The sequence below is a fragment of the Podarcis cretensis genome (assembly GCF_951804945.1).
Source record: "Podarcis cretensis genome assembly, chromosome: 8".
Taxonomy (NCBI): Eukaryota; Metazoa; Chordata; class Lepidosauria; order Squamata; family Lacertidae; genus Podarcis; species Podarcis cretensis.
Window position 1 is genome coordinate 34,433,669 of NC_137177.1, and position 69,900 is coordinate 34,503,568.

At 46.2% G+C, this 69,900-nt stretch overlaps 2 protein-coding genes and 1 long non-coding RNA gene across 9 annotated transcripts; 2 read left to right on the forward strand and 1 right to left on the reverse strand.

Moving 5' to 3' along the window:
- The first annotated feature begins 465 nt into the window (after positions 1-465).
- KHDRBS1 (KH RNA binding domain containing, signal transduction associated 1) lies at positions 466-25,609 on the forward strand. 4 transcript variants are annotated; one of them, XR_013841925.1, is made up of 12 exons: positions 466-1,042; positions 9,027-9,151; positions 10,175-10,291; positions 11,892-12,038; positions 14,122-14,255; positions 14,394-14,423; positions 15,573-15,786; positions 17,390-17,457; positions 18,120-18,178; positions 19,953-20,145; positions 23,209-23,258; positions 24,401-25,609. XR_013841925.1 is itself a non-coding variant. In XM_079988606.1 (10 exons), exons 1-10 carry the CDS (start codon positions 700-702, stop codon positions 20,048-20,050), a joined length of 1,335 nt encoding a protein of 444 aa, XP_079844732.1. In that variant the 5' UTR covers positions 466-699; the 3' UTR covers positions 20,051-21,269. The 4 variants fall into 4 exon arrangements, 2 of the variants coding, with proteins under 2 accessions (XP_079844732.1, XP_079844733.1); XR_013841926.1 differs by having other exon boundaries at positions 25,204-25,609; XM_079988606.1 differs by lacking the exons at positions 23,209-23,258; positions 24,401-25,609 and having other exon boundaries at positions 19,953-21,269.
- Positions 25,610-26,504: 895 nt separating this feature from the next.
- Positions 26,505-28,076, reverse strand: LOC307222992. Its single transcript, XR_013841943.1, has 2 exons — positions 27,996-28,076; positions 26,505-27,845 (listed from the first exon to the last, which is right to left on the reverse strand). It is a non-coding gene; the product is annotated as an uncharacterized lncRNA (long non-coding RNA).
- Positions 28,077-28,166: 90 nt separating this feature from the next.
- Positions 28,167-42,645, forward strand: TMEM39B (transmembrane protein 39B). Of its 4 annotated transcripts, none has more exons than XM_079988599.1 (9): positions 28,167-28,931; positions 33,632-33,864; positions 35,366-35,585; positions 36,347-36,439; positions 37,778-37,932; positions 38,045-38,381; positions 39,094-39,281; positions 40,306-40,426; positions 42,131-42,645. In XM_079988599.1, exons 2-9 carry the CDS (start codon positions 33,737-33,739, stop codon positions 42,365-42,367), a joined length of 1,479 nt encoding a protein of 492 aa, XP_079844725.1. In that variant the 5' UTR covers positions 28,167-28,931; positions 33,632-33,736; the 3' UTR covers positions 42,368-42,645. The 4 variants fall into 4 exon arrangements, with proteins under 4 accessions (XP_079844725.1, XP_079844728.1, XP_079844727.1 ...); XM_079988602.1 differs by having other exon boundaries at positions 36,347-36,430; XM_079988600.1 differs by having other exon boundaries at positions 28,811-28,931; positions 33,744-33,864.
- Positions 42,646-69,900: the final 27,255 nt, after the last annotated feature.

Genomic DNA, 69,900 nt, shown 5'->3' on the forward strand with positions numbered 1-69,900 from the left:
GCTCAAGTTTTGAAGAAGTTTCCCAAATCATATTTTCACACGGAATAAAGCTGAATTAGAAAGAGCATTAACTTCTCTTTTTACTGCTGTTTCCATTTCGTTTCGATGAGGTCACGCTGCTTTCCGAATCCAGCTAAAAACTACTTCCTATTGTTCTCCATGAGCAGCGCTCACTTTTCTCTTATGGAAAGAAAAAATAGGAGAGAGAGTAGTAGGAGGGAATTTGTACAGTGAACCTTTACTTCCAATGTATTTTCTCTCTATATATGTAGTTTACGAACCACGCATGAGGCCTGAATTACATCTAAGACGCATGCGCAGGGTGTGTGCGCACGGCGAGCTGATAGGAAAGAGGGCCGTCTCTTCAATGGAATGCTGCGCCTGCGCGGCTCATCCCGGCGCTTCATTTTTTTTGTTCGTGGCGAAGAGGCCTTAGGCTGGCGCGTGCGCAGTGGGCGCCCTCGCGAGGTCTGCGCACGCGCATTCCTGGCTTGAGTCGAGAAGAACGGTTGGAGGCGGCCGTACTTTGGGCGCGAGGCAGAGGAAGAAAGAAAGAGGCGAAGAAGCAGAAGCAGTTCCCGCGCGCACGAGGCGTTTCCGCTCCGGCCCTCCCTCCGCTTCCTGTCTCGGCGGCCCCGGCGCTCAGTCGGCGTGGCAACCCTGTTCCCTCGCGCGCCTTTGCCGCTCCTTCGGCCGCGGATGCAGCGCCGCGAGGACCTCGCCGCCCCCGGCCGCCTGGGCAGGGCCCCGGGCCCGGCGGCTCCCCCGGGCCGCCTCCAGTCGCCTCAGGCCGCCGCTTCCCCGAGGAGGCCTCCGCGGGGCGGAGGTGGCGGGGTGCGCGGGCCCCAGCCTCCGCCGCTGCTGCCGCCCTCGGCCACCGGCTCGGCTCCGCCGGCCCCCAGCGTCGTCCCTACCCCGCTGATTCCCGGAGCCGGCTCCGCGGCCAAGGCCGAGCCCGAAAACAAGTACCTGCCCGAGCTCATGGCCGAGAAGGACAGCCTGGACCCTTCCTTCACCCACGCCATGCAGCTGCTGCAAGCCGGTAAACGCCCCTGCCGCGGGGGAGGGGAGGGGAGAGGAGAGGGGCCGCCGACACTGGCGACTACTCGGCTGATTTGGGGGTGGGGTGGGGAGATGAGTCCCAGCGTCCTGTAGAATAATAGTAATAGAAAAGGTGGAGTGCCTGATTCCATCCACTGGAACACTATAGTTCAAATTAGTAAGCCCCCCTGCCAATCTTTGTTAGTCTGACATCCTTTACTTAGTCTGACATCCAGGCATATACTTAAAAATGTAATCAAGTATAAAGGTGTATGAAGAAGGCCATATGTGCCTTAACTTTCCCCTTCAGTAGAAGTTTTGGTAGGCTAGAACCCCTTTGATCTGGTGCTGATCCTATTTGTTGATCAGAGTTAACAGTATGGGAGAACTCAAACAGTTTATACCCCAGTTAGTTGAGCAAATTCGTTGTCTCTTCCTCTTCCCCGCCACCAAACCCCCATCCTGTATTCTTGTCAAGGTCATAAAACTGGGCTCCTTTGCCATTTTAAATAAACTCCCACCCCCATGTAACCCATCTGCTTACATATATTTTCAAATGGTAGGTGTGGCATGTTGACGGTATGAATAAAGGAATACTGAACAGAAACTGCTCTTCTAGTTTAGAGAATCCTTCTTGCCTAGTTTATGGTGGTAATTCCTATTTTCCATAGGCAAGTGACTGTTATACCCTTGGAGCAGGGTTCGAAATTGGCAGGGCGCCAGGCACATTTCGCTCCTAAAAATTCTCCATTTGCAAGCACCTCAAAAAGTCTGGGTGTCATTTTTTGCACCTGGCTGACACTCACGGATTAGTGAAATGTATGCACTTTGAAGCCTCGAAGTGTATGTTAAGGATTGAAAATATGTTATGGAGTTTAACAATAAAGAGTAGAGTGTTTTGAAAACTGAAGTATGGTACCAATATTTTTCTTGTAAACATTAAATCAAATATGTATTAACAATTTAATTCAAAAATGTGATACCAAAATAACAAAAAGTTTCGCCAACCTCCCCAAATGGTGACTAGACATTCTGTTTTGGTGCCCACAACCATGGTCCTAGGAGCCATTTGGCTCCTAGTTTTTCTATCCCAGTTTCTAACACTGCCTTGGAGAGCATGCCTATGAGTGGCAGAGAGTGTAGTAAAGCAGGAAATTGTAACTTTCTTAACATGGAGTCTGAGGCATGTAATCTTTCATGTAATGATGGAAAGGTGGGCCTTACCTCCAGAATCTTGTTTATCTTGTTTCTGAGAAAGGGAAGACAGATGTTTTCAAATGGAGGTGTGAAAGTACATAGGAATGACAGAAATGGTGATGAGGACTATAATAGTGATCGCCAAGGTAGAAGTAGAGTTCAGGGCTCCTGTTATTCTAATAGTGATGCAGAGGTGCAGCTTTTCTGGACACAACAAGTTCAAGCTGTACCTGCTGAAAGTATCCTACACTACTTTACATCTGTTGGGAAAGGCTCGTTTAGGTAGTTGGCAGGCTGTGTCAATTCTCTGCCATCCTCTCTTGGATCTGGAAGTTGTGGACGAGGAAGGGGAACTTGAGAAGCTGCCTCACGTGTCAGATCTTTGGCCCCTCTCATTCAGTATTGCCTACACTGACTGGCAGCAGCTCTCCAGGGCTTCAGATGAAACTTTCCCAGCCCTGGAAATGGTGGGCATCCAGCCTATGTGCTCTACCACTGAGCTCCAGCACTTCTGCTTAGTGTCTGTGTCTTACTAGTCAGGCGGTAATGGTTAAAAAAAAAACCCAGTTAATTTGCATGTAGTGTTAGTCACCTCTTACCCTGGTCAAGCTGGAGAAATTACAGTGGTTTTCTGCTCAGTGAAGTCTGTAGTGGCTCTAGTGTATCTGTTATGACGATCGGTGCTAGTGGCACTATTAGCCTTAATAATGTGATAGTGGGTACAGAAATGTCATCTAAGTTGGTGGTCAGAGGTAGACTTAGAGAATTGGACCTTAGGATTTCCACCCAAGTATTGGGATTTTTCTTTTTTTATTCCAGGAGATTTCAAGCAGAGCATTCTGTGTATCTCCCCCCTTCCCCTCTTGCTGAGACAGAGGGCTTTGTAATCTCATTGCTATGCATATCTGTATTTGTCCTTGTTTCCAGTGAAACTATTAAATAGAGTGGAAATGGCAGTCTTTGTCTTGCTAGCACCCTCCTTCCCCATCTTGACAGTGTCTAATCGCCTGCTGTAGCCGTATCACCACAGTGCAGCTGCTGTGCTTTCAGGCTTTCACTATATCAAGAGAACAACAACTGTTTGGAAATAACCAGTCAGAATTTAGAACAAAGGGGAATGCTAGATTTTTGACTTGTGAGTAAGGTGAGGAACATTCTTGATCTAAGAACTAATTAACTTTTTAAAGCAGAGTTCATGTGATTAAGGCAGATTTATTTGCTTTTTGAAACAGTTTAGAGGTGCTTTGATTTTATCTTGCTGGATGACAGGCCTGTTTCATTGCTTTATTTCTCTGCGAATGAGAAGCTTCATGTTGTATTGCTATGCAAAAAGCAGTGCTTTTCTGTGGGTACTCAGGGGTACTCAGTACTGGCACCCCAAATGTTAAAAGTGGTGCACTTACTGTAACAACTTTATGGTGAGTACCAACATTTTCCCCCTTTTTTCTTTTTTAAAGCACTGGCAAGAACAATGAAAGTAAAGAAATTGTATCAGTAAAGAATTTTAATTTGAGATTGAAGTCAAACACCCCAAACAGTAAATTCTACTGTTGCAAAAATGTTTATACAGTAACCACAGGCAGAAGAGCTTTCTAGACTCTTCCTTTATTCCACAAATAACTTCTAAGTGCATAACTAATTTATTAATTGCAAGTCATTGTTCTAGTTGTCCTATATTTTTATGTTCCAAACATTTTAGAAAATCCTAGACAAATTATATGTGAGCCAGCAGAAGCCTCACAGCTGGAGAATTCAAATCAATATGTGAAAGTTGCTTTGCAACCACCCGCTGTTTCTTGGCCCTTGCTGTCCCCTTGGGTCACCTGGCCACAATGCCCAATTATGGCAGAAAGTGCTGTCAGGGTCTCAAGTTTAGACCATAACCTGCAATCCAAGAGATGTGTGAGACACCTCAGCCTCATTTTTTGCTACCTCATTCTTCCATCTCTTCCGAGTTCCTTCCTGTTCGTTTTTTAAAAGTGCTCCCTCCCCCCTTTCTACGTAGTTTCAAAAAAACTGGAAAGGGCAGTTCTTGATTAGAATTAATTGATTGGGCTTTTTTTCTTTCTACTGGTTGTCTGATGGGAGAAAAAGTTATTTTCCTCAGCTATTTGAGAACAGATTGGTAGACTTATAAGTGTGCAGCCATAACACACTGAAGAATTTGGTAAAATAAAAATAATCTGTACTAGAGAATAGCCCTATCACACATATTATGGCTTCCTTATGAATAGATCTGATAAGGTTGGAACTTCTGAACTGAGGGGAACATGGTGAAAGTTTATGCAAGGCGCTTTTTATTCCAGATTAATTAAACCAGGATACTTATTCATTTCCTTCTGCCCATCATTGGCTTTAGCTCCATCCACTCCCAACCAGATGTTGCCCACTCCTGCTTTAGACCATAAGTCTCTATGTGGCAGCCACAGGTGCAATACCAATGGAGGGACCTCCAAAGAACCTATGAAATCCCTGCAGTCCCTTCCTCCTCTTACACCAGGCTTCCTCAACCTCGGCCCTCCAGATATTTTTTTGGGCCTACAACTCCCATGATCCCTAGCTAGCTGTACCAGTGGTCAGGGATGATGGGAATTGTAGTCTCAAAACTTCTGGAGGGCCGAGGTTGAGGAAGCCTGTCTTACACCACTCTCAGCCTTTACAGCAAAGCTCTGCCCATTTCTTCCTTTGACTGTATGTACTTTTTAAGGCTGAGATTGAAGCCAGGCTCCCAGGCACAAGAAACAGCTTTCATGGGCAATGACCCAGCCAACAGATCCAGGGCCCTGGGATGGGAGGCAGGGAAGAGAGCAGAGTGACGGGGGGGGCAGGTCTTAAAATGCTCTTCCAGTAGCACAATGAGTAGGACAAATGCTACCCTAGCTTAAATAAATTGGTGCATTGTTTGCATCCACTGTAACTCCATGAGGACCCATGACTTGCATAAGTGTTCTTGTGCCATGGTAATACTGGAAAACACCAGACTGGTTTTTATAGAACTGCTCAGTAACAACACCTATGTAAAATTTTATTTTATTGTGGTTGAGTGGGCCAGTTCCCATGTAAGAAACGTGTAGTTTCAGTATTCATTTTTTTTATTATTTACTAGATCTGACTCTATGCCTTTGTGGCAGCCATTTTATGATTTGATGACACCCCCCATGGCAGCCATTTTGTGGTGGTCCCCACACTTTTAAAGTTCCCAGTGTGTCCGTGGAGTTGAAAAGATCAGGGATTAGAGAAGTTGGGAAGCCCTGCTTTAGACTTGTACTTCCTAGCCTCTTTTTACCAACATGCTTTCTTCCTGTTAGTAGTGTACCTCTGGTGAGTAATTTGCATCAGAAAACTGTTGCCCTAAAGGTGATCTAATTAAGCATGTTTACTTTACTTGTATTTAGTAAACAAAGTTAAAAACTTTAAAACAGCCAGGGTTGCCTAATAATATTGTATTTGCAGTTGGCTTCCATTCACTGTTACTAATGAACGTATAAAGCCAACCATTTCGGGGGGGGGGGGGGGAATAAAGCAGTAAAAAATCCCATCCCTACCACCTGCTCTGTCCTACTTTTTGCCATCCTGCCTCTTAGCCAAACTCCTCTTCTTTCGCTTTCCCAATAATATACAACCTCTTCTGTATACAATGTGAAGTTTCTTTGCAGCCCTCTCATGTCTTGTCTTTCACTTGTTTTTCTATTGGATTATTTCCAAATAGACTGCTCTTTCTTTTATCAGCAACTTGCTTCTGATTTCCTTGTCTCTTAGTTCCCCTGTATCCAAGGGAGTATGCTTACTCCTTATTCTCCCTAAATGAAGTTCTGATTCTAGCTTTTACTTTCTGTGCATAAGTTATACTGTAATTCAGTTATTTTAAGTTCATTGAGAGACTGGACAATATAAATTTAAATTTTTTTATAAAACAATAAAAAAGGCCATAGATCAATAGGTCTACAGTATTTCTGGTTAAATTATGGTACTGATATATATTTACCTAAACCGATTGTGCTTCCTTGAAACTATGCAAGACTAGCTCTTAGAATTTGCCCAGTCTAGCATATACTGTAGCTTTTAATTCTTTCATCAGCACTGCCCTCTGGCAGTCCCTTATTCCAGGCCTTTTTAGAATCCTCTTGATGGAGCCATATGAGTGAAGTATAACCTTGCTAATTCATGCACAGAGAATGGTGTTCTGACCTTGTTTAGCAGACTGCTGGGTATATGAGTGGGAGTTGAAATTAAATATTATTACATCTGCCAAATAGCCTTCTGGCTAGATATCTGCTTTTTTTTAAAGGTAGGAGTAAAAATCCATTTGTCCAGGTGGCAAAGTATCTGCAATGTGTTGATTGTTTTGTGCATTAAAGACTAGACTAGGCCTTGTATTTAGTTACATGAAACAAATGGAGGTGCCATATTTTCCTTTACATTTGGACTTTGCCTAAAAGGTAGGTGCTCACACACTGCTGCACTGCAGTTGGCCACGGCTTTCAGCACTGGTGAACATTTATGCCAGGTTTGGGAACCCTTCGACTTCCAGATGTTGCTAAACTACAACTCCCACCATCCCTGACTGTTTGCTGTGCTTGCTAAGGCTGATGTAGTTCAGCAACATATGAAGGGGGAAAAGTTTCCCACTCCTGTTAAATGCAGAAGAATAGGAGTGTATGAGGATCCTAAGAGTATGTAAACACTTTCATATACAAAAGCCTTGTTAACATAAGAAATGTATCATGTTTGGGGTGGCTGCAAACTGCAGTTTCAGGTACCAGTATAATATTTTGAGCATGTGGAGCTAGTTACCCTGGTTTCATGGGCTTGTGAACCCCTGAGAAGTTCTGGGTGGTTTCCTGGCAGGGTCAGCAGTGCCATCGTAGGGCAGCTTCAGCTTGGATAGCTTTTGCAGCAGCAGCAGCCAGAAATCTAAAAGTGTCTCTTTTTGCGTTAGAAAAGTAATAGCATTAGAGAATGTCCATCTATACCTTTCTGGAAGCTGCTTTTTGAGTTACTCCAGAACAGGTTATTTCCAAGCAAGTTTATTGAGAAACAAAAGGAACTTGTTTCTGTTGGTGAGGCACTTGTCCACATCTGCACATGCATGTCTATTGGGGGGGGGGGGGTAAGATGGTGGCTGCAGTCTTCTGCTGCCCCCAACCAGGCTTTTGGCAAATCAATTATCATCCTTTTGGTAAACAACCCAACTCTCCCGTAGTTCATTATGGAGTTTGAGGTCAAAATGTTACAGTAAGGCTAGTTATTCCTTAAAATAGAATTTATATTGTTCGTGCACATTGATGCATAAAACTCTGTTTCTCCTGGTGAAGGCAATCTTTTTCTAAAATGTAGTTCTTAACAGAATAAATTGGTTTCTGTGCTTGAGTAATTCTCTTAGCAATGTTGAACAGCTTGTGGTTTAAAACCTTTATTCTTCATGCAAAAAAAAATCAAGAAATTTTAGCATGCTTCGGTGACTTCTATGAAAATCAATTTAATATTCAAAGAGCCTGAAATATGGGTTAGAAGGTCTCTTCAAGGTCATTTAAATGAAAGGGAAAAAAGTAAAACCTACTGATCAATTTTTGTCTTTTTATCTTGAAAGTTTTTGGGGGGTTTTTACTTTGGATGGGCATCGTCAGTTCAACGTGAATTCAACTATTGGTCCTAGTATTTTTACTGTTGGACTGACTTTTGTTCCATAGTTGCTGAGTAAACTCTTAGAGCAGGGGTCAGCAAACTTTTTCAGCAGGGGGCCAGTCCACTGTCCCTCAGACCTTGTGGGGGGGCAGACTATATTTTGAAAAAAAGAATGAACAAATTCCTGTGCCCCACAAATAACCCAGAGGTGCATTTTAAATAAAAGGACACATTCTACTCATGTAAAAACACGCTGATTCCTGGACCATCCACAGGCTGGATTTAGACGGTGATTGGGCCGGATCCGGCCCCTGGGCCTTAGTTTGCCTACCCATGTCTTAGAGCTTCTGTGACTTAGGTGTTTTCCTTCTTTCATCCTTTGAAAACTTTGGGCTTTGTTTAGAGAAGGCCTACCCAAAAAGTAGTATTATCTTCTTGATATTCCTATATTTCCTTCAGCCTGTCGTAGGGAAGGCCTTGGAACTTGGCAAGCAGCCCAGTCGTGTCACTTGCAAATTGAGAACTTGCCAGTTACATTCTTGGACTTCCTTTTAGTGCAAATACACACATCTTCAAGTATTTGATGTCACAACCAGAACAGAAAGGGCTCGTCCTGTTAAAAAATTGCCTGGTTAAGACAGGCAAGAAAGGGAACAGGCGAGAAAGAACACCAGAATGTTTTCTATTACAGCAGACGTGGTTGGCTCAGAATTGGGGGTGTTCTGGTGTGGCATGGGTCTGTAGAGTTTTCTTAGAAATGTTTGGGGGAGAACTTGGTAATAACTGGCTCCCACATGGCTGCTGCCTTAATAAAATGCAATAGGTAAGATGTTGCTGGGAGCAAATGAGAAAAGCTACAAAGTAGCAAAACTGTATAAAAGCAGCTCTCCCTTTCACTTCGGTTTAGAAACAGTTAGCTAACATAAGTGCATATAGGACAATGATGTTTGTTTGTTTGTTTGTTTGTTTGTTTGGTGGGCCTATTGGCTAGGTTGCGGAAAAACTGAGTTTGGGGCTCACTTGCACAGTCATGTACCTTCAATGGGGGGGGTGAATCTAGACAAGCTGCCTCTTGTACCTGCTTTTACATGCATCCTGTTGGGTTTTTCTTTTTTAAAAAAAGGTTGAAGTGCTGTCTCAATTGTATGCTTTGTCTTGTTTAGAAATCGACAAAATTCAGAAAGGTGAATCAAAGAAAGATGAGGAAGAGACCTATCTGGACCTATTTTCTCATAAGAACATGAAGCTGAAAGAACGAGTTCTCATCCCAGTCAAGCAATACCCTAAGGTGAAGGCCAGCAAATGCCTCATTAATGTCCTGTAAAGGGATGCTTATGACAGATTTCCACTCACAGCAGCTGTTTGCTTTGAGCTGTCCTGATTTATGCCAATGCATTTATTGCTGTTGTTAAATATTTCCAAGGCGTTTCTGCTGTATTTTCTTTGTGTGTTTGTAGCAGGCCAGAGCATAGGCTTATGAAGGATATTTCTTGTACTTGAAAATGTTTATTATTGGCAAAAAATATATATATTTCATTCCTTGTGCAATATGGCACGTCACAAAACATAAGAGGACAGGTCCCTGCTCCGAGGATGTTACAGTCTAAATTTGCCATAGCAATAAAAAAGAGAGGAGGGGAGAGAGTGATATACATGGGGGAAAGGGGCCATATTTCAGTTACAGTTAGGTAGTAAGATGAGAACTAGAGTTGTGCCACAGAAGTGGCATTGCATAGATCAGGGCTTTTTGTGCCCCCCTAATGTCTGTCATTTTCTTTAAAAATAGACAGGGAAACCATCTTGACTGATCCTGCTGTGATGTCAAAGGGCTTTTGTTAGGGTTACCAACTTTTTAAAAATAACAATTTCTAGATATTTTTTTACTAGCAGTTTCTCTAGGTTCCCCATTGTGGTGTCAAAATAATTTGGGGGGGGGGTGTCCCTAATGCCCCGTAATTAGTCCAACTTTTTAAACAACATATCTTATACATGTAAGTTTACCGAGCATTCCCACAAGCCCCCAGATGTGAATCTGTGATACCAAAAGTCTTTTGCCTCCAAGCCACCTTTCCTCCAGTGTGTTCTTTTAAAATGCAAACACTTTCACTATGCACACTTTGATATGCTTGATTGCTAACTTACCAGAATTTGGATCATTCACCCTTTGGTTTTTTTCTAGAAGGCCAAAATGAGTACAGTTTAAAATTTTGGGAAACTTATAATTGCTGATCCTAGTTATTGCAGTATAAATTTTAAAGTAACTTAATTCAGTTTTTGAAACTAAGAAAAAATCGTGTTTCTCTCCTTTTAGTTTAACTTTGTTGGGAAGATCCTGGGACCCCAAGGCAACACCATCAAGCGACTGCAGGAAGAAACTGGAGCAAAGATATCTGTACTGGGGAAGGGGTCAATGAGAGACAAGGCAAAGGTAGGGGTACTGGGCTCAAAGTACAAGTACTTTTGTGTGTTTTAGAACTCTGGATTTTTTTCATAGATGGTTGGTTGGCCAACCGTTTGTTGACAGCACATTGCCTTTAAGTAAAAGTGTTGTGTTACCTACCTTTGAAAAATGCATTGATGACTTAGAACTGCAAAATCCCCAGGAGTAAGTACTTGTTGCTTTGCCATTAATCACAGAATGAGCAGGCAGCTGATTAACAGAATGCAATAGTCTTTTCTAATACAACCAATGCCAAGTGTTTGTTGTATCTAGGCTATGTAAAGAAAAGAGATTCATAGAGCATCACTTCAAAGTTGAGCTCTTGCTTCTCACGTTTCCATGTGACTTTGAAGAGGGCATCTAACTGAAATCTTGGTTTTCTTAACTTTTTAAAATTGTACTTGTGAAGGCTACTGTTAAGCCTCTAGATTGTTTAAAGCCAAGTAAGTAAATCTTGAGTTTATGCTAGTCAGGATTTTTCATTGCCAAGTAAGTGAGAAGAGAAATAAATGAATCTTATTGGAAGCCCATTTTTCATATTTCTTTGGAATATCAGTTGGCAAAATTCTTTGGAGTCGATATATGCAAGCAAAAGTTTAGGGCGTAGACCATCAGGGGATAACTAGTTTAGGGTTGGCACAGGTAAGTAATTTTTTTAGTAAAACTAATGTTAAACTTTGTTTTGATTCCTGTTCTTAGAATTATGTACTAGGAGGCATAAATGAAAGACTGTTGTCAGGGTCTGAGATTTCTACCAAAATGTCTAGTCCTATACTTGTGTTTTATCCTGCCACCTTTATTTGCAAATAGGTGAGCAGTTGCTGTTGCAGTCATTGGGTGTGAGGAATCCACTTGTGTGTCCGTGTCCAAGCACAGAGCAGTTTCAGCTTAAAAAAAAGTTTCCAGATTAAAAGTATGGGTGGGTAGTTAATTGTGCACCAAAAGATTAGCACCACTGGCCAGTAAAGCAAGTGCTGCCACAATTACATGGGCCTCTCCAAATGGCAGTAAAATTCACCTAGGTCAAACAGTCATGAAAGTCATTACTAGCCCAGTAAAATAACTCATGGATTGAAGGGTCCAGAGCTGCAGCAACAGCCTCATAAGTCTTAGTAGTTAGTTCTGTCATGAACATATGGAGCCCTTCAATAAGGTATTGAATCCAGTTTCATACATGCAAACCGGAAGCAATAGTAAAATTACCTTACAGCAGGCTTCCTCAACCTCAGCCCTCCCGATGTTTTTGAGACTACAATTCACATTGTCCCTGACCACTGGGTCCTGCTAGCAAGGGATCATGGGAGTTGTAGGCCAAAAACATCTGGAGGAAGCCTGCCTTACAGCGAGCAGGTAAGGATAATATTTTTTTTCTTTGAGAACTAGGGAAAGATGTGAGGCATAATCCCAACACTTCATTCCTTTAAGCATCATAGAATTTGTCTCTGCTTCCGGGGGAAAAATTCTGAGAGGTAGGTGGCATCTATTTGCAGATGTGGCAAAGCAACACTTGTCTCTCTATGTGAGCAACAGGAAGGCTTGTGTTCTCTTTTAAAACCTATAGCCATCTACTGAAACGTTTGTTTTTCAGGAGGAAGAACTGCGCAAGGGGGGTGACCCAAAGTATGCTCATTTGAATATGGACCTGCATGTCTTCATTGAAGTTTTCGGGCCACCCTGTGAGGCTTATGCTCTTATGGCCCATGCCATGGAAGAAGTCAAAAAGTTCCTTGTTCCGGTACATACCACCTTCTTTTTCTAAAATGTTCTGCATAATGACATGTTTGGTCTTGGCAAGGTGTGTTCAAGTAGAACAGATTGTGGCAAAGCATATTCCATAGAATAAGCTCAGTCAGAGAGAAAAAGGAGATAATGTTTTGAGTAAGGCAGTACTAAGTATTGACAATTCAGTCACCGGAGCTGAACAAATGCTTCGTTCCAAAACTTAATTGCAGCCAACCCACCTATGCAGTTGGATGTCTTTCTGCAAAAATGACTCCCAAGCAGTCATAGATACGAAAGACCTTGTCCTACTTTGAAAAAAGTGTTGGGTTGACATTTAAAAATTATAATCTTAGAGATTTTGCAACAGTTACTTAAGAACTTAAAGGCTATTAAAGGGTCAAAAGATTGGACTCTAGGGAAGATGCCATCAAGAGATTGGCTGCTCCAAAAGTTGTCAGGAACTGAATTTTATTTGCTAACACCTGCAAATGTTCTTTTTGCTGGGCTGGGGGACCCCCTGATCTTTTATTCATTTTAGAGAACCAAGGATTCTAACATCTGGATTGCTGGTTTGGTTTTGCCTTCTGAAATTTGTTACATGAATTGTAGGTGCAGTTGAGCTTTCTGAAACGGAAACTCCTGAGGTTTCAACTCAACTAGAGAAGGGAACTTTAGCGCTAATGCACCATTTTAAGACTAGCAGGGTGGGGGTTTCCACCTTGGGTTTAATATATGTCTAGAAAAGCAGAAAGACCTTTCTAGAAATATTCAGAAATGACTAGCTTTCATTATTCATCAGCAGAGGAAATTGTTGGATCTCATGTTCTAAAGGTGTGAGGTGTGTACGTGCACACATTGTGGAGAGTACACAGGAATTTGGGGGTGGGGGTTGTCTTAGTTACCCCTGTTTTGCTGAGCTTCTAGGTAGGGAATTATAGAAGCCTCTTGGACAGGCATTGCTGTGCAGCTAAAGCAGAACAAGAGTTACATGTCTGCCCTGCTGTGCATAACAATGGACTTCTGATACATTTGTTTTTGTTCTAATGCACACAACACAAAATGGCTGTGACTGTCTCAGTTTTGAATATGGTGCACAAAGGGGTAGAGCTACATAGACACTGCATGTAAGGTTTGTGAAGCTTTGAAGGCTTCCACGTATCCAAAAGGATACAAAAGTGATCGCTCTTCTTTGAAGCCTTCTGTTCCTTTTAGTTTGCCAAAACCACCTCCTATCTTTTAACACTTTACTGTGTTACTGTTGCACCCCTCCAACAGATTGGCATCAGTGACTGGATTCCCTACTGGATTTGGGGAGTAAAATTCTTTTGCTCTGCTGCTAATCCCTCCACAGATTGCCTGAAATTGTACCCCCTGGAGAGTGCAGAATGCACAGAGCAGGGACAGAAGTGGAAAGAGGCAGCTTAGAGTTACTGGTGAGCATTTGCTCTTTGGACTGAAACCATTTCCTGCCTCCTGAATGGGAACAAGAAATTTAGATTGCTAAGGGAGCCCACTTCTCAGAGCATTTGACAGGCAGGAAGGCCAGCTGTTCTACAAGGGTGCAGAGGATGTTTTGTGGCAGCTGTTGTGACTTAGGGAACTCCTGCCCATAGGTACTCACCTATGCCTTTCCAAACAGAGCTGTTGTTAGCAGCACAAAAACCCATTTCAAATACAGTGGTGCCCCGCAAGACGAATGCCTCGCAAGACGAAAAACCCGCTAGACAAAAGGGTTTTCCGTTTTGGAGGTGCTTCGCAAGACGAATTTCCCTATGGGCTTGCTTCGCAAGACGAAAATGTCTTGCGAGTTTTTCCGACTTTCCCCCCTTCCCCCCCCCTTTTTCTAAGCCGCTAATAGCGCTAATCCTCTAAGCCGCTAATGGGCTTGCTTCGCAAGACGAAAAAACCGCTAGACGAAGAGACTCACGGAACGGATTCTTTTCGTCTTGCGAGGCACCACTGTAAAATGAATGAGATTTATTTCATTTCATTTCATTTCATTTCATTTCATTTCATTTCATTTCATTTCATTTCATTTTATTTTATTTTATTTTATTTGCATGGCCTAGAAATTAATTCCCTCTGTTTTTGCTTAGGATATGATGGATGACATCTGCCAGGAGCAGTTTCTGGAGCTGTCTTATCTCAATGGTGTGCCAGAGCCAACACGAGGTCGAGGGATTCCTGTACGAGGCAGGGGAGCTGTGCCCCCACCTCCACCTGTTCCTAGGTAACAAATGGAAATGTTGCTGGAGATGAACTCTTGCTGGTTGCAGTTGCATCTTTAAGCAGTAAGATTGTGCTTCTGATGGTTTGGGGAGGTGGGGAAGCGATATGGGCTTAATGGCTGTTTCAATTTTTTTTTTAGTGTGTGGAGTGGGGCAGCCTTGCTGAACAGGTGAGAGGCAATAGAAAAGGCGCTCAGTCATATATCCCATAGGTGGTGGGTTTTGAGCCTTAGTTTACTCTCGCAATTGCAAGCTTTTTCTTGTTCAGCATGTTGACAATACCAGATCTTTGAGGGGGTTCATGAATTGTCCAATAGGGTGGTGGCCCATTAATTGTAGACCATCTTTAATTATTCCTAAACTTTACGGTCCTGCCAATGCATTCTGCACTAAGCAAGGATAACATGAGACTTTTGAAACTTTGGTTTTCATTTCCAACTTTTGTTTCAGAGAGACAGTTGAATGTTTTCTATGTCTCTCAGGCCAGGTGGATATAGCTTTAAGTGCCCTTCACAGCTGCCTTTGCTATGCTCTTTGCTACTTTATCTTAACCCTTCTTGACCTAGACATCACTGCTCCATAAAATTGCTAATCTGCTTACCTACATCTGTGCACCTGCCCCTTACTTCATGTCTTTCTTTTATTATGTTTCCCTTTGGCAACTCCTGTCCTTAACATTAAAAACCCCCACAAATTATTCAACTTGTTTTTATTACTGGTTGTTAGCCGCCCTTAGCCTGGTCTTGGCTGGGGAGGGCAGGGAATAAATAAAAATATATTAGTATTATTAGTATTATTAGTATCATCATCATCATCATCATCATCATCATCATCATTATTCAAAATCCAAATATCAGAAGCAGCCTCAGTTGTGTAGGTTTTTCCATACACATCTTTATATATATAGAAACTGGGCTGTATGAACATCAAGTGATAATGCTTCCTCTCTCCTTTGCTTCCAAAAACTACTTTGTGCTAAACTTAGAAGACTATAAAGGCCCATTTCTTTTTTGAGATCTCTTGGGCCTTTTGCATTGACAGCTGATGCTGCTAGTTTGGCTTATCTTTGAAGTGATTCTGGTAGGTACTTAAATCTTTGCTACTTGCTCAATCCAAGTTTCATATTTGGGCATTTTTAGCTCTGTCTCCGTACATCACACAGCAAATTTTACTAGATTTAATTTTGTCATTCATCTCTGCTGCTAGGCCTCTGCAAATTGAGCTTCTATATAGACAACAGATTAGATTTAGTGGGTGTCCAGAGCATGGTTGTGTGCAGATTGTGTGTGCCTGCTAACTCTTCTGTCCCCTTTTTATAGGGGACGTGGCGTGGGACCTCCGCCACCACCTCCACGTGGAGCTCTTGTGCGGGGGGCCCCAGTGAGAGGTGCCATTGCAAGAGGAGCAGCTGTGGCCCGGGGTGTTCCCCCTCTTCCAGCAGTGAGAGGTGCCCCTGCACCAAGAGCTCGGGCAGCCGGCATTCAAAGAATACCTCTTCCTCCCCCTCCTGCACCAGAGACCTATGAAGATTATGTAAGCAGTTTTTAACTTTCTGAGAGGAGGGAGAAAGTCTGATAACAGATTACTTGCGCCTAAAAACTTTGGTTTATCCGCAACACCCAAGATTATACATACGTAAGAACATAGAGAGCATCCTTTGTCAGAATCAGATGACTGGTCTGTCTAGCACAGTATTGTCAGCAGTGATTGACTGCAATTCACTGTGGGATTTCAAACCAGGGTCTTTTCCCAGCACTGCCTAAAGATGCTGGGGATTGAACGTGCAAGCAAATAGCCTGCTCCTCCCCCAGAGTTAGACCTTTTTTGACCACATGAACACCTTACATATCAAGCACTATGATATCACTTTAACAATCATGCCTTCTCCCAAAGAATTATGGGAGCTACTGTTTGTTAAGGGTGCTGAGAGGTGTTAAGAGCCCCCACCCATTCGCCTCACAGAGCTGCAATCTTCAGAGGGTTTAACAGTCAGTCCCTCTTCCCAGCGAATTCTGAGAATTGTAGCTTCCTGAATATGGGTCTCCTAACAGCTCTCAGCACTCTTAACAGACTACATCTCCCAGAAGCCTGAGAAAAGCTATGACTATAGAAAGTAAAATCATACTGTTTTAAATACAGTGGTACCTTGGGTTAAGAACTTAATTTGTTCTGGAGGTCCGTTCTTAACCTGAAACTGTTCTTAACCTGAGGTACCACTTTAGCTAATGGGGCCTCCCGCTGTTGCTGCCATGCCGTCGCCACGCAATTTCTGTTCTCATCCTGAAGCAAAGTTCTTAATCTGAGGTACTATTTCTGGGTTAGCGGAGTCTGTAACCTGAAGCGTCTGTAACTTGAGATACCACTGTATATGGTGGGGTCTTCCTCTCTTGTGCACACACACAACTTTGAAAGAATATAACAGATGTCATTTGATAAGTACAGGGGAAAGGCATGCTTGCTTGGTACTGTACAGGAGAGTTTGATAATAGCATGGGCCTTTGGACCTGCCTACTTTAAAAAGTAATGGCCCTTAAGAATGAATAAGCCTTGTCTTCAGTGAAGAAAATAGCACCAAGCAGAGACAGAAATTGTGTCTGCTTGGCAGTTGTTTTCTTGAGGTTTTCCTCCCTGCTAGCCTCATCCTCCTTACACTGCATCTTTAATGCTTTCTGATTCACAGAAATAAGACTTGATCACAGATCCTGGTGAAGTACTGCTTGGCAAAGGACCATAGTCTAGGGGGACCTTGGTTGCTCGGAAGTATGGAGGGAGGATGATTGTACCAGTTCTTAAAGAAATTTCACAAACTTTGTAGTAGCAAACCAGCTTTTGCCATGCTGACTGGGGTGATGTAGTCCAAAATATCTGGAAGACAACAGGTTGGGGAAGTCTGGTCTATTCCATTTATTAGACCAAGATTGTTATATCTACACTGGGCAATTGTATTTTTTTAGTGCGTGAAATATTTCCAAGGACATTGTTTGGATAACTGCAAGGTAAAGTAATGTGTGTTTGAAGGGGGTACCTGTGTGTCACTTTTGTGATTTGGACTTTTATAGATGCTACTTTGCTTGGTATTTTATTTTATATTTTTTTACAATATCTGACTCCTCCCTTGCCTCTTTGTCTATTCCAGGGCTATGACGATGCTTACGCAGAGCAAAGTTACGAAGGATATGAAGGCTACTACAGCCAGGGTCAACAGTAAGTGCTTCCTTTTGATTACTTAGAATCAAGTTGGAAGGGGACTTGTCGGGTAATGTTGTCCAACCCCCTACAATGCAGAAATATGCAGTTGGCTCATACAGGGATCCAGTCCACAACCTTTAGTAGCATCACGTTCTAACCAACTGAGCCACATTAGTTCTTAATTGCCCTGTGTCTTCAGCAGAACACAAGGATATTGTGTTTGTGTGTGCTTCTGCATCTATACCATGAGTATCTGTGTTACAAGGATCAGCACTGTCCAGCATTCCCTGGGCCTTGAGTGATTGGGTAACTACAGCCTTAGCAAAGCACTGTGTTCCCCAAAAGTCAGGTAAAGGGCCCCGTCACATCCACTAAGCCTTGGCCTCATTGGCATGGACTTTTCCTTTACTGTTTGTGAAGATAGCTGGGCCTGGGCTCCCTCTTCCCTTACAACTTTAGCTAATGGACAGTATTGCAAGGAAGCATAGTATCTGGTCTAGGGAGTCCCTAACTATTGCAAGAAGCACATCCACATTACCCTCTCTGTGAGATAGATGGTCATTTGGACCATCCTAAATAATAACAGCATGATGATTAGAAAGATACAACACCTCAAGGGATAATATTAATAATAATCATCATCATCATCATCATCATCATCTGTCTTGTTATTGCAGGGAAACAGAATATTATGACTATGGACATGGTGAAGCACAGGAATCTTATGAAGCGTATGGTACGTCTGCATGCTCTGTTGCCATGGCAGAAGCAGAACTCTGTGTTCGATGTATTTTAGTCAGTTATTTTTTGCCTTGAATGCAAAAGATAAAAAGGTTATCATGATCTAAGTTTTTTGAGAGGCAGTATGTAGGATATAACGAGTCTTTTCAGCTGAGAACAAATCTGGAGATCTTGCCTTTAGCTGATGTTACTCTGAAAATGTCCAGTAATCTTAAGAATATACTGGCTATCTTAGTGCAATGAAAATGTTTACTAGAAAGTCTAATTACCAGTGAGGTTTATCCCAAGTTTTCATTCTGCACCAAAAAGCAGAGCTGTTATTGTTCTGCTAACCACTAGAAAGTGCAAGACACTCAGCAGGGAATAATAAAGCCCTGTGGTCTTCTCTCTTTCATTTTTAACTTGCAAGATTTCAGCTGACATTTTGCCACACATTCTAGACCATTTTTAAATGCTTAAAGCTAAGGACTGTATGTGTGTATCTTTGTAAAGGAAAGGTTGGATTTCTCAGGATGCTGAATTTATTGCCAATAATTCCATTCCACATTGGCACAGTAGGGTCATGAAATCCATGAAGCTTTAAATATCACCAGTGTGAGACAAGAAGTATTTAGCTGCCAAAGAATTCTCGGATGAGTATGAGGAAGATAAAAATGAGAGCTCCTTGCAACTCTAAGAAGGTTTGTCCCCTTCTACACTGAGATATTGGCAACTATGGAAACAGCTTTCTGGTCGTGACAATCTTTGTGAAAGATTGTCAGTGTTTCCATTTATCTGTCCTCTTCCTTTGGGTTGACTCTAAGCATTATTTTTCTGCCTCTTCAGTATTACTGTTGCATCCTCTGATTTTCCTGACTAAAGGGACCAAACTTCCTCTGGGCCACTGGGCACGACAATGCTTCTCTTAATTAGTTCAGTTGTAACTAATTTTAGTGTATGTGCCTGCTTTCCTGTGGACAAAATGAGAAAAATAACTTGTGTGAGCCAGCCATGTTGAATTAGAAGTGTGAAGTTTTAGCTAGTCAGAAGAGTATGGATTTCAACAAAACTAATTTTGTCTTGTTTTTGAAAGGAACCTGGTACTTTTCTGATGTTTCATTTCCCCCAAAACTGTTAATATTCCTCCTTATTATGCCTTCTATGTTTGGTGAAAATAATAGTTTCCTACTGCACCTGAGGACTGTATTGTCTCCTGTTGGGCATGTGCAAGGAGGGTATGTTTGGATGGCACATGATGCAGCTTGCTGAAGTCTGGTCTGGTCAGTCCTTTGGATAGGAATACATCTTGGAAACACCAATGCCACCTTGAGCTCTGTGATGAAACAGGCGAGATAGAACTTGTACTAAATTTTAAAAGTATTTTCTCAGGGCAACAAAGGCTATGGTGGTAACATATGAGAGCAGACAACTAAACCCCTCAGTTGAAGCTGTCCACTTGTAGAGAATCATGCGTCCTTTAAAAAGATACGTTCCATTAATAAACTACTAGGAGTAGAGTTGTGTGCAGCAAAACTTTGGCCAATTCTGTGTTTTGATTACCTGCAATGAACCATTTGGACTCTTGATGATTTGTGCAAGACTTCTGTGTCTTGCCAGCTCTGAATAGTGCTTCACATACACTCCAGTTCCTTCCAAAGCACCATTTGGGTAGCACACTGAAATCTATGCCTAGGTCTCTTTTCAGGGTTATTTGCTAACACCATGATTCATGAAAAGCAAAACAGCTGTCCTTTTTCTGCTGCCTACATGCGCTATTTTCTTTCCTGCAGGTCAAGATGATTGGAATGGAACAAGGCCCTCGCTCAAGGCCCCTCCGACTAGGCCAGTGAAGGGAGCGTACAGAGAGCACCCATACGGACGCTATTAAAGCATACATGAGGGGGAAATATCACTTTTGAGCAAACAGTTGTTTCTGATTCTTGTATCTCCCAGGATTCCTGTTGCTTTACCCACAACAGACAAGTAATTGTCTCCCTGATTTTTCTCTGGCTCCCTTTTTCTCCCACCTTCATCCTCCCCCACCACTGACCTTGCATTCTGGCTTCTGTATGTAGTATTTTAAAATAATTTAGATTTAGAAGACTGAATTCAATTTTTAAGTGTGTAGATGGCTTTTTTTTCTCTGTTTAGATATATAAACACAATTGTACCTTTAAAAAGAAAAAGTTGAGGTAAAAAATGTTAGTTTCCAAAGTGACATGCTTGCTTAACAGTTATGAAATTAAAGTTTGTTAATCTTTAAGTATTTTTTGTTTTTTAGGCAACCCATAAAAGTTGTAGTTGCAGAATCCCAAAAGTAGGCTACATTTCAAAATTCAGGGTTGGCTTTTAATGACTTAAAATCATAATGTAATGGTAGCAACTGCCGCAGTTTAAAAAGTAAGCTCAAATGTCAACACTTTGCCCTTAAAAGCAGATTGCTTGATTAATCTTAAGTTTAAATGTTAATAGAAAGAATTCTCCTTAACAGATAAAACAGTAATTTTTTTTCTCAATCAGTTTAACTTTAAAAAAAAAAATTAGGTTTGTAACATTGACCATGTGGGTTTTGAAATCTAGCCCCAGTGTTGAGATGCTAGTGACGGACGTTCTCCAGCAAAAGGTGTTCTTGGCTTAATTCTGCATGAAGAATTTTTAAGAGAAGTGGACATCTAGCTGCTCTGTAATTTTTATATTGCTCTAACTGCCCAGTGTTTTGATATTAGGAAGTATTAAATGAATAGCTGTGCATTGTGTCTCTCTCTTTTTTCTTTTCTTTTTTCTTAAAGGAAAAGCTGAACACTTGAGTGTTTGCAGTACATAATACAGCTCAGGCTTAAAATTGGCAAAACTGTAAAGCTTTTAGCCATTCCAATGACATGTTCAAGTGTGTCTCAACACTAGCTTTATGTTAAAAAGGGACATTGCAGCTGAAAAAAGCAAGGAGCTTCATTTTGTACATAGATTTGTACACTGTTCTCCCACTTTGTTCTTGGAAGATTAAATGCTACTACTTGTGTAAGCCTGCCTAAATAGGTAGCTAAAATTTGTCAAGATGTCTGCAGCAGTTTGTCAATAAAGTTTAGTCCTTTTTTAATCAAAGTAAATGTGATGAATTGTCATTTTTTTTTAATTTTGGTCAAGCAGTAAAATAGATTGTCCTCTTTCAATTAATTTAAATTAATGCTAAAGTACTTGGTCTGTTTTTTAAAAAGAAGTTCTCTTAAAATCCGAAGACGTCTTTAAAATGGTATGTTCTGAAAGTTTTAAAACTTTACCAAGCTGAGTAAGCTTAATTTTAAAACAAAATTGTTTTTCACCCCCTGGAAGTTGAGCAGTTGTGCCAGAAACGGGGCTTCAAGTGGCAGCATCAGTGTTCTGTTTCACTGAAGGGTTGAGACATCTGCTGGCTTTTTATCTTGAGTCTGCGGACAGCTGCTTCTGCACCAGCCCCTTTGTAGCTGCTATTGATTTCAAAAGGGCAGAGTGGCCTTGCGCAAGCCCCATTTATTTTGGTGACACCTGCGCAAGGAATGTCCCCAGGGGATTGTGCCCTCTGCAGAGAGGCGGAAATTGTTGATCCAAAAGTAACTTTCATCAAAACAGTGTGACTCCAAAAGCCTTTTTCACAGATAGAAAAGACGACTTCTTCCTTTTGCTGCATCCACAGATTTCCCTCTCCTCAGACTGCCTGCTTTTCAGGGCGGCATTCCTTGGGTTCCAAAGCAATTACAAAGTGGTGGCTTATGTAGGGAGCAGGCAGATTGTTCTCAATAGCCCATTAGGAAAGGCACATAATGCAGCTTTGCTAACTGCCCACCTGTCCACACATCCCCATGTTAGTGATTTGCTGCCTTCAAAGAAAATCAGCTTCCCTGCCTGGTTGTCTGGAGGAAAGTCTCACTCACTGCAGATGACCAGGTTAAACAGCTGTTGACAAGCCTGGCATGATAGCAGAACTGACTGCTGTGAAAAGCTGGTGGCTTGTACTTACTCTCCCTTCTTGGCAAAATTTAAAATCGAGTATTCACTGGGAAAGAACTGCTTGGGGGTGAAAAAAAAGTCCACTGTTACTGTCAAATTGCTCATAGCAGTGCATGATTGAGGGAAGCTACTTTTAAAAGCCAAAAAGAGTTGTATTTGTAGATTGTTATTTTAAAAAAATGTAAATAACTGAATTTTCCACAATGGTTTGGAGTCAGCTTTCAGGGCTTAATGTCTTGCTTGATGAAAAGAACACCCAAAACCCCCCTTTTAAAGGAAAATTATCGCAGGAGAATTCAGGATGTCTTAAAGCTAACATGCACCGAAAAACTCAAAAGGTAACCTAAATGTCTGATTTTAATGGCACATTTCTTTTATATAAAATGTGACGGCAACTTGCATAAACTTTTATTACTGAAGAAGTTCTTCAAATGTTAATTTTAAATGTAAAATCTTGTTTAAAAAAGATGGTTTAAAAATAGATACTTAAAATACATCCACTTGCTTATGCATAAATTAGCAATAATGTTTTAATACTTGTGCCCTTTGTATTTGCAATGGACCGTAACCTTGGGCAAAAAAAAAAAAAGCAAAAAAAAGCAAACAGAATCGAACCTTAAATATCAAAAATGGATGTAGCTAGTCCTCTGTGTTTACCAACAAAATCTACTCAGTTATTCAAGTAAAACTCTGGCCCTTATTGACCCAGTATTGCTGTTCACTATATTAAAACATTTAGTACTTAGGTGTTAAGTTGCATGTGTTGGTTTTTTTCCCCTAGAGCAGTGGGTCCTAATTGGTGGTCTGCGGACCCCGGGGTCTGCGTAACCCACCCAGGGGGTCCATGGCACCGTTCACAATAAAACTACCCTGGAGATAGCAAAAAATAATTCAAAAGTAAGGGATCCATGGCTTAGCTTTTGAAAAACAGGGGATCCGCAGTACTTAGCTAATTGGGAACCACTGCCCTAGAGTTTTTAAATTGCATGCCAAGAGTGTATCAACATTTGTTTTGATTTGTGAGTCGTTATGAAGATGCTTACTACTCTTCTCTGTTTGCAGGAGGTGCTCTGCTGTTGGGGTGAAAATGACTTTTGCTGAGGACGAGTTGGGTATGCTATTCGGCAGTTTCTACTTTTCTGGTTTTGGAACAAAGAACTTTTGTATCTCATATAAGCTACATTTGCATGACCAGTCACTTCGGTTCAATAAGGCTGTGCTGGCGCTTAACTCGTCATTTAGCCAAAACAGGCCAAAAATCAAGACAGAAGGATGGGCAAGGCTGTGTACGCAATGGTTTAAAAACATATATTCAGTTTTGACACTATGGGAAGTGTCAAAATGCATAAACATTGCATATTTTGCATAGTTCACTCTAGTCTGGGGAGGGTCAGTCACTGAAGCCCCAGCCCCAAATATTGGACATATTATTCACCTCTCTGGCTTCTGAAACTGTAGCAGGCACTTCAAGCATACTTTGAAATCTTCAGGAAGCTAAAATATTTGCACCTTCTGCTTGTTTCTAAGTGCCTGTGGGATTATGCCACACACAACACGAATACAGCCTGCCCTTCAGGAACTATTTTGGAGCTGTTTGTTCATGTGAATGTTGCCAACCCCAGTTGACACTTGATTCCTTCTCCCTTTGCCTTTAAAGCAATTGGCAGGTTCTCCTAAGACAGGTGTGGGGAATTTGTTGACTCACCAGGTGCTGAAGCCCCAGCTTCCATGCCAGACAATCAAGAGTGATATTTGTAATCCTGCAGTGCTTGGGGGCGGGGGCACCAGTGGGTCTCCCTTATCTAAAAAATTTGTGGCAGTTAGGAAATTAAGCCTTTGCTGGCCAAAGGAAAGTGCCGGAAAAGAAAATAGAAGAGAAATTGCCAAAGTATACAGCTGTGAGGTCACCAATTACCTACTGTCGAACCTCTGCATCTTCTCAGCTGATTAATTAGCATCTTGAACTTGGCAGAGAGCCCACACTTCCCAGCTAAGCTAGATGATCTTATGAATAAGTCATTCAACCACAGTGGCCCCTCACTGACCAATAATGACCTAGCAGAGAACTTAAGCTAGTAAAGCATTTTACATGCTACAAAAATTATATAAATTACTGTTTCCATAGAGTTGTAGAGTTGAAAGCACATGTGTGTGGTTTCGTATGTTAGGGTGTGAACCATTGACTAATGGAAGAGCTCCCTCTAGTGGCTTCAGAATGATCACTTAACTATCTAGCTTGTTTCTTCCCGCTCAGATCCAAAGAAAACAACACTGCAAGCTGGGAAGAAACTATTGATAAAACAACTGAGTGAAACTGTTTAACAGGCAGGACCACAGTGAGTCAATTCTGGACCTTTCTGAGCAATGTGCCCAAAAGACGAGCTCCCCAAACCTAGAATGCTGGCCCCAAATCAGGCCAGGGTTTATCGTGGGAAGGGGGGTGGAAATTATGTGCCAGAAAACCTAACTTTTCCATTACAATAAACTGGGCAAACAGAATGCTGGAATCTGCCTTCTCCAACCTGGTGTCCCTCAGATGTTTTGGATCACAACTCTCATCATCCCAAGCCAGCATGGCCATGGGGACGATCAGAGATGTAGTCCATGGCCCCAGGTTTGGGAAGACTTTGCACTGTGGGATAGTGTGTGACCCAAAATCACCCATTGCAGAGCATAGATTTGAAGCTGAGTCTCCGCAGTTGGAAGCTCTAACCATTACATCACATTGATTGGATACTTTTTTTGAGACACAGCATGATTCTTGAAAGGTTTCCAAATTAACTCTGTTGCAGTTCTTCTCTTGAGGTTGCAACCCAGCAAGACTATATGTGTGCATTGGAAGAATATGTAGCTAGAAGAGTTGTCTCTTCACCATGTAGGTGTATTACAAACCTATACGTCTTTAGCACTGCCCTCCATATTTGCTGTGAATTTAGGGGCCCTGGAAACCCTGACCTAAAGGAACTACAATATGAGAACCATTGACATAACTTTTGCAGCATAATTTACTGATTACATCCTGAGTTTCAGTAATTCTCTCCTATTTTTCTCTAATAGATGGAATCATCAAATACAAGAAGAGGCGGCAACATTATTATGAGGCACATTTTTACCAAGAAGTGCTCTTTGGAGAATTTCTAATCTCTGTAAACTATATGTGTACTGGGGCTTCAAAGACCTGTTTTCAGTTGGTTCAGTTTTCAGTCTGGGATCATTTAAGTTCAGTTTAAATAATCCTCACACTAATCCTAAAATTTGGAAGTGCTTGTGAATGAATATGTAGAATACAAGGTACATTTTGTGCTGGCACAAGTTCACTACAACATTCATTGCAGGCAATCAAGGCAGTGTACATCTGTTTATTGCTGGACCATGAAGTAGATGAGCCCCAGATACATTATTTTAGTGTGCTGTGGTATTGAGTACATTTTAATAAAGGTACTCCATTTTTTTAAAAAAACAACGATTTCATGTTAAATCATTTTAGTAAATTTGTATTATTTCTAAATCTCCCAAAACTAGAATGGCTTCCTGCCTCTTTTGATCCATACCAAGGTTGAATTGTAATTGTACAGGTAATTCAGTTGATATGCTCAAACACTGAAGTTTTGGGGTTTGGGGAAATGACTGTATATATGGTGTGTTACAGAAATGTGTGGTCTTTAATTTTCTTGTCTGAAATTAATTTTTGCATGGAAGCCTTCTGGCACTGATTAGCTGGATAAATCCCTGCTTTTCTCTGCAACCTCAAGGGCTAGAAATGAGCTTCTTATTTTCTCCTGTTTTTCTTCCCCACACTACCACAACTGGGTGTTACAATAGTTGCCAGACTATAAACATCTGGTTCTAATGTAAGTGTATTCTTGATTCTATGACTCTTTTTACGTATGCTTTTTTTAAAAAAACACTTGATAATTTAAAAATCCCTGTCTTAATCTTGAAAGTGAAGTTTACACCCCTGGGGGGTAATCTACTCTTTAAAAAAGGAGCTTCTTTAAAAATACAAAAGGTGACAAGCGTATTTTTAGCAGCAGTCACATCATAACTGGTTACCACCTAAACCCTAGATTAATCTCAACTTTGATTTAACCTTACCTTGAAATTATTTACCAAAACAATATGTCAAGGGAGGAGTCTTCCAAAGAGAGGGTTAACATACAGCAGCCTTCTCCAGCCTGGAGTCCTCCAGATTGATTGATTTTTTTATTTACTTATTTATTTACTGGACTACAACTCTATAATTAGTTTTAGCCAGCATTGCCTGTAGTCGGGGGTTATTGGTGTTACGGTACAAAACATCTGGAAGGTGAAGGGTAACGAGAGAAGGCAAAGCAGGATTTATTTTGTTCTAAGCAACCGTAAGGTATAGGTGTGCTCAGCTCTGCAGCATGCAATACAGTGCTTCTAACTACACACAGAATGCATTTCCTGGTGTATATATCTAAATCAGGAGTGTGCTTTTGTGTGGAAGGCATGGTGACAGGATCTGGAGCTTCAGCATCTTAGTTTAGAAATTGAGGAAAGAGTATGCCCTTTGGTGGACATTGTACACAATTTATATGTGTTGTGGGTAGAAACATTGCTTTGGTACCATTTTGTGTCTGCTGCTGCAGTGTAACCTATCTACAGATGCCTACTTCATCAGATGTGTTATGTGAAACATTGGAAGGGTGCAAAGTAAGGTAACAGATTATGCAAGTGGTAAAATTTGAGGTGAATACAAAAGGCCCTCAGACCAACCTGTTGATGGCACTGACAGCTCTTTAGTTGAATAAAGGTATAAGAAAAGTGAAGGACCCCTGGATGGTTAAATCTAGTCAAAGGCAACTGGGGGGTTGCAGCACTCAACTCACTTCTGGCCGAGGGAGCTGGCATTTGTCCACAGACAGCTTTCCGGGTCATGTGGCCAGCATGAATAAACTGCTGGTACAACAGAACACCATGACAGAAGCCAGAGCACACGGAAACGCCGTTTACCTGCGCACTGCAGCGGTACCTGTTTATCTACTTGCACTGGTGTGCTTTCGAACTGCTAGGTTAGCGGGAGCTGGGACAGAGCAACAGGAGCTCACTTCGTCTTGGGGATTCAAACTGGTGACCTTCCGATCAACAAGCCTAAGAGGTTTGGTGGTTTAGACCATAGTGCCACCCGCGTCTACAAGAAGGTGTAAGAGCTCAGTGGTGTGTGTGTTAATTGCCTTGCAGGCTGTTCCCATTTTAGAAGAACATAGCTCATTAAGGCAGTTACCCTTCCAAGTTCTGGAGTGGTGGAGCCTATGAAGTTTACTAGAATGGCCCTCAGCCAAAAGAAACCTGTTTCTTAGGCATGCTTTATCAAATGACTGCCTTCTCTCTCTAGCTGACCCTTCCCCTCCAGCAGTCCTATGCTGGCCTCTCCTGTATCTACGTATTGTCATGCTGCAGTTGGTGGTTGTGGTAAGCAAACAAAGGCCCCTCCATAAATTGTCGTGCAACAGCACTGTATTGCAATGTCGTGATCGGGAAGTAAAAAAGGGGGGCATTATTTTGCAAACCGCCCCCCCCCAAAAAAAAACCACTGTGTGTGTGCTTATATGACATGAGGGGAAGAGTTGAGTCAGTGGAGTGCACAGTCTTAATTGTCAGCACTAGGGTGGGGGTTTTTAAAGGTCTTAGAAAAATACAAATGTGAAGTACTCTTTAGACCAGGGGTAATCAACCTTGCCAGAGCAGCGATGTCACGCTGGCCATGTGACCCGGAAGTGTCTCCGGACAGCGCTGGCCCCTGGCCTCTTAAGTGAGATGGGCGCACAACCCCAGAGTCTGTCAAGACTGGCCCGTACGGGCAGGGGTACCTTTACCTAATCAACCTTTTTATATGTACCACCCACTAATGCATCTTACTTGAGGGTAAAATTTCCTTACCGCCCACCAGTGCTGCAGTAACGTGTCGTAGAACCCCCTACCGCCCACATGGAATCCTGAAACACCCACTAGTGGGCAGGAGGGACCAGGTTGACTGTTGCATCAGTATTCCACAAAGGAGATCAAGGTGGTGTCCGTTCTTCTCCCTCTCCACAGTTAAGCCCCACAATAGCTCTGGAATGTAGGTTCGGCTGAGGAGATCCCGCAGTCGGTGGCAGTAAGCCAGGACCGGTGGCTCTCGATACTGGGCTTCAACTCCCATCCTAAGAAGCTTTTGTCCCTGTTGGCCGGTGGCAGCTAGAGGTCCACATGCGCATCCTTTCCTCTCACGTAGCATGTGGCGAGTACACAACAGCCGCGGGGGAAAGCGGGGTGCGCGCATGCGTGTGGCTGGTACTGGAGGGCTTCCAGCAGTCGCCCGTTAGGATCCCCGCAGGGGCGAAGAGATCTCCGGGCTTCATCAGAAGTTGTTCACCAGCGATGAGGCATGATGGGAGTTGTAGTCCAGTAACTGCCTGAAGGTCCCACGTGGCTGGCGCCGGGTCCTAGAGACGGACATTTAACTATTCCCTGAACTGACAGCGGCTCTTCGCGCGCTTGAAGGGCCGCCTCCCTCCATCAACCCGCGCGCTATCCGCCGCCCAAGGAAGACGCGGCCTGAGGCCCCCGCCGTTCTTCCCGCCCAACGAGCCACGTGACTGACTCCGCCCCCTCCGCCAATGCTTTTTCCCCACCGCCCCTTTTGTCCTTCGTCGGATGCCGTCGCCTTCCCTAGCAGAGAACGCGAGGCTCCGCCCGCCATCTTCTTCCTTGCTGCTTGTGGTGCTGCTGCTGCCGCCGCCGCCACCCGGTTCCGGCCGAGCTCCGCCTGCGGGAGATGGGTAAGGCGGCGGGGAGACGGAGGGGGATGTCCGCAGGCTTCCCTCCGCCGTCGCTGGCCCCTCCCGCCGCGTGCGGCCCCCTTTCTCCCCCTTGACGCCCGGCCCATCCGCGCCCCCTGGGTGCCCACTCCCCACATGGCCTGAACTTCCCCGCCCCACCCACAGAATCTGTGTTTCTTAGTTTTTTACGCTCGCTGTTTAGCTGGGTAGGGAAACGGGGGCGGTTCCCACTTGTGGCTTACAAGTGTTGCAGATAAGACCTGTCACCTGTCCCTGTCCTCGGTCTTTTAAGAATTAAATGGCCTGGCACAAAAGGAAAATAGGAGAAGGAGGGAGAAGGAAAAAGACACACTCAAGCATTTCCCCTGCTTTCTCTCTCCTTTACAGTGGTTGCTCGAAGTTTTGGTCTTGTGTGTTTACAGGGACCAGGAGGTCTGTCCCTTTATGGCAGGGGCTCCCATTGCTCCCCCCCCCTCTGCAACATTTTACTTTTTCTTTGTATACTCCTCTGATTCTTTATCATTTTGGACCTGCTGCTCTTTGCCATTTGTCCCATGTTGCCAGCACGAGCCAGGTGCTGTTCAGAGTAACTGCCAAACTATCCCTGCTTGTCAGCAGCAGCTGTTAGTTTATTGCTATTGTCACACGAAGATGCCTTAGGCAGAGCCAGAAGCTGGTCTGCCTAACTCAGTGTTGTCTGCACTAACCAACAGCCCTGCACACAAGCTTTGGCCCACCAAGCCAAACCCAGCTCCTTAGCTGTGTGCAGCTGTCAAATGAGGGGTGTGATAAAACCTTGAGGGTTTGATGCCTGTCTGGGGTGCATGTGGGGACTCCTGGTGACTGTGATCTCCTGGCAGGCCACAATACATGGCTTGTGGGCTGTGTTTGGCTTGGAGAATCGCTGGTTGCACATACCTGATGTATAATGTTAGGAACACACTGTAGCTACCTAGTTCTGAGTCTCAAACTACTGTTAAATGGGCAACCTCAGAAGATAGTGGACTCTCCAGGTTGGATAGCCATCTGTCAGGGATTCTTTCATTGTGATTTCTGCATTGCAGGGGGCTAGATGACCTTTGGGGTACCATCCAGTTCTACGTCTTTGATTCTGTTGGTCCATCCAGCTCTGTTATATTGACACCAATAGCTCTCAACCTCTTCAGTCCCTGTGTTTGAGAACCCACATTTTCATTTTATGTTACCAATTTGTACAGGGATAGTGCTGCTGCCGCCATTTACCATGTTACACGGGCCCAATTGGCCTCCATTAGAAGTCAGGCATTTTGCATTACTGGTCCCAAGCTGCAGAACACTCTTCCAGCAGAGATTCAGCAAGCATCCTTCCTTTTGATTTTTAGATGTTTCTTTAAGACTGTTTAGTCTTAATGGGGACGCAGTCTTAATGGGGACGCATAGTCTTAATTGGGGACGCAGGTGGCGCTGTGGGTTAAAGCCTCAGCGCCTAGGGCTTGCCGATCGAAAGGTCGGCGGTTCGAATCCCTGTGGCGGGGTGCGCTCCCACTGCTCGGTCCCAGCGCCTGCCAACCTAGCAGTTCGAAAGCACCTCCGGGTGCAAGTAGATAAATAGGGACCGCTTACCAGCGGGAAGGTAAACGGCGTTTCCGTGTGCGGCTCTGGCTCTGGCTCTGGCCAGAGCAGCGATGTCACGCTGGCCATGTGACCCGGAAGTGTCTCCGGACAGCGCTGGCCCCTGGCCTCTTAAGTGAGATGGGTGCACAACCCCAGAGTCTGTCAAGACTGGCCCGTACGGGCAGGGGTACCTTTACCCTTTACCTTTAGTCTTAATGCAGCTATTGGAAGCTTTTTTTGACACACCAGTCATTTTAATGATTGTTTTGCCATGGCTCAAATGAAGTCTTATTGCTGTACCCCACCCTGATATTTCAGCATATAAAAGATAGGATATAAATACATCTATAAATAGAATAAGTATGCCTTAGGCCAGGCCATAAGCCACCAATGGGTCCTTAAGCACCAGTTGAAGCCCAGTGGTGTACACCAGTGTTTCCCAACCTTTTCCCAACAGTCCCGTTCTGACCTTGTTTCCTTCCTATGGCCCCTCATGGGCATAGCCAAGAGGGGACAGGGGGACAGTTGCCCCCCCATAAGTAAAAATCAATGCAAATCTGAAGTTCTGCCCCCCCCCCAACAAAAGCCCATGCCCTAACAAAAATCCTGGCTATCCCCTTCCTCTCCCACGCTACTGGTAGAAAGGTAGCTATTTAAATGTTTTGTTTATAAATAGAACATGTTTTGTTTGTAGTTTTTATAATTTATACAAAATACAATTACATAAAGTGATAGGAGCATAATGAAATATTGTTGAAGCAGAAAAACATAGAATCATGGAGCTGGAAGCGACCCCAAGGATCGTTCTAGTGCAAGCCCCTGCAGTGTAGGAAAGGTGCACAGGGAGTTCTGTATATATGGGAGAATTTTAAAAAGCAAGTGGTCCTCACTGACCTGGTGCAAAAGTACCTTATCGTCTGAAGGAGCCCAGGCTGCCTAGATAAAACACTATAGCCCCCCCACACCCTTACCTGGGAGTAAGGCCAACTGAACTCAGTAGACACTTAGTTATTTACAAGATGCAAGTCAGCAGCACCAGACGACCCCACTCAGCTAGGCGCTGGGGTGGCTTGCACCTTGCAGAGTCAGGCTCAGGCTGCCACTGGGCACAGCACTGATGGCATCAACAAGCAGCTCCAGCTCTCCCAGCCCTACCCATTGCCACCCCACCATCGCACTTACCTGACCTGGGGATTTTGGATCGCAGACTCTACTGGTCAAAACAGGAGCCTCAACGATCGCCCTCTTCCACTGGAAACAAACCAGAACTGCTCCAAGAAAAAGCATACATGGCAAAAAGGAGCTCTAGGCCCTGGTGGGTCTCCCTCTTACCCACTTGTGATTGGCCAAGCGGATAGCCAGCCAGTCAGGATTTCCCCCCTTTGATTCTCACATCCCTCTGTGGCCTCCTAGCCTCATGCCATGGCCCCCAATTTATGTGATTTTCACCTGTGCCCCCCTTAGGAAATCCTGGGAGCCCCCAGGGGGCTCTATGGCCCCTGGTTGGGAAACACTGGTGTACACTGACAAGCAGATGCTCTCTAGGACTTCAGGTAGGGGCTGTTCCCAGATCTCTCTGGAGATGCCAGAGGTTGAAACTGGTACTTCTACACACAAAGCACATTTCCACCAAAAACTGTGACCCTTCCCCTTTTATTCCTTCCATAAATAGAAACCAGTGCCTACTGCATTTCCATACTCTTGATGTCACCAAAGAGTGGAGTTCAGGGTGGGGCTACATAGGTAGGAGAGGGCTTGGTTCTTAATGGCTACTAGAAAGTAGAGTTAGGCCCTCTCCCAGTGTGTCCCTGGATGCTTTTCTGTAACTTTCTCCCAAAGAATGGAATGACAACATTGGGTGGTAGCTTGTAGTAGGGGCGAAATCTGCCCAGATGCCAAGTGGATTTGGGGAGGTGGGCTTGTAGAGTGCCCTCGGAAAACAATGATGAGTATTTTGCTGAGGTCTCCTTCTGTCACTAAGAGTATGGCAGGTGGGTCGATGACACAAGAGTATCAAATGCTCTCTTAAAGGAGGTTTGGTTGGCTCCATCTGTGCCTACCTTTTGGCAAGCTGCAAAAATATGTTTCATCTTATTGTGCTTCTAGAAAGCTTTTTTCATGGACATTTTGTTCCATTGTATCGCTGCTGAGCATTAAAATTACTGTAATTGTTGTAAATGTTTATCGCCATGGACATTTTTATACTGCACTAATTATTTTAAAATTCTAAGTTGTTTTGGTGATTTTTCTTACAAATGGGAAATGGGAAGGTACTTGGAAATGGATCATATTTATTGCCACTTTTATATCTCATTCCCCCACTCAAGGAACTCAAGGCAGCATGCATACATCTTTTTCCTCCTCCACCATCACCACCCTTTCTCCCATTGTATTCTCACAACCATTCTGTGAAATAGGTTACCCAATAGGGTCTGGGTCAAGATCACTGTTTGTTTCATGGCTGAGCGAGGATTTGAGCCCAGGATCAAGAAACATCCTCCATTACACCACTGCCGCTTTTGCTGAACCTCTTCCCTTCCTTAATAACTAGGGCTAAGAAGAGAAAGTGATATTCTTAGGAGCCAACATTGAAATTTTTAGACACAGCTCTGATGTCTAGACACCAGCTTCTCATTCCTAGGGAGTGCATTGTACATACTAAAAATATTTGTGTTCTAGTAGACAGGCAGGCAGACACGTCTGTGAGAAGGGGACACACTACAGTGGAGCACCTGTTTGGCCACTGTGGATCCCCATGGCATGCACTATTTTACGTGAAGACATCCTAATACTTGTAAAGGGCTTACTTATACTAGAATTAGCTATTGAAATGATTATACGTGAAGAGTGTTGGTGTAACATAAAGCTCAAGCTCCTCGTTCCAGTCTTTCATCTATTATGAAGACACTAAGCAATTTCGGGTTTGCCTCTGACTCTCAGCCCTGAATCCACAATATATGAGTAATGTTACTGATCCACCTTTCAGGGCTGTTGTAATGATTACTAAGAGAATCTCTGTGAAGCCTAAGGGTTCACACACTAAGGGTTGGTGTCAGTGTGTGTACCAAATTCCTCTGGAAATTTTAGAACTATGTGATGTTTTGCAGATACCTAAGGAATTGCTATGACTACCCAGACCTAACATTTCCAGTTCTTCAAAGCAAAGTAATCGTTTGATGAGAGAGCTCAACCCTCTTTGACTATCGGTGGTTATGGCAGGGGGAAGAAGGGGCCCTAACCGGACGTCCTACTGCCGCAATCCTCTCTGTGAAACTGGAGCCACTGGGGGCGCTGGCCATTCCACCAGTTCTTCAGTCACCAGCGTGCGCTCCCGTACCAGGTGGGCATGAACCCCCAGAGACTGTTGGATCATTCTGTCTGATACAGAGTGCTGTCCTATCTGAATTCTCTCTTGCTCCTCCAGCACCCAAAGTTGACCCAGTACAGCTCATCAAGCTTAGCTGCTACTTTTCTCCTGTATACAGTGGCTTAGAAAAGTTGATAGGAAACTGCCATACACCAAGTAAGAGCATTGGTCCAACCAGCTCAGTGGTGTCTCCAGAATTTCAGACAGGTCTCTCCCAGCGCTACCTGGAGATGCCAGGGATCAAACCCTGGGACCTTCTGTACAACAAAGCAGATGCTCTAGCACTGAGCTATGACCCTTTCTCTAAAAGGGAAATGCTGATTCAAATTTCACCCCAGCCACAAACACACTAGCTGTATCCATCAACCACTGCCTCCACCTGCAGTATGGTGGTAGCAATACTGACCTAACTTGCAGGACTGTTAGGGTTTTTCAAGCATGAAACACTCTCAGCTTTGAAAAAGCACTGCAAATGCTTGGGATTTCATAGAGACTGCAGTTCCCAATGAGAGCACTTTCACTGTGTCCCATTTAGGTCAGGCTCTACTCTAAATCCCTTTGCTGTGCAATATGAGAATTTTTGCCACATGAAACTGGAGGTCTACATGGCACCCACTAGCCTGACTGATTTTAATGGGAGGCTAGAGTGTGAGGAGGCTGATGCCTTTTTAAGAGCCTGGTCATGCTTATATAGCTGTAGGGCAGCCTTCTAATGCTGTGCATCTAAGCCAGGGCTGAGGCATCTTTCTGTGGTGCTTGAAATGTTGTTAGACTTCCAACTCCTATCAACCCCAGCCTCTGTGTGTGTGGCCAGTGCTCAGGGATGGTGGTAGTTACAGTCCAGCAATTTACGGAGGATCACAGGTTCTCCATCCCTGCCCTAAACCATTTAGGTCTTTAGCGGCTACTGATGCTCTAAATTCAGTGTTGAATGTGTAACTACTACAGACACCACCTAGGCCCACAAGCAATCTGGTGGCCGAATTTCTGTAAGTTTCAGGCTCCCTTTAGAAGTATCCCTTTCCAGAAAGCATTACAGTAGTCCAGTCTGAGATACTGTATGCTGCCATGACTGATTCTGTTGTTTTTAATTTTTTTTGTCTTGAGCTGCCATGAATTTCAAAAAGGCACTGCAAATGATTTACAGAAATTATTATTATTATTATTATTATTATTATTATTATTATTATTATTATTGCTGTAAGACCTTGGCAATGCAGGCACATCACCCTTTCTTGCCTCGGGAAAGTGCACCATAGTGGCATTGAAGGGAGGGCAAGACAGGTAGAGTAGGGGGCATGGAGTGGGGGGCTGCTTATGACACAGAGGAGGGGAAATTGGGAGAACGCAATACATTGGTACAAAAAGTAGCATATTCATGTTAGCAATTTCAGGCCTAATTCTTAGGTGGGTGGATGCATTCAGAAGTTTTTCTGAGCTGTCTTTTTTTCCTTCTGCCCCTCTTCCCCTGTAGAAGTGGCTCAGGAACGGGCCTTTCCAGCCCTCCTCTGGCAACCCAGACAGTGGTTCCCCTCCAGCACTGCAAGATCCCAGAGCTTCCCATTGAGAGGAGCATCTTGTTTGAACTCCAGCTCTTCTTCTGCCACCTTATCGCCCTCTTTGTCCACTACATCAACATCTACAAAACAGTGTGGTGGTACCCACCATCACACCCTCCATCCCATACCTCGTTGGTGAGTATCTAGATATCTTGCTGCAAGATTACAAAATCACATTGATAAGGTCAAGAAAAGTATAGACATATACACACAAAATAACACTAAAGCTTTTTTATTATTCTCTAAAAGCTTAAAGAGGAAGACCTTACACTGCTTCCTTGAACAGGGCTCTACAGTGACACCTATTGACAGAACATGTTATAACAGGACAAGTTTTGCTGCAAAAGATGTGTATTACATAATCAGAAAGTGACAACAGCTGCTTCATTTCATATTTATGACTAGTAGCAAAGCTGGCTTCAGAGATCTGATCAGGCATTTGCCAGTGCCCAGAAGCATAATGGTGCACACTTTGCATGGAATAGCCAAGAAGGTCAGGTTCATTCTGTGAATTCTAGGATTGTACTCCCAACCTCTTTCAGATTAGGCAGGTCCACAAAGGTTCCTTGTCTGCGGGTGGTGGCGGGCAGTATCCTAATGCTGTGGGTATGGTGAGGCAAACCTCTCCAGTTCTGTGGTCATAGAACATTCATCCATATGAGTTAGAATTAAGGCAAAAAAACCCCAGGTGGGATTCAGGTCAAAAAAGCAGTAAGTCTTGGAGTGAGTGAACCTTCCCTTAGTCTTCATCAAGTTGGATCTTTGGTGGGTTCTTTTTTTCTGCTATAACTTCTCATATGTTTCCCAGTGGCCCATGGAAGCCTCTTCATTTTCATTTTTCTATAAGCTTGTGGACCAATCAAGTCCTCTTTTTCTGTTTCTGCTTCTTTCTACAGAATTTTCATCTCATCGACTTCAACGTCCTGGCAGTGACAACCATTGTTCTGGCAAGGAGGTTGATTGGTGCTATCGTGAAGGAGGTGAAGGAGGTAGAGGCCTGGAGCCCCCCACCCTATCTGGGGGGTTACTCGCTTCCTGTATTTAAGCCTGTACTTGTTTCAGCTTTTCTTTATTATGTAAAGAGCAGCTGTGCTCTCTGGCAGCCTCCATTCATTCCAGTGGATATGTCTATTACTGGCTTCCCATAAGCAAGCAGGGATTAGCACTGGTGAGCTTCTGTAGGGAGGGAGTTCCAAAAAACATGACCCTTTGTCCTTTCACCCCAGCCTGTAAAGTATGGCCTTCCTCACCTGTCTTAATGGGTGCAGCGAGACCACAGATGGAGTAAAGCAGCCCTTAGTGGATGTTTGGCTTAAGGCACATAACAGTGTAATACCAAGCATGTTTATTCAGAACTAAGTCCCTTTGAATTCATTGGGACTTAGTGAATATGCTTAGAGTCTGCAACCCTAGAACTAGGAATTCTGACGCACTGCTGATTTTTCCCCAAAGGGAGAGGGAATATATGATTTATGGGCTACTATTAAAATGAGAGGGACGCGGGTGGCGCTGTGAGTAAAAGCCTCAGCGCCTAGGGCTTGCCGATCGAAAGGTCGGCGGTTCGAATCCCCGCAGCGGGGTGCGCTCCCGCTGCTCGGTCCCAGCACCTGCCAACCTAGCAGTTCGAAAGCACCCCCGGGTGCAAGTAGATAAATAGGGACCGCTTACTAGCGGGAAGGTAAACAGCGTTTCCGTGTGCGGCTCTGGCTTGCCAGAGCAGCGATGTCACGCTGGCCACGTGACCCGGAAGTGTCTCCGGACAGCGCTGGCCCCCGGCCTCTTGAGTGAGATGGGCGCACAACCCCAGAGTCTGTCAAGACTGGCCCGTACGGGCAGGGGTACCTTTACCTTTACCTTATTAAAATGAGGCTGCATTTTAAATTGTATTTTAACCCGTATTTTAATAAACTGGGTTTCCCCCCACATTATGTTTTATTATAATTTTATTGGTGTTAGCTGCCCTGAGCCCAGCTCTAGCCGGGGAGGGCGGGGTATAAATAAACATTTATTATTATTATTATTATTAGCCCACAAGATGGGGTGATGTTTGCCACTTTGGGAGACTTTAAAAAAGAATTGGACAAATTCATTGAGAATAAGGCTATCTGTGGCTGCTAGTCATGACAATGGCCTTCATGTATTAGAGATGGGATGCCTTGGAATTCCAACAACTGGGGAACATGAGAGTGCTGCTGATCTTGTGTCCTGCTTGTGGGCTTCTCACAGGCATCTGGCTGGCCACTGTTGAAACATAATGCTGGACTACACGGGTCTTTGGCCTGATCCAGCAAGCCAGACTCGTCTTATCTTTCTCTTCCTCCTCCCAGGCTTCTCATACTGGCAAAGTCTCTCTTCCACGCTCTGTTTTCCTGGTGATCACTCGTTTTGCTGTCCTTACTGGGGCAGGTTGGAGTTTGTGCCGATCCATAATCCACCTCTTCAGGACATACTCACTCCTCAACCTCTTGTTCTTGTGCTATCCGTAAGTACCAGCAAACCCTTCTCATGTGATTATAGGTTGCTTTGGGTTGCCTTGGGCAGATAAATAATAACAGTGAGAAATTTCAGAGCCCCTCTTTTTCTGTTCTTCCCAGGTTTGGCATGTACGTCCCCTTCCTGCAGCTGAACTGTGACTTCCGCAAGACTGGCCTTTTCTCCCAAGTGGCCAACATTGGCCCCCGTGACACAGGTGAGGTCAGCTCAAGAGGCAAGGACTACCTATCTGTTCTGAAGGAGACCTGGAAGCAGCACACTCGGCAGTTGTACGGCATGGAAGCCATGCCCACCCATGCCTGCTGTCTCTCCCCGGACCTGATCCGCAACGAGGTGGAGTACTTGAAGATGGACTTCAACTGGCGTATGAAGGAGGTGCTGGTGAGCTCCATGCTCAGCGCATACTACGTGGCCTTTGTGCCCGTCTGGTTTGTGAAGGTATGTGAACAATGGGTGAGTTACCTCTGCAGCACAAAATCTAATTGAGGGGGGACTTTTTTGACCCAGGGACCGCACTTCCTTCTGAGGAACCTTTCAGAGGCTTCATGCCAGTGGTGGACGGGGCCAGAGGCAAAAGTGGGCGAGTGATAAATGCAAATTTTACCTTTGTACAGCAAGCTAGTTTCTACACACACTGACAAAACAGATAATGTAAGAAACAAACACATAAACTGAAACGTAAATTAACACAAACATTTCTTTTGTGGGTGGCAACCTGGAAGGAAACAAAAGTGGATATTGTTGCCTTTGAATTTCCCATTATTTACTTGCTCTTTAAAGCAGGTAGTCAGGCTTGGCAGCTTTTCAGAATTTGGGGTTTTTGTACATGTGTGGTCTTCGTTCCTGTTGGGCCACAGATGATTTGCATGAGTGTGTTTTGTTTAGGCAAAGGCAGCAAATGGTGTCAGTAGCTAATAACTCTTTGAAATTTTGTACATTCTGGCCTCCTCTGCCACCACCCATGAAATAGAGTGGCCCATCCCTGCTGTAGAACGTTCTCACAATCTCACTGCCTTGCACCTACAAAAGCAGTTCTCTTGGTAAATGCAGATTGGATTGGTTTACTTTGTGGAGGTGAAAGGCCAGCTCTAAAGATGCCATGCCTGTCTAACATCTGTGCATGCTCTCTCTCCCGCCTTCTTTCCTACAGAATACCCAGTATTACGACAAGCGATGGTCATGTGAGCTGTTCCTCTTGGTTTCCATAAGCACCTCTGTCATCCTCATGCAGCATTTGCTTCCTGCCCGCTACTGTGACCTCCTCCACAAGGCTGCAGCCCACCTGGGCTGCTGGCAGAAGGTTGACCCAGCACTCTGCTCCAACGTGCTACAGCATCAGTAAGCAGATCTCTGATCGTGGCTCCCATACTCTTTCTAAAAACATGTCTGGGGCTGGTAGGTAGCTACCTGCATCCTGGGGCAGGATGCAGGTAGCTTATGTGCAAGCTCAACATTGGTCTGAGTAAACTGAGAGGGTGTCCTGGGACACACAGGGTGTGATGAGCAAGTTGCCTCTTGTGTAAGTTCCTGCTCTCACTGAGCCTTAATCGATTTCTAAAGAACACCACTTGAAAAGCACCGGTTGACACCATTGGGTATCCTTGGACAACTACCCCTTTGCTCTTCCTCCATGCCTTCTTTAAGGTGTGTATCAGAAGCCAAATCAGATCAAAAGTGAGATACATACACACACCAGTAAAAATGAGTGCTTCCCTTTTCACCCTGGCATACCTGGTCACATAAAGCAATAGCAGAAGCAGGTAGGGTGAAAATATTGGGTTGCCAACATTTGATGTGACCCAAATCCTGTGCATATGGGTCCTTTTTTCCTATTTTTGTCAAGCTACCAGATAATTGCTTTGAGCCCAACCAGCAGTGCATGAAGGCAGCAGATCTCCACTGTTCATTGACCCCCCCGCTCCGGTACTCAAAGCCTGCCATTCCTTAGCCTGGGGAGCTTTTATGGCAGGCATAGCCCTTGTTGGATTCTGGCATCAAAGGCTTTAAAAGGGAGGGTGATGATAAGAGATTTCAACACCTTTTGCATAAAAGTAAATAGCTGGCAGCCCTAGGAAGATGTTCTCCACACACAACCTGCACACCCACACCTGAAATAGCACTATCAGGAGTAGCTCATGTCTGCAATTTCATGTCTGGGTAGATGGGTTAGAACAGCCTTCTCTAAGCTGGTGCCCTTGTTTATTGACTAGTGGGAATTATAGTCCAAAATATCAGTGACTTGCTCTGTAGTTCTCTGAGTGCTTCCTTGGGACTATTCACCATTACACACAGTAGTACTGAGTCTATGAAGTTTTCCCATCTCTCTCCTCCCATCTCAGGTGCCTCTTTATTTATTTTTCAGGTGGACCGAGGAATGCATGTGGCCCCAGGGGGTGCTCGTGAAACACAGCAAAAATGTGTACAAAGCCGTCGGCCACTACAACGTGGCTGTGCCTTCAGATGTCTCCCACTTCCGGTTTCATGTAAGCTTTTGCTCTTTTCCAATACAGAATGATGAATGCATGACTGAGTGAGCTGACATCCTTCTAAGGAGCCCAGTGGTGTGAGGTTCAAGGTGGAACCTCTTCCCATTTATCCTCACAGCAACTCCTATGTGAGGTAGGCTAATCTGAGACAGAAAGAGTGATTAGGTCAAAGAGTTTTGAGCATAGACACACACTCTTATTCATTCTGTCTAGTGGGCTACCTAAAGGAGCCACATTCTGAAGCCAGAACTCTACAGATCTTTAGAGAGCAGGCACAAAAGCATAAATTTGCCTGGTTTTCCTTCAGAAAAAATGAAGGACCTTGCTGCTAGATCAGACCAAACGCCAACCAGATGCCTGTGAGAAACCCACCAGCAGAACTTGAGCACAACAGCACTTTTCCTTGCCTGTGATTCCCAGCAACTGGTATTCAGAGTCATGCCACCTCCAACATAGAACATAGCCACCATGGCTCTTCAGGCATTTCTTTCTGGCCTAAGTAAACATGTGAAGGGGTCTGCAGGGATGAGGGTGCTAAGCTGTGCTCTCATGGCCATTCCTGCCACCCTCTGTGAATCAGCAGGTCCCCAGTGCACACGGAGGCTCCCTTTGCTTTCAAAACCTTTTGTTTTTCCAGAGTTCTGAAATACCCAGGAAGCCTCTCTGAGTACAGTTTGCTGTCCAGCCTCATGGCGAGAGCACAGATACTGGGGTGGTGGAGGAACTGGCACATTTCCCTCTGTTTCCCCTGCCCCAACCTTCTCACATAACATGGAAAGAAGAATGTCTGAAGAGGAGTCAATAGGTAGGTAGGCAGGTAGGTAGGTAGGTAGAAAGAAAGAAAGAAAGAAAGAAAGAAAGAAAGAAAGAAAGAAAGAAAATAAGAATAAAATGTTACAATACCCAGGTGAAATCATAGCAGTGCAACAGCTAGCATAGAAGAACTGATGCCCTGAAAATAAACTGATGCCTGTTTAATTAAAAGAGCAGAAAATTCAGCATGGAGAATTCAAGATGGAGAGAGAGAGGAGGAGTTTGTCTTAGCCTCAACCAAGGAAGGCTGTGTCTGTAGCCCCTGCCAGTTGCCCAGGCACCAAAGAAGGGAGACAGAAGGGCCTCGGAGGCCAGTATTAATGCTCAGGCAAGCTCATAAGGTGAAGACAACCTGTTCACATCCCCTTTAGGGCTTCAAAAGTTAATACCAGCACAATTGGTCTCCCATAGATAGAGGGTGCACCCTAGAAAACACCCAACACTCTTCTATGGCTGCAGGTTGCAGGGAATGATCAGTAGTGGCTGAAGTTCAAGGACATTTGTCCGCCATTGCTGAACCTCTGATGAACTGTTTGAGAATCACTGCAATAAAGGTTGGAAGGTAGTCTCCAGATTCAAATGGCACACCTGCATTTACTTTAGAATGCACTTAAGTAGATTTAATTTGTTTTAACAAAAGAGCAAGGTTCCAGTCCTCTTGCAGACAAAAGTCTAGGCCAGCCTTCATCAACTTGGTGCCCTCCAGATATTTTGGACTACAGCTCCCATCAGGCCCAGTCAGCACAGCCAGTGGTCAAGATTATGGGAGCTTGAAGTCCAAAAGGATTATGGGAACTTGGGAGTCTGGAAGGGCACCAGGTTGGGGAAGGCTGGCCTGGGCAGTTCCCAGGAAATCGCCGATGCCTCACCCATCTCTGGGCCGTCCAGTTCTTTTTCAGCAAACCCCTGCGGATCTTAAACATCCTGATTCTCCTCGAAGGAGCCGTCATCTTCTATCAGCTCTACTCGCTGATCGTGTCAGAGAAGTGGCACCAGACCATCTCGCTGGCCCTGATCCTCTTCAGCAACTACTATGCCTTCTTCAAGCTCCTGCGGGACCGGCTGGTGCTGGGCAAAGCTTACTCGTACTCCGCCACCAGAGACACTGACCAGAAGCTCAACTGAAAGCCTCGCTAAAGCAGGCAAACCAACTCTGCCACTTTGTTGGGGGCAGCCGGAGATGCTTCTGCCACCCCAGGCAGCTGCTCCTCCCTGCTTGAGAAGGAGGCTGCCACCCCAAGGGTGCAGGAGGGCGGTGCTTGGACGGCAGTGTGCAGCAGTCAGGCCGGCCCTGAGCTTTGTATGTTCGTTTTTTTACACTGCTTTTTGTCTTTGTTTTGTTTTGTTTTGTTTTTCTTTGATAACTGATACAATGAGGTAAATATCTTATTTTTATACTCCCAGCTGTTGTCAGCTTGGTTTGTCCAGTAGCAAGAGCAAAGCAGCAGGTCCTTGGTTTAAATCTCAGAGCTGGTTTAGAGAAGTGGCGAGGAGTCCTGACCTGTTATCCAAGCAAAAGTCCCCTATTCAAATCTTGCCTCTGTTACAAACTCGGTAGGTGAACTTAGGCCACTCTTATTTCCTCAGCTCCCCACCCTCCATGGGCCCCAGTCTGCAGTATGAAGTCCTGCTGGCCCGCCTTGCAAGGCAGTTGTGAGGATTACTGAATCAATGGAAGTTGAAGCAGTTTGAAATTGTTGAGATATCCTCTCTTAAAGCTTAGGAGTTTTTCCTCCCTTATCTAGCACCCTGAACATTTGTGGCACTTTGTGGAGTAATATTAGCAAGCATGACAGATGCCTGCCCAAACGTAATGAAACTCGAGTAGCTAGAGAAAAGGACCACTAAACTGATTCAGGATTTTATGGGGGTGGGGGCATTAAGATGATCTTTAGGAAGAAAGAGCAATTAGAAAGGGCAGGGCATGTGGAGCTAATAAAAGATTACTGTGGTGAGAACTGAAGCAGGTTTGTGGGATTACAACTCAAATCATAGAATTGTAGAGTTGGAAGGTACCCCCAGGGGTCATCTAGTCCAACCCCCTGCAGTTGGTGCAAAGCAAATGAATGGAGAAAAATGGTGTGTGCACATTCTCAGTGGTAAGTTCCTGAATGTGTAGGCAACACGTGGAAATGAACCCTCCAGCTGTTTTGGGCTGGCTAGCACTGATGGGAAGCCTGCTCTTAACAGCCGCTGGGCACAAACAAGCTGAACAGCTCATGGGGGCCCCATCAGTCAGCATACTGTGCCTCTCCATCCTCAGAGCTACAGCCTCTGCCCCCCACCGTTATGCCATCGCCTTTCTCTGCTACCCACAAGATAGGCCAAACTCCCTCTCATTGTTTTTGTTTGCGGTGGCACACTTTTTGCAGTTCCAGAGGGAGCTGCGTCTGCCAGCAGCAGGTGCACAGCGCAAGTGAAGGCTGCCATGACCCTCCCATCTGATTGGATTGGCGCTTTCCGTACAGAGCGTGGCTTGCACAGCAGAAGCAAATGGCCACCAGGTGGCAGTCGCTGCAATGTCTCGTTCCAGATCTCTCTCTGGTGACTTGTTGCTAGGGCTCTCACCATTTTCTATCCCAGAAGCAAGGGGCCTGTTGTTTTCGCTGCATATTTTGCCAACTGAAGTGGCAAGCAGCCCTTCTTTAAACAGCAGCTACACCTCCACTCCCTGTGGCTACTGTCTGATGCTTATTTTCTAAAAAGCAGGGGAGGGGGGTGTTGCATGGCCTTCATACATAATTACCTTGAGGCACAGCATTCAAGAGCAATACAGGGACTAGAAAGCAGTTGTGGTTAGTCAATGCGCAGGAATGGAGAGGTAGATCTTTCCTGAGTGGGCCATCTCCCCACCTCCTGGATGTGAGAACTTGGGACACGTAACACCTCTGTCTTTCCAGGATTCAGCTTTATTGTATTGGCTCAAATCCAGCTCCTTGCCACCTCCAAGCATTGTTATAACACCTCAATCACCTCTCCTGATTTAGATAGAACAGAGAGAGAGAGATGGGTGTCATCTGCATGTTGATGGTATTTCAGATCTGATGAGAGCTCCCAAAGGCTTCATATAGATGTTGGAGGACATGAGGGGCAAGAAGGAACCCTGTGGGATACCCCAGGTCAACTCCCAGAAGCCTCCTTTAACTTCTTTCTGAAAGTGGCTCTGTAGGTAGGAGTGGAGTTACCAAAGCACAGTGCCCCAACCTCCCTGTGATGCTTCCAAAGGATACTGCGGTCAGTATCAAAAGCCACCAAGAGATCAAGGAGAACCAGCAGGGCTGTATTCCCCCATCTCCCAACAAATTAATTAAATGTCATCAGTTAGGATGACCAAGGCAATTTCAATGCTATGGCCAGGCTTGAAGCCAAACTGGAATAGCTCCAAGTCATCCGTTCCCCCCGGCATGTCTGAAGCTGAACTGCCTTCACCTTTTTGAGCACCTTCCCCAAAAAGAGGGATATTCACCACTGGACAATAGTTGGTTAACAACTTGCTTGTTAAGCCAAGGACTGGGGATAACTGACCAATGCTGTGAAGAGCTGGTAAGAGAACATCCTTCCCCCCCCCTTTCCTCTTTGTGTCCCCACCACCACTTTGTGTCCTTTGATGCTTCCCATCCAGCTGTCTTTGGCCTGGAGGCTGCTGCTTGGCTGGTGCCCTCTTGCCTTCACCCACTGTCGATGCGAAAAGTTTTCAGGCCAGCAGCTAGTGGGTGATGCTTTTAGCTGGTGCAAGTAGAACTGGAGCCTCTTCCTTGCTGTGCCTGGATCTTCAACCTGGTTTTGCGTATAGATCCAGCTGCTTGGCCATTGTCCCATCCGTTCCTGTCGTTGCCTGCTCCTGCTTCGTCGAAAATCTCACCAGACAAGAGTTCTTTTCAGCCCCACTTCAGGCTTGCACGAGTCCCTGCCTTGTCCCAAAGGATGGGAGGAGGAGGAGGAGGAGGAAGACTCGGTGCTGCTGCTGCTTCACAAAGCCCCTTTTCCACTGCAGCTCAGAGGACTCCCGCTGGCTATCTAGGCCACCAGGGCACCATCTGTCCCTAGCAAGATTATTGCAAATGAAATAAGAAAAGTCTTAGCCCAGAGATTAAAATATTTAATAGACATGTTTGTTCCACAGAGAAGACTGCCCTTACAAGAAGGGAGCTGGCTGGTTGCCCTCAGCACTTTCCTTGAGCTGGCCTTTCACACTTGCCCCAGAAGGGCAAGCAGCAGGCTGGAGAAAGAGCCAGAGCTCAATGACAGAGCATCTGCTGATTCAGTCCCCAGCATCTCCAGAGCTGGTTGAAATTCGCTGCCTGAAATCCTGGTGTCTTTCTGTGTACATAATACCAAGCTAGATGGACCCAACAGTCTGAGTCTGTATAAGGCAACTTCCTGTATTCTAGGGGTCAGCAAGTTTTTTCAGCAGGGGGCCGGTCCACTGTCCCTCAGACCTTGTGGGGGAGCTGGACTATATTGGGGGGGGGGGAAATTAATGAATTCCTATGCCCCACAAATAATGCAGAGATGCATTTTAAATAAAAGGACACATTCTACTCATGTAAAAACACGCTGATTCCTGGACTGTCCACGGGCCACATTTAGAAGGTGATCGGGCCGGATCCGGCCCCTGGGCCTTAGTTTGCCTACCCATGCTGTATTCACTTAGGAGTGGGTGCCATTGAACCCAGTGAAGCTTGCTTCTGTGTAAATGTGCATAGGATTAGACTTTGTTACCCTCCCCGCAACATCAGCTGTCTCAGGCGATGGTGCGATGTATATAAATCTACAGGCAGAATTAATTTTCGGGAGTTCCTTGGAGAGCAGCTGCCAGTCAGTATAAACAGTACTGAGGTAGATGGACTTGTTGGTAGCTTCTTATTGCAGCTTTTAAGCTTTGCTGCTATGCCAGGCCAGGAAGGAAATGCCTGTAAAGCAGAGGGATTGGGCTCTCAAACGTTGGGCGCACTGTTTTTCCATAATGATGCCAGCCTAGTTCCTCTGCTCTGCCATCGCAAATGGTTCACTTCTATCATAAGAGCTGCTGGGCTCAAGCCTGTGGGGAAATGCTGTCCTCCAATCCCAGGTGTGAATGGGCAGGCACAGCTGCTTAGCCTCTTTGGCAAGGGAATCGGACTCCATGCATGCTCAGAAGCAATTGAATTGCCACACTAATTGCTCAGCTTGCAGCCTGCTGCTGACGGCGTTTTTGAGGCTGAACCTCGCCACCTGTTAATGAGGATGGAGGCAAGCCTGGTCCACTGAAAATTTTCAGGTGAAAAGTCTAACCAACTTTGCTGGGAAGATTGGCAGTTTAAAGGTGCAGGCACTTCCCAAAAGTGTCCTGAACATTTAGCAGTGTCCTGTTTTTGCTTTTAAAACAAACAGCTTGTGGCAGACACACTTGAGATCCAAAATTGAGGCCTTTCATCAGTTTCAGCTGCTTGATTGAAGATCTTCATGCCCTCCACCAGCCGGGGCCAAAATAAATGTTACTACCTAGAAACTGCCCGCTCTGTGTGGAAGACCTTCTCCCGCATCCAGATGGTTTGTGAGGCATGCTTGGGTTTCTCGGTGATGGCTGAGATGCCATGCGCCCAGAGCCACGCTCATCTCTGTTCTTACTTCAAAACACTTGAGGACTGGATCCTGACACGGAAAGCCAATTCCTGAACTAGCAGCAATCCTTCGCCAAGAGAAAAAGCTAATCCCTGTGTACAGGGTGGTAGCTTTTTGAGGACAGCGTTATTTTGGAAAGAAGTTTCTTATGGGTAGGCTTGATTTGCACACCTGGGTCCATCTCTTGACCAAGCACAGACTCACACGCATGGATAGTCAGTCCCAGATTTAGTACCTCAAGAGATAATTATTTCCATCATGGACATTTTGCTTGTAGTTGGGTTCAGTGTGGCACAGCATAACACGAAATGTAGAGAACTCGTGTACTATCCACATACGTGTGAATCAGATCTCACCCACCCTGCCCAGTTTGGCTCCTTTTATCATTCCAGAAGTTTATTCTGAACATCTCACTCTTCTTCAGTTCTGGTTTAACTAAAAGAGTTCATAGAATTAATTCTGGATTTGGAGCACATGGAGTTCCCCCTTGCTCTCAGTTCATAGGCATCTCCCCCTTTGCTCACATGAACATGGATAAACCTCTTCCAGAAAAAGAAAAAGAAAAGCAACTTCGATGTGGTTAGATATAGGATTGTTTCAATATTCTTTTTGTGCACTATTTTTGAGGCAGCCAGGGCATGAAGGCAAAAGCCATCTACTTTTCTGTACAGGTGTATGTGTTTTCAGGAGAAAACCAGGCAGTGTGTATGTGTGGAACCACAGCAATATCTAGTCCCGGCTTTCCAAAACTGTGGCTGATGGGGATTGTAGTTTGAAATATTGGGGGGGGGGGGGCGCCAGCTTCAGGAAGCTTGGTCTGTTTGAAAACCTGATATGAGCATTTAAAAATGACATACTCCTACTTAACAAAAAGAAAAGGGATCTTTGTCATTGGAACCTTGGGGGTGTTGTCCCACAATTCTGACTCAGGGTCCCAATCCCCTGGGATGTTCTCCTTGCACACAGGCAGATGGGGAAGAGTTATGGGCAGACAGAGGTGTCCGGACTGGCCCAGCTATTCCTGCCAGTTGGAAGTTGCTCCTGGATGCAGGCACTAGTGGGCACCAGAGCACTGCTCCTGCCTCTGCTAGGAGACAGAGTCATGAAGGTGGCATCATTCTGTCAAACCTGCAACAGCGCAGAGAAATGGGGTGTGTTCCCCAAAGGCAATGAAGAGCAGAGAAGGAATAGTTGGGCAGTGCGGGGAGAATGGCAGTGGGAAAAGGTGGGGTTGGAGAAAGGATATACGGGCAATACTACACTATGTGAGAAGCCACAACCACCTCTGCTATTAGACAGCTGATTGATTGTTATTGATCGTATTATTGTTGTTTTCTTACTGCCAGTAAGGGGTGCTTGTGGAATTTTCTGCCTCAAATGCCAAAACAACTTACCTTTGGTACGGTGCACATTGACTTTTCAGTGGGGAAGGAGAAGGGGGGAGAGCAGGCATCACTTGCTATGCTGCCTCTGGCATCAAAATGACTTTGGCTGACCCTGGAGGAAAGCCCCCTCTGCACACAGAGCCCAGGGAAATGCAGTGAACGCAGGGGGAATTCCTGGGATCCTAGTTCCATCCATCCTGCATTATTCCCTTCTCCCTATTGAGCCAACAGAACCTGCGCTGCATGTCCACATGCTACTGCTGACGGTTTGCTACAGAGCAGTTAAATATTTGTGAATGTATCGTTCCAGACCAGCCGAGGGCTAAGGTTGGGTTTAGAAGTGACAGGTGGCAGGCAGGCGAAAGGTGTCATCACTTTCTTTCCCTCATCATCAAGCAATCCAGCAGGGAAGGCAAAACAGTGGGTTTCCATTGGTGCTCAGCTCATTAGAACTGAGCTCCCCTGATTTGTTTTCAGTGCTCAGAACTGAGCAGACGGATATGTGGGGAAGAGGGTGTCTATGAGTATATACAGTGTGCTGGACAACAGACTAATTTACACACACACACACACACACCTACCTCTATTGATATTTTATGTATTTATACAACTATTTCCATGCTGCCATAAAAATTCAGGGCAGCCTACAAATAGCTCCATTGGTAGAGCATGAGACTCTTAACATCAGGGTCATGGGTTTGAGTCCCACATTGGACAAAATATTCCTGCAATGCAGGGGTTGGACTAGATGACACTTGTGGTCCCTCTCAACGCTACAAAATTCTATAAAATGTCATTAAAAACAATGCAAATATTTATTAAAGTGACTGGCTAAATAAAACAAACAACTGCATAGACCTGTTGGCATAAAATGGAATTCGAGAGACACCTTGAAGTCAAAAGCGAGGCTGCCTTCTGAATCTGCTGGGAGAGCGTTCTACACCATGGGACCAGCAGAACTATGCCTGGCTTCTAGTGGAGGCGAGTCAGGCCTCTGTAAAATGCAGGGGTTTGAGGACACTTTCAAGCCAGGTCTGTGAAGCAGGGATGGTTAGGGGTGCGACCTGGAAAGATGGAGATTGGAACAGATTGAAAGGCCTGGAAGGCTGCATCCAGCTCCTGAAGTTCCCCACCCAGCAACACTAATGGGCTGAGCCTCCGGGTAACAAGATGTGGATTCAGTGCTGAATTCACTGCCCACTGCTGGGAGGGCTGTGCCCTCTGGTTGCCCACTCACCCTCTGGACTTGCGATGCCACCTGTGTCTGGATGGGAGCAGCCTCTCTCGGTGGCTGCTTGCTGCACCTCATTTCCAGAGGGACTTGTCAGCCCACCTTGCACTTGATCTGGCATGTCGGCCTCATGATGGCGGCAAACCCCACAGGCACTCACAGGAGCTGGCTGCCAGTTTCTGTCCAAGGATTTCCCCTCTTGCTGCGGGCATCTTTTCCCAGACAAGAGAGAGAGAGAGAGAGCTTCTGAATTTGTAATTAAAGCTTTTATCAGGATCCCTGGTGCTGGGCCAAGCTTTGGGGGAGAAAAGTTCCTTGTCTCCTCTCCATTCGAGTGAGCAGACTCGTTCTTCAACTCCGTGCTCGCCACATCTGGGATTTTTTTTCTTTTTTCCTGAACGTGGCCCCACATGCTTGGATTTGCAGCGTAGGGACAGGCTGTGGGAAAACCCAGAGGGGAGAGTTATTTTATAGTCTCTGCTTGGGGGAAGAAGGTTTAATATCAGCTGTATTGAACTGTGAGCTGGAAATTAATTGCAAGCCTTAGACACACAATCACACCTCGCAAAAAAACCCCAAAACATTCCGTATCTTTATAGGATGATCCAATATAATTTTGACGAGACCAGTCGAAGGTGCTGAAACCAAGGTGATGTAGCCCCATCTGCTACGTGACTCTGCCTGCCTGCCTGACCTGATGCAGCAAAATCATCCAACTTGTGCATTGATGGCATCAGAAGAGGTTGATGGGAGTTGTCGTCCAAAACATCTGGAGGGTACTCGGTTGTGGGGTGGGGGCTGCTGTAAGGAGAGGCTTTTGAGGAGGGCAGCCTGTGCTCCTCAAACGCTGGGGCTGCACCAATTCTGTGCTTGCACTATAGCTTGTGCTAGATCACCAATCCATCCATTCATAAAACACCTATGCCAAAGGCGCCCTCCCAAGGCAAAATTCATTTCTGTTCCAAGACTACCACCAACTGGCTCTTTGCTGACAGAGCTTTGTTTCCATCAAGAGATTGGGGAGGGGGGACATTTGCTTTGGAATCCACATCTACTCCTGGAATCATAGAATTGTAGAGTTGGAAGGGGCCACGGGGGTCAGGGGTCACCTAGTCCAACCTGCTGCGATGCAGGAATCTTTCCCCCAATGTTGGGGGCTCAAACCCACAACCCTGAGATTATGTCCTACCAACTGAGCTTTCCCAGCTGAAAAGCCCTAGCTCCATACCCAGAGGCCTGGGACAGGCTCTCCATCTAGCCACCATGCCCCCGCCCCCAGCTAAAGGCCATGGGATGGGAGATTTGGGTTCTAGGGTTGATGTGGACAGCACCTTTGACTCCACTCCTCCCTGGGCTTTCTGGGCCATGACCTTCCAGCCTTTCTTGCCAGTTCCCTACTTTCTTGCCAACACGCATTCCTGTTCCCATCCCTCCTGATTCTCCATCCCTCCCACCCTGGTTTTCTTCTCTCAGAGAACTGCACTGCTTATTAAAGTGACTAGAATATTTGTGAAGATCCTGCGCTGCTGCGGATTAGGCTAATCACTAAGGTAGTAGGGGGCAAATCATAGGCAGATAGGCCACCTCCCTGCACCATTCTCTAGTGTGTGTCTTTGTGGTGTGGCCCCCATAGAGGAGCCTGACCTATTACAGCTGGTCATGCCAAGTCCAGTTCACATTCTGCCAGCCAAAACAGGCTCTCAGTGAGTAAAGGCAGTCAGGGTGGGAGAAGAACCCAGCAGCCAACAAGTGAGTGGGCCCTTTCCACCTCAGATTGCAAACTCACTAGACCGGGTGTGTGGAGGGTGGGCAATATGTCGAAATCAACAGTTGAAGTTTTGCACAGCATGCAACTTTTATTGCTTGATAAGATTTGCAGAAAGAGTGGCATAGTAGCAGGTTGAGATGTTGGCAACCCTCTTTCTGCCACGTCTGTACAATTGTTGGGTTCCCAGCCCTTCCCTTCTCTTGGAACGGAGGCATGAAGGTGGCACTGCAGTGTTGCTCCAAGCGTCACACAGTGGCACAACAGCGCAGGCATCTCACAGTCTAGCCTCTCTCCTCCCACCTTCCTGCCAGCCAGCTAAATATAGCTCACAGGAGCAACGGGGAAAGCAGTTCAGGTGCAGTCTAAATGTTGCTTTCTTGTCACTCAGTCAGCAAGAAAGCCCAGCAGCAGCTACTGGAGCCACCAGCCTGCAAGTGGATCCTGCCTTGCTTGGCATGGCAGACATGAGAACACCAGAAGTTTCTCTTTGGGTTTCAAGGAGAGGCTTTTGGGCTTTGTATTGACATTTCAGTGACAGAGCAGGTGGCTCTTGGCTTGTGTTTATTAGGGTTAGGGATGTGCAATCCTGAACACACATCCTTGGAAGTGAGGGCGAGTTTACCAGAGTTCTTTGCTACCCTAGTCAAATTATAATTCCTTGCCCATTAAATGCCCTCTGCAGTGAACTATCCAGAGCAGCATTTTTAACTGCACAATTATTTTCAATATACTCGACAAAAATACCTCTTTAAATACTTGTTCTTCTTGTTCTCTTATTCTACTTGTTAGACTTGCTAATTCTGCAAATTCTATCATCTAAGTTGACAGTCTTCCTTACTAGGGACCTCTCTCACTTTCCATTCTGGGGCTAACCAGATCCGAGCCACTGTTGTTGCGTACATGAACAGGGTAGCCTTGCCCTAGGCTGCACCAACCAGTGCAGCATCTCCCAAGGCATCTGAGGCAGAGGCAGAGATTAGCGGACAAAGGTAGGAGTGGGATGAGGCAAATGATAGGGTCAGTGGGATAGGGAGGTCCCCAATTTGCCCTCTTGAAATGTTTGGAGGGGTATGAGAGTGTGACTGGCTGGCGACTAACTCGTTAAGAAAATGAAGAGCAACATATAATTTCTGGAGGTGGAGCCACATCACCCTGTTGCAGCGAAACCAACTGGCTGTCTTGGCACTGCCATTCTGCCTTCCATCTTTATCTGCTCTCATTTTCCACGATTACGCAACTGGATGTTTTATTTTTTAATGGGGTTCTTTTCTAGCCCACCCTGGGATTGCCTGATATGAAGGGCAGGTTGAAAATATTTTCAGTAAGTATGTTAAAAGGAAGGTTGTGGCACCTCAAAGATTAAACAGATGTTTCAAGTGCCACAAGCACTCTTTCTTGCTTTTAACAAATTATAGAATAATATACCAGTAGAAACTCACTCTCACTATAGCGCACAGCTTCTGAACATGTAAGAAAGCATTACTGTAGCACAATATTGCAAGAATGCAACCGCAATAATGGCATCCATCTGCACTGCATTGCTTGCAAAATTCCCAGAATGATCAAATGAGTGGGGGAGCAGAGATCGACCGATGGGCTGTTTTTGAACCTTATTCATTTTTTTTTGCATGCACCAAGCCTCACGAACCTTCCTGCCCCGCTAAGTAGCAATGGTCTCCCACTCTGATTTCCTTTCGGAATCTGATTCTGGCTACAAGGCCCAAACATCTGTGCCAGGTGAGGCCCTGCTCCCAAACGCAGCCGCCATTTCTGCATCAGCGTATTGATGCCCTGTTTGTTAGGGAGGGTAGGGGGATAGCGGACAACCGAGCTTTCTAAGCCCCTGAATGGTTGCCATGGAAACCGGAGGAAAAAAGGTTACCGCAGTCCCCATGGGAACGACTGTCGTCAGACACACACACCCTACCATGGCCGCCAATATCCCACCCCTCCTCCTCCATCATGCAAATAGGGGAGGGGGGAGTCAACGAGAGAGACAGAGATAGAGAGGAGAAAGATTCCCTCATGAAGAGGAGGGGGTGGGGAGTGGGAAAGGGGTCCTGGAACACTTGCGATTTCAGACGAGACCTGGCCTGGCAGAGGATGCGCAGCGCTGGGGCAGAAGTGTGACCCTAGATTTCAATGCTTCCTTTGAACCAGGGAATGGCTGCGGGAGCAATACAAGATGAATAATAATACATCCAGGCCTGTGCAGAGAACGACAGTGTCCTTGAGCTTGCACAGAGTGCCAGAGCTAGCTGCTGCACATCATGGGATGAGGAATGGGGAGCAGGAGGGCAGTCAAATTACCTGGAGGGAGGGCAGTTGGCTTCTGGGTCTTTCAAAGCTGCGTAGGAAAGACTGGAATTCTAGCATATCACACAGGGCAGTTGTGATTGCCATTATTATTATTATTTTATTTATTAGTTGCCTCTAGGCAACTTGTGGAATAAAGGGGAGAGTTGAAAACAACAGCCTCAGGAATCACAGCATCTGTGAAAACACCAGCGGTATCCTGGACAGAACTGTATCAATACAGGACATAGCATTTTGCATTGAAATATGAGACAATCCTGAATCATACAGGACAGGTGGCAACCCTACGAGATGTTATGAACTTGAACTCCCACCAACCACACTGGCTGGGGCTGATGGAAGAACACCTGGAGGGCACCTAGAACATCTGGAGGGCACCAGATTAGCGGCGTAGCGTGGGTTGTCAGCACCCGGGGCAAGGCAAGTAATTTGCGCCCCCTAACCCGGGGCAAGGCAAGTAATTTGTGCCCCTAACCCCTAACCTGCCGCCGCTGCCAGCTTCTTCTTGCTGCTGCCTGGGCTGGGGTATTTATGGTAAGGTAGCCATGGCGACGGCGACGGGTCCGTGTCAGGTGATCTGAGGCGAGTTGCCGCTGGTGCTGCCGCCCAAACAACGCCGCTTGCCCGGAGGAGGAGGGCAGAGAGGCGAGGAAAATGCAACATAGCCCAGCAGCTGCAGCAGCGGCAGCGGCGGCGGGGCTGTGAGGAGGGGCTGCCTGGCGCGCCCTCCGCGGCCCTGACGCGCAGGGACCGCGGCGAGTGCTGAGAGCCGCTGCCTGCCGGACGCCTTCAGCCCAGACGCGCGCACAGCTCGTCGGTTCCGCGAGACATGGGGCTCTGCTACAGCCTGCACCCGAGGCTCTTCGGCGACTCCGGAGGCGGCGAGCGCCCCCCCCAGATGTTGCGCCCGGTGCGGCCAGCCCCCCCTGCGCCCCCCACGCTACGCCACTGCACCAGGTTGCCTGAGGCTGACTTAGAGAGATCCTTGGTTTGGTGTGGAAGTTCCGTTTTAGAAAAACGGGTTCAAGCATTTGTGAAGCGGCAGGGATGGGCTGCCCAGTGCTGTCTGCCTTCCTTAAACAAGCTTCGCGTCCACCCAGTCCATTGGAGAGGAGACCAGGTGCATCCTGACTTCTGGGTCCTGCTCCACACCCTCGACTGGCTCATCTGGTCTGTGCGCATTCTCTGGTTGTTGAACCCATCTCAGGGGACTTGTGATCTGAGCCTGGTGCTGCTTATTATCCCCTGTGAATAAATCGCGTTTCTCAGTTAAACAAACAGGCCCTAAGCTTTTAATTCAGATCCCTGTTTCCCTCCCACTTTACACTGGAGAATCCGCCCACCTTTAGGCCCTCCTTTGGAGGAGACATTTGCACATTCTCCTCCCTGCTTGCCTGACAAAACACACACACACACACACAATTCTTTCCCTCCTGCCTGCTTTTGCTCTTCTAGTCCTCTGACCCAGAAAAGCCCTTGATCCAAGCAGTCTCTGTTGCTCCCAGTTAATTTTCTTTTGTCTAAATGCAACAGGACTCAACAAGGGAAAGGGCTTAGCGACGTGATGCTCAACAAGGCTCTCGGACACAAAGCTCTAGGAAATATTATATATCACCAGCGGCATCCGCTCCAGACAGAAGCGCAGCCAGGGACAGGGCGGCGATCTCTCTAGGGGCTGCGTTGCATGAAATAATGGGGCTGGGGAGAGAGACAAATTATAATGGAATATTTAGAATGAAATTACAGTGACCAAGCACCTTTTTGCAATGAAAACGTTGGGGGCTTTTAATGGAAGGGAAGAAGGTGACTCAAGGGAAACGTGATGGACATTAATAAAGATTATGACTGGCATGGAGAATGGGACCTTGTTTTCCCTCGTGGTTCTAGGCTTTGGGGTCACCCAATGAATTTGATGGGCAGCAGATTCAAGTAGGAAAAGACTTCATCACACCACAGGGAATTAACTCAGGAGAACTTTCCCCAACCTGGTGTCCTCCAGATGGTTTGGATTACAAATCCCATGATGGGAGTTGTAGTCCAAAGCATCCAGAGGGCACTATGAGAACATCGGAAGAGTCTGGCAGCTGGAACAGGCCAAAGGGGGCTCATCTGGCCCAGCATCCTGTTTTCACTGTAGCCAAACCAGATGCTTCTGGGAAGCTGCAAGCAGGACCTGAGTACAGCAGCACTTCTCTCCCAAACTCCTCTTCCCCAGCAGCTGGTATTCAGAGGCCTGTTTCCTCTGATACTGGAGGTCGTGTCTGGCCATCACAGCTAGCAGCACTAGCTGGCCTGTGGAGTTTCCTCTTGTATGGGGTGGTCCTGGTCACAAAGCTTTAAAAGGTAAAGGTAAAGGGACCCCTGACCATTAGGTTCAGTCATGACCGACTCTGGGGTTGTGGCGCTCATCTCACTTTATTGGCTGAGGGAGCCGGCATACAGCTTCTGGGTCGTGTGCCCAGCATGACTAAGCCTATTCTGGCAAACCAGAGCAGCGCATGGAAACACCATTTACCTTCCCGCCGGAGCAGTACCTATTTATCTACTTGCACTTTGACATGCTTTCGAACTGCTAGGTTGGCAGGAGCTGGGACAGAGCAATGGGAGCTCACCCCGTCGTGGAGATTCGAACCGCCGACCTTCTGATCGGCAAGTCCTAGGCTCTGTGGTTTAACCCACAGCACCACCTGCGTCCCTTGGTCACAAAGCTTAGGTAGCTTTAAAAGATAAATGGGAGAAGTGGTGGTCCATCGACAGCCAGGCACACCGCCTTGGGCCCCACACTGTGGGTGTCCAGCGTGTGCATGGCACACCACACCACCCATCACAACATTGGTGCGACGTGACATCATGTTGCATGGGCCCTGGGCCATGGCCTGCATTTCCATTGTGGGGCCTCTGTTGAGGCCTGCTGTGGCCGCAGATACACGCCGGAAGCACATATGCAGCTGCAATGGGCCTCAATAGAGGCCCCTCAGTGGAGGCACAGGCCCATGTCCAGTCGCTGCCACAGCACTGGAGCACCAGAGGTAAGACCAGATGAGTGATGGGCAGCAGTGGCAGGGGCAGAGGTCAGGCACCCACATCAAAAAATGTTGTGGGTGCCCACACACCCAGGGCTCCCTGGAGTTGGCAGCTGTTAGCTATGCTTACTAAATGGAGCCCTCCTATTCAGTCACAGTCTATCTCTTAAGTAGAAGACTGAGAACATCATCACAGCAAGCAACTGAGCTTTGCTCACCTTGGCTTTTTCTCACCCTTCCTGCCCAGATCAGGAGGTTTCTCCTTTTCTTCTTCAACTTTCACCAAGAAGGCATGCAAGCTGACGCAGCAGCAACCCAGTCTCTGGGACGCAGGCTGCTGACTCATTTCCCTTCTTCGCATTGCCCAACCTGCTAAAGGGGAAGGGCCACAGGGTGACGAAAGTTTAACCAGATTGATTTTCCCCGGGAAATATGGGGAAAAACACAACACAGCCCAGGAGAAACGAAACAGCTTTCAAAGCCTTTCTTCTCCCAGTCCATACATTCCCAACCACAATCTAGGCAGCAGCCTTACACCACAGGGCTGGGGAACTCATTTTGGCCCAAGGGCCACATTCCCTCCTGAGCAACCTTCCAAGGGCCAGATGCTACTGGTGGGCGGGGCCAGAGACAAAAGCAGGCGGAGCGACACTTACTTTGCGCAAGAACACCTGGAAGACACCAGGTTGGCAAAGGCTGACTTAATGCAATGGTGCAATGTAACGGCATTGTGCATTCCCCTGACCCTGCAACCCCATCACTGACAAATAGCGAGGCTGAAAGGCGGGAGAGATGGGGGGCGGCAGTCAAAAGTTGGCCATTGTGATACAGTTTAACAGAGAGAGGGCAAATTGGGTGGACAGTCTGTCTTTCCAGCAACTGCACCCACTTAGTATACCATCTAATCTGGTTCCGAGGCAACCCCGGCCATTCCACATACTCTACCGTGCTGACTGGGGCTGATGGGAGTTGTAGTTTAGAATGCCTGGAGGGCACCGGGTTGCACAAGGCTGCCCTGGAATTCAATTTCCCTTCCTTCCTCCTTGGTTCCCAGACACACACTCTCCTTTTCTGCTTTTGTTATGAAATGCAGGGCAAACTGCAGGTGATCCCTGAGACTTATCCCCCACCCTGGAGGAGGCCAGATCCGACTCATGGCCTGGGAATCCAACCAAGTGGGGTTGACTCAAAAGTGACTAACACACCTCTCTTCTCTCCGTCTCAATCAACAACCATTTCCCAGCCAGCATAATCTGAGCCACTGATCCTCTCTCGGGAGATTATAGGGCAGGCGCCATGGCTTCCTTTCACCTCAGGTGTCATCATGGAGGGGTGGGGAGCCCACAGTCTCATTGGCAGCTTGCAAAGAAAGACGGAGGGAGTCTTCAGCATGGGTCATGTTTGGGGCAAAAGGGCAGGGCCCACGTGGAGCAAAGAAGGGCCAAGCCAGCTCCTCCCAGAGCTCAACCATCTGAAGGGAACTGGGCAACGGCAGAATCTTCTTGCTTGTCTTTCAAGGATTCCTCAGTCCCTGATTGGATGCCAAATCAGCCTGGTCTTTGGATTGGCTAGGAACCCTTTCCTGAAACCCTTGTCCATACATTTTATGCCTGGGTGGGCATAGGGACACAGGAGTCAGACCCTTGGTCCATGTAGCTCAGTATAGGCTACACTGGCAGGCAGCAGCTCTCCAAGATTTCAGGCGGAGAACATTCCCAACCCCCACCTGGAAATTGTGCCACAGTTTGAAGCTGGGACCTTTCGTATGCTCTGCCCCTGACCCATGGTCCTCCCTGCTTGTCAGAGAGCCACTGGCTATCCACTTCCTCCTCCTCACTCTCAGCATTGCCCTTGTAGAAGTCAGCAGGAAGAAGGAGGAGGAGGAGGAGGAGGAGGAGGAGGAGAAGAGGAGGAGTTTGGATTTGATATCCCGCTTTATCACTACCCGAAGGAGTCTCAAAGCGGCTAACAATCTCCTTTTCCCTTACTCCCCCACAACAAACACTCTGTGAGGTGAGTGGGGGTTAAAGACTAGCCCAAGGTCACCCTGCATGACTAGCCCAAGGTCACCCTGCAGCTGCATGTGGAGGAGCGGGGAATCGAACCCGGTTCACCAGATTATGAGTCCACTGCTCTTAACCACTACACCACACTGGCTCTGGCAGGGAGCCAGGGACTGGCAGGGAAACCACTACACCACACTGGCAGGCAGGAGGAAGGGGGCAAAAGTAGAATTTGGCCTCCCTCCCTTCCAGTCCCAATGGGCATCAGCCACCACTGGGACAACTGAAGATGGGAGGCTGAGAAAATAATGGTTTGCCTGATAGAGAATCTGTGTGAGTTGAACTAAGAGACCTCCTCCCCCCGGTGTCAACCATGCTTGGTCTACTTTAAAGGCAGCAGTGACAGAATCTTCCATGTACATTACATGTACAAAATGTACAGGACATCTCAACGGGGGCCCCTTAAACCAGGCTGGGGAACCCCTGTGGCCCTCCAAATGCTGTTGGACTCCAGCTCCCACCAGCATGGCCAGTGGTCAAGGAGAATGGGAGTTGTGGTCCAACAACATTCGGAGGGCTGCAGCTGCCAAACCCCTGCTATGAGAACGTGGCCCTGATTCATTCTCAGGCACAGTTCAAAGGTTCAAACCCTACTGCGCACCCCCCAGATACCTCTCATTTAAAACAAAACTATACAATTGGGAGGGGCAGGGAGGCTTGGTGGGCACCAAGTGTGTTGTGGTGCCATACTGGGGATCCCGGGATTAGGCCGTAATAGCAAACTTGTGTATCTTGAATGTGTTGCTGCCCTTTGAGAAGTCCTGTCCTCAACTCAGAGCATCAGAGTTTTCCCACTGGCGACTTCCTCTGCCCTCTGAAGAAGCTGGCAGCTGACCCCACTAAGCTGGCTCCCTGGGTTGCGTTTGCCTCTTTCCCTGAGCTGAGTGGTGGGACAGGGTGGGAACAGTCAGCATGCTGGACTTCCTGATGCCTTTGTTGAAGCTTGGATGCCAGGCATTAGCTTGCCCACCCCCACCATCCCCGCTACCAAGTCAACCTTTCACATTTCCTCTTTCTTCTCTTCTGAATGCTCAGAAAACCCCACAATCCCGCAAAGCAAGGGGGCTTCCCATCCTCTGCTCCATTTCCTCCTTGGCTGGGAAAACCTTTTTCCACATACGACCCGCTTCACCCTGGGAGTTGACCGAAAGTGACTCCTAGCTGGGCCCACTGTCTTGGCACTTGCAGGGTACGAGGGTGGGGGGGCTGCCCCATCTGAGCGATACTTCAGCTTCCTCTGCGAAGCAAATCCCTTTCAGAGTCGCCATGGCCACCGGCAGCTCCTGTGGGGAACTCTGCCCTTTGCCTCTCCTTAAGAAGTTTCCTCCAAGCAAACGTTTGGGTCACAGGCAGAGGCTGTGCGATTTCTCAAGAAATCTATTCACCCCTCTCTGTGTGATGCCCACGTATTGGAAGGGTTTTTTGGAACGATTCTCACAGAGGAACCCCTGTGGGAAATGTTCCCTCAAAACTCGGGTTGCCAGACCTCCAGGGCTGAACTGAAGTCTCCAGGTTTGCCTGCCCCACTCCAGGTGTCAAGAGGAGGCCTTGAATCTCCATGTGGGTGAGAGTGCCTTTAACAACATTAAGAAGCCAGCTGCAAATGATTGCATAGACTTTCTGGGGAAGGGATCGCTGTTCTTCTCTGCTCTCCCCTTCCCCAATTAACCCCCATCTCTAAGGTTCAGTGGTGAGAGGAAGAACAGAGGAAGAATCATTAGGGCTTGTCCCCCAGTGACTTCACCAGGGACTGCTGCCCCTAGGGATCAGGTTGTCATGAGGAACCTACTTATCACCCCCATGGGTAAGGATGTGTGGGCACTTTAAGTGGACTTCTACCAATATTTCCATCTTCCTGAGAGCTGGCAGTCCGAACTCAAGACACCTTTTTCTTTTCTTGGCAAAGAGGAATTGCCTTGCTGGAGTAAGTGAGCCTGGCTTGGATCTGGCAAGGATCAGTGTTCTACCAATGGCCAACCCTGCTCAGCGCTGTCACTGTTGCACTCTGCATGCACTGCTGATGTCTGAATTTGCACATTTTTCCCAAGCTTTCCAGATACAGTGGTACCTCGGGTTAAGAACTTAATTCGTTCTGGAGGTCCATTCTTAACCTGAAACTGTTCTTAACCTGAAGCACCACTTTAGCTAATGGGGCCTCCTGCTGCCGACGCGCCGCCAGAGCCCAATTTCTGTTCTCATCCTGAAGCAAAGTTCTTAACCTGAGGTAATATTTCTGGGTTAGCTGAGTCTGTAACCTGAAGCGTATGTAACCTGAAGCGTATGTAACCTGAGGTACCACTGTACTAGAGAGCTGTGCTGGCTGGGGCTGATGCAAGGGGGATGGGGAATCTGTGACCCACTGAAATGTTGTTGGACTACAGCTCCCATCAGCCCCTGCCAGCACGGCCAGTGGCTAGGGATGATGGGAGTTTTTAGTCCAAAGCATCTGGGAAGCACCAGGAAGGCTGGTATAACAAATGTGCAGTTGGCACAGTTAAGCCACCAGTTTTCTTTTTCTTTTTACACTGTTCCAAAGGAAAGCAGACCTAACCTGGCAGCCAGTAATCTACAACCGCCATCGTCATCAAAGCAATTTTTACCTTCGGGGTGAAAAGTCACAGATAGTCGTAGTGTCATTGAAAATGTGATTTTTTAAATGATGCTGTTATTGTTGTTGCTATTATTTATTGCATTTAAATCCTACCTTTTCCTCCAAGGAGCTCAAGGTGGCATATATGGCTCTTCCACTCCTCATGTAATCCACACGACAACCCTGTGAGGTAAGCTAGTCTGAGAAGTGGTGATTGGCTGAAGGTCACCCAGTGAGCTACATGGCTGAGTGGGGCTTAGAACCATAGTCTCCCAAGTCCTCTAACCACTGCACCACACTAGCTACTGTATTTAGGTTGAGAGGTGCCATTTTGGCCTTTGCCTCAGGCAGCAAAAATGTCCTGAGGTGGCCCTGATGGAAAGGCTCCACTCCTCTCCAAGCTCCAGACGAAGCTGGAGGCTCTTGATAGATTTTAGAGGTGCTTGATAGTGGTGAGCTGGGAAGAGCATTTGCAGAGTCTTGGTTTGTGTGAGAAATCTTGAAATATGATTCACACCGCAGCACAGATTGGCAAAATGGAGTGGAGAAACCTAATGGGTGTAACTGGATAGAACTACGTGTCAGCCATAATCTATAAGCATTATAAGGCGTGCATTAAGTAAAAATAACTAGACCACTGACTAGCAAATGTGTTTTTAGTGCCTTCTGTATAATAACAGTGGATTTCACCCTAAACACAACCAGCCATCGTTTTGACTGCTGCCTCCTTCTCAGCTCTTTAAGAGGAGGTTGAACAGATGCCAGGACCAACCCCAGCAGAGTAAAGATCCTTTCAGACAATGGCTTGTGATTCATTCTGCCTGGGTGAGTGAGTATACCATCACACCAGTTTATTTGATCTGCACCTTTATTTTAAATAAACAAACTTGACAGTTTTAAAGTTCTTATTATTTACATGTTTGTGGGGTTTTTTGTTCTAGTGTTCCATTTCAACAGAAACATTCAAATAATGGCTTCATGTTCTGTTTGGGTTCAGGAAGATTCAGGAAGTTTCTGGTTTTGCTTGACTCCCTAAAATGTTGTATCACGTTAGCCATTTCCTGCAACCATTCCAAAACCCTCCACCAGTGTGGATAATACTCCTGCAAATGGCTTTATCTGCGCAAAGGTTGTGTGGTTTTTTCTTGTCGTGGAAGCAGACGCTGCATGCTCCCACTTACTCACACGTTGTTCTCGCACCTAACCATCTCGCCTCCTGCACTTATTCTTGGGCTCCCTGGTATTGGCCTGGCGAAGGCATCCTCTGTCTGAAGGACTATCCAGTCCAAATCTGGTGTGTGTGTGTGTGTGTTATGCAAATGTGTCTCTCTTTTTGTGATGCTCTCCCTCTTTTTTAAAGCAACGCATAAGTGGCCAGCCACTCTACAAGGAAGCACTTTGCTTGGTGTACTTGTTGCTAAGAGTACACAGAATTAAACAGAAACAAGTTAATTTGAGAAATGCTGGCCAAGCAGCTATAAAACTGTTGTGCAGAAGACACAGGGGTTGTTGTTGTGTAACCAATGGCTCTGGAGTGTGTTCCTGAATTCTAGGCTCTGTTTAGCTGGCAGTGGTCGTATTACCCCAGTTGTGTGCATCATGCTTTACATGAACAGGCGTGGTAGGTCTCTGCTCCAAGGTCCTTACAATCTAAAATTTGACGTCAGAAAAAAAGAAGGGAAACAGTGCCAGACACAAATAAGGGAAGAATATGCTGTTATTTTCAGGTGATGTATCATTGTACTTACTCTGCGCACACACCATACAAGAATTCTGGGAATTGAAGTTGGTTAAGTGTGCTGGGTATTGTAGCTCTGTGAAGGGTAAGCTACAGTTTCCAGAATTATGAGAGAGGTGGTTTGTTGCCAAAGGATTTATGGAAAGTTTGCAAAAACTCAATGTGTCCTGGTATTTAGGAGCATACTCCACAAAGGATTCATTGTTTTATTGACCATTTATTATGTCCGCTTACATACATTCTGGAAATGTATGAATTACAAAAAGGGAAACTTGGTTTAAATTAATGATTTAAACACTGTTTCTATTCCCCCTTGGCGATTTCAATCACCTTGACTTAACAGCGTACCTGCGCTGGGGCAGGCAGGCAGCTTGAGCAGGCTCAGGGTGTTGGGGTCTCTCACAGCGGTGTTGCTGTGAACTGTTGTGTCATCATGACTCGGCACCCTGTCTGTATGTGCAGGGCCTGTTGTTTCCATGTGCATGTATGCCCGAGTAAGGGAGTAGAATACAGCCGGGTCACCTGGCACGGATGACAATAGTTGAAACAAGATGAAAAGGGAAGATGAAAGCAAATGACTTGGCTGTTTTTCTGCACAATTTGCAGGGCACAACAGGAACCTGCCAAACCTGTTTGGCCACAGGGTGCAGTGGGGCAAAGGGGGCACCCCATGGGCCAGGATGCTTCTTCCACGCCTCTTTTCAACGCTCCAAAATAACTAGCATCTCTCTCTCTCTCTCTCTCTCTCTCTCTCTCTCTCTCTCTCTCTCTCTCTCTCCTCACACAAAAAAGGCAGAAATGTAGAGCCAGGCAGGCATGCTGATCCTAACAATAGTCATATTCAGGCAATTTCACAAAGCTTGAAGAAAACGAAATGCACCTGTGGACAGATATTGGCATCGCAAGGCCGGGGCTGGCTGTATGGAGGCCTCTCAGAAGATGGGAGCAGATACTGTTTTTGGATCCTGCACCCATTTTTGTACAGAAGAGGTCCTGGGTGTGATACGTTCAGAGTCTGCCTGGCCCCTTTGCCTTCTGATCACCACACATGACAATTGCCACACACACACACACTCACACACACACACACACACAAAACCAGCACACAGGCCCAGAGGCTGCCATGAGGTGTCTGTCCCTGGCTGGCCGCAAGCGGTGATTGGCAGTTTGCAGACCCATTGACTGCAGGAATCCTGCCTGCCTCGTATTCATTCTCCGGCTTTGGGTATGTGTGTAGGGAGGGTGGGGGGCGGCCGTCTCATTTGTCAGGCTGGGCACATCTTCCTGTGCAGCAGAGCAGAGAGAAAAATGTCTGAAATGGGCGGCAGGGCGGGGGGGGGGCAGGGAGGATGTGGAGAAGTATTGGAAGAGCAGGCAGCTCACAGCATGAGCCGCCGGAGGAGATATTCTCCTCCCCAGACCCAGCGCATACACACACACCCAGCAGCCTTGTTGATATTCCGGGCAGGAACTGCTCTAGCTGCGGAAACCATGGTTATACGAGGCTGGGGATGTGGCTTCTCTGCATGAGGGGGGGGGGCAGAGTGGGCCAGGAGCTCCATTCACAACTCTCCATCTCTCTCTTTCTCTCTTGCACAACACATGCCATTCTGGGCCACACAGAGGGAAGTAGACCATCCTTTGCACAACACAGCAGGCACCTGTATAACGTGGCACTTTTTCAGGAAGAGAGTTGCTCGCTCGCTTGTTTCGGTGCCACACCAAGGGTGGGCTGCCGAAATGTGCAAATACCCTGATATATTACTGCTGCTGTTACTGGTACTAACAATGCCCTCCAAATGGTCTGTTGATGTTTGTTCTTAATTTGTTTTGTTTTGCTTTGCTTTTAACTCATTACGGTTTGGTGCATGTTTTCCTATTGCTGTGATATATCTTTTAAGATGCAGTGGTATATAAATATATTTACAAACAAACAAACAAGGTTCTGCCAATATTTATCAAATGCTTTCCCCTATAGATCACAAAGAGGTTTGCAGAACGATTACTGAAATAATTCCCCAGTCAGATAATATTTTGTCTGGAACCAACAAACAAAATCACAGGTAAAAGCTTAGCGCAACTCACTTAAAATTCCTACCAGCATAGAAAGTACTTTGTCAATGCCAGGACGGGGTCTGTCTTATGTCAGCTGGAAGGGAGTTCCACAGCATCAGGCCCCCAGTATGGACTGGTTACAAACTCTGTATCTGAGCCAAGGCGGACCATTAACAGGATCCCTGGAAGATCCCAGTAATCGGGCAGGGATATAAGGACCACCAGAAGCTTCTTTATCCTGGTCTGCCTAGCCTAGTGTCAACACTTTATAACCCCAGCTGACAGAAAATGTCTTTCCCAATCCTGACACCTGAGGGCCAAAGAGCATCAGGCACTTGGCTGAGGTTGATGGACATTGGCTGAGGTTGATGGACATCTGGAGGGCGCGAGGTTGGAGAAGGCTGCCTTGCACCAGCCTGCCTCTTGCTGTTCTCTCCACCCCTTTCGACTGGCTCCTGCACAGATCATTCTCTGAATTCAGCTGAGCCGCTGGCATCCAAGTCTCTTCTGTCCCCAGGCCAGCTTCTTTGGTTCAAACCTAGAAATAAAGCTAAGCTCACAATGCAAAGATGGCCTTCTTACTCAGGGCCTTGGACCTCCTTGGCTCCCAAGGGATGGAGGGGGAAACTGAGACAGGGCAGCTGCTCCAAGGAACTCGAGGCTCGCTCTTTGGCTGGGCACATTCTCCTTCTCTGAGGTTTTGGCCTCTTTCTGGGCTCATGGACGTGGCGTTCCCAGTCCCTGCGGTGTTCAGCTCAAAGGCACATCCCCTATACAGCCAGCACGAGGTGAGAACACCAGGCATGTGGCTGTCACACCCCTCAGGACAGGAATCTCACAACATCAAGGACAGGAATGGACAGCTTCTTCTGGAGACGGACGGATCAGAAGAGCCAGCTGCACAAAGGAAAGGCCTCTCCTCAAAGGTCTGTGGCTTGACAGGAGGTAAAATCCCCAAGTTGAAGTGAGCCTTTGAACACTCACCCCCTGCCACCATGGCCCTGTTTTTTTCATAGACTCATAGAATCATAGAGTTGGCAGGGACCGCAAAGGTCATCTAGTTCAACCTCCTGCAATGTAGGAATCTCAACTAGATCATGCATGACAGGTGGCCACCCAACTTCTGTTTAAACCAGTGTTTCCCAACCTTTTTCCAACCGTGGCCTGTTCCGACCCATGGATGTAGTCCACATTGTAAAACACATCACCCTTGCATTGGTTTTCCCAGTGCAGGCATTTTCACTCCAACTCCTTCCAGTTTGCCTTCTGCTAGCCCCTAGTCACTGGTTTTTCTCCGCCATGTCCGCCTTATTGTAGTGTGGACACGGCCCATTTCCATCTTTGCACTTGTCCTTTTTTGTTAAGAAACACTCACAAAAAAATAGTAAACCCCTGCCACTTCCACTGGAGTGTTATCTTGTTAAAATGTATATGATTTATATAAATAAATCCTCATTTTAAACAGAAAAGTACAAATTTTTAACATAACTTCATCTGTGCAATGGTTCCATTGCACATGCTCAGTTTATCAGGTAGGAGCGGTTTCCATGGAGACGGGGTTAGAGGTGGAGTTAGAGGCAGAGATATTCCTGATAAATAAAGAGGAGACAGCCATGGAAAAACTGAATTTTCAAAACAGTCCGTACACAAAATGCTCAATTAAGGACAGTGTGAGGCCAACCTGAATTTTTGAAGCAGGTATGGATGACGTCTTCAAACAACACCCGTCTTGATTCTTTCCCTCTGTGAATGTGGGGATATGGAAATAATCCACTAAATTGAGGGAAATTGGGCTCCAAACCACACCACTCAGGGTCATAGAAAAATTGTTTCAATTTTGGGGTAGGTGGGTCAATTCCCTCCAAATCGCACAAAACCAGAAAACGACACAAGCAAACCAGATTAAAAATATCTACACCAGATATATTGGGACACAATCAGACAAGAGTGTGCTGAGAATTTATCATTGCTTTCACTTCTTTTCCAAGCGTGCTAGTCAAGGCATGTCAAGAGCTTGTGTGTGTGTGTGTGTATTTGATCCCTCAGATTTGTACAAAACCTGAAAACTGCGCAAACTGTACAATTTCCTTTTTGTGAATGGTAAAAAAGTGGATTAAGAGCAAAACAATCCTCAAATGTTGCAAAGCCCTCGACTGCCCCACTTCAGACTGCAAGCGAGAGTTTGATACCTGGACTAAGGGAATCAGTGTGACAGGCAGTTCTGCAAGTTACAGGATCATCTAATGAAATGTTCCCTCCCAAAAGAAGATTCCTACACATGTGAAAACTAGGATATCAGGGTCCATTATCACAGACTTCAAGGCTGTTTCAGCAGCGGCCAAGCCATGCCCAGAACTCAGACCCAGCATCCCCTGCCAATGGATGGAGTAAGCAGAACTGTTATTCCTGAAAATGGACGATGGGATTGAGGCCTGGCTGGCATGAACAAAGCCTGGCCAAGGTGGTCCTGCCCTTGGAGGCTGCGCTGTGCAAGAGGATTCCCTGCAACCCAGAAGAGGAAATGCAACTTGATCGCTAGATTTCCGAAAAAGGGGTTTTCCCCTTCCTCTTCTGCTTGGGCTCCAGTTTCCTTTTACTGGGTTTTCCCTTCAGTTGCTCAGCTGTTTTACTGAAAACTGCCCCAGTTCCAGCTTTTGCGGTTGCCTCCGGATGGGGGGTTGGGGGGGCTCCCTTTGGGGAATTCCCCCCCCCCCCAGTTTCATTACCAGATAACTTCAGAGGGTCCCAAATTGTGTAAATGCCAAAGGAAGAAGGATCTGCAGCATCAGGCTCCCTGCAAAGCTGCCTGGAACTGCACTTTTGTTGCTAGGAGGGGGCGTTCAGGGCAGCTGCTGCTGAGGAAAGGAGGAGTCTTCCACTTTCTTAGCAGTGCACCAATCCAGTCAGGGGCCAAAGGGAAAGCTGAGCAAGTGTTGGGGAAGATGAAAGGAGTCCCAGTGTGAGGAGCTGGAAAGAGCAGCCAAGGAGTTCAAGTGTAACCTTCCCCAACCTGGTGCCCTCCAGATGTTTCAGACTACAACTCCCACCAGCCCCATCCAGCATTGCTGGGTTGTTGTCGCAAACATCTGCAGGGCACCAAGTTGGGGAAGGTTGGGGTGGTGGTTGCAGAGCATTGGGATGGCAGGGACCCCAGCAGAGAGCAAATAATTAGGTGTTGAGATACAGGGCCAAGCACAGGCCCGGAGTGCCTCCAGACCCAATATTTTGTCCATACTGTAACATTTAGGTTTGTGCAATTAGGATGGGTTAAAACATCCTGTCAACCTGGCAAAACAAATACACACACACACACACACACAAAAAAGACTTTTTGCAGTTTGGAAAGTGATGGGGAAACACGTGGAATGAACAAATAATAGAATTGTAGCGTTGGAAGGGACCCCAGGGGTCATCTCTTCCAACCATCTACAATGCAGGAATCCTGCTCACAGCTGTCCTTCAGGGGCCTCGAACCACCAACCTTCTGTTAACAGCCAGATGCAATGACCCATTGTGCCACATTATCGAATGGGGAGAAGTGTAAACTCCCCGCAAATCAAGATGAATATTCATTGTCATATAGGTAACTGCCCCAGAAACAAATCAGAATGGATGCTCAATAGAGACTGGGCATTTAAACTTTGGGCAATGCAAATCAGGACAAGCACTCAATAAGCAGGTTGTCTGGCGGAGCCACCTCCCAAGACTCCCCTCGCTTCTTTTTATACAGTAACTTATCAGAAAAAGAGGCCATTTAATGCCTTTTAGCCTGCTAGTCAACATATTTTCTCAGGAGTGCAGTAATCATAGCTTCATGTTTATACTTCTCTATCTGTCCAATAATAACGTGAACAGCAGTGGCACACTTTCATTTGCAGATGTATTGTTATTCTTAGCCCAACCCTCTCCACGTTCCATATTAAGATTTCAGCAAGTTGTCAAAATATTTTAAGCCAATTTGAGATGGTGACTCCGGAGAGATGTGGCCGTTGCCTTTTATTCTCCATTTCTAGAACAGTAGTTGTGCAAGGGACTCTCTCTCCTCCCCCCCCCAATTTCCCTGGACTTACAGCAGGGATGGGGACAACCCATGTCCCTCCAGTCATTTGCTTGACTCCCATCACCCCCCCCCGAATCCAAAAAATTTAGGGTGACTGCAAGATGGATGCTCATTGTCATGCAATGCTCCTGCAAACGAATCAGAATAAATGCTCAATAAAGACTGGGCGCCGTCATCTTCCCATGGAGAGGGCACTGCTGGAGAAGTAAATGGGGCATCTTTGACTGCCAGCCATCTGCTGGGGTCCCTCTAATCCCGTGGATTAGTGGCTGAATGGCAGGTGCAAGTTTGCTGCAGGTAATCAGAGGGAGGTTATGGACCTCAAAGTGCAGCCAATTACTGCTAATCCTGCACCTGTGCCCAACCTGGGGTGGCTAGGAGCCAGCCTGCATGCATCTGAGAGTAGGGAGAGACAGGCACCTGGCTGTGGAAGGAGGGGACTGCAGGGAAGGAGGGACCAGGAGGGACCCCCTTGGACATTCTTTGAGCAGTGGGAAAGGTGTTGGGGTGGTCCGGCAAGGTCAGTTTTCTCAGCTGCACAAGCAACCCAAGCAATGCTTTAGGCAGAGCATGGATCTTCTGGGAAATCTCTGGGTGATTTGAAATAGATTGGTAAGAATTTCTGGCAGCAGTGCTAGGAACAAAATCCCCCCTCCACTGCGTGCCAAAGCTGCTGAAATCAAGAAAGCAGAACCAGGAGTGGGCTTTGAACTCCATTCAGTTCTGGGATGATTTCTGGGCTCAGAATTCTTTAATGCTGAGTGTGTTACATGTATTGCACCAAGGATCCAGTTGGTGGATCTTCTAAGTAAAAAACACAGTAGA

What these genes read in the sequence shown, in the direction of transcription:
- KHDRBS1 (XM_079988606.1), top strand. Translation starts at nt 700, where the DNA reads ATGCAGCGCCGCGAGGACCTCGCCGCCCCCGGCCGCCTGGGCAGGGCC. An exon ending in TACTACAGCCAGGGTCAACA is followed by an intron (nt 17,458 to 18,119) that starts GTAAGTGCTTCC and finishes TTGTTATTGCAG; the next exon opens with GGAAACAGAATATTATGACT. An exon ending in GGAATCTTATGAAGCGTATG is followed by an intron (nt 18,179 to 19,952) that starts GTACGTCTGCAT and finishes TCTTTCCTGCAG; the next exon opens with GTCAAGATGATTGGAATGGA.
- TMEM39B (XM_079988599.1), top strand. Translation starts at nt 33,737, where the DNA reads ATGGCAGGGGGAAGAAGGGGCCCTAACCGGACGTCCTACTGCCGCAAT. An exon ending in TCGTGAAGGAGGTGAAGGAG is followed by an intron (nt 36,440 to 37,777) that starts GTAGAGGCCTGG and finishes TCCTCCTCCCAG; the next exon opens with GCTTCTCATACTGGCAAAGT. An exon ending in CTCTTGTTCTTGTGCTATCC is followed by an intron (nt 37,933 to 38,044) that starts GTAAGTACCAGC and finishes TGTTCTTCCCAG; the next exon opens with GTTTGGCATGTACGTCCCCT.